This window comes from Primulina eburnea, chromosome 16 (genome assembly GCF_022965805.1).
Source record: "Primulina eburnea isolate SZY01 chromosome 16, ASM2296580v1, whole genome shotgun sequence".
Lineage (NCBI taxonomy): Eukaryota > Viridiplantae > Streptophyta > Magnoliopsida > Lamiales > Gesneriaceae > Primulina > Primulina eburnea.
The window spans coordinates 5,400,734-5,472,371 of record NC_133116.1 but is presented as its reverse complement, the minus strand read 5'-3'; the positions used below and the strand labels follow the sequence as shown (position 1 = coordinate 5,472,371).

General features: G+C 33.2%; 8 protein-coding genes and 2 pseudogenes across 11 annotated transcripts; 6 read left to right on the top strand and 4 right to left on the bottom strand.

Moving 5' to 3' along the window:
- The first annotated feature begins 3,655 nt into the window (after positions 1–3,655).
- Positions 3,656–4,396, top strand: LOC140816942 (glutaredoxin-C1-like). The gene has a single exon (XM_073176451.1). The coding sequence runs from the start codon at positions 3,823–3,825 to the stop codon at positions 4,222–4,224; it is 402 nt and encodes a 133-aa protein (XP_073032552.1). The 5' UTR covers positions 3,656–3,822; the 3' UTR covers positions 4,225–4,396.
- A 3,442-nt stretch (positions 4,397–7,838) lies between these two features.
- LOC140817342 (auxin-responsive protein SAUR32-like) lies at positions 7,839–8,354 on the top strand. Its single transcript, XM_073176991.1, has one exon. It carries the CDS (start codon positions 7,839–7,841, stop codon positions 8,352–8,354), a length of 516 nt encoding a protein of 171 aa, XP_073033092.1.
- A 5,044-nt stretch (positions 8,355–13,398) lies between these two features.
- LOC140816809 (photosynthetic NDH subunit of lumenal location 5, chloroplastic) lies at positions 13,399–17,289 on the top strand. Its single transcript, XM_073176268.1, has 7 exons — positions 13,399–13,542; positions 13,642–13,833; positions 14,651–14,801; positions 14,879–14,967; positions 15,632–15,686; positions 15,780–15,865; positions 16,892–17,289. Exons 1-7 carry the CDS (start codon positions 13,519–13,521, stop codon positions 17,042–17,044), a joined length of 750 nt encoding a protein of 249 aa, XP_073032369.1. The 5' UTR covers positions 13,399–13,518; the 3' UTR covers positions 17,045–17,289.
- A 267-nt stretch (positions 17,290–17,556) lies between these two features.
- On the bottom strand, positions 17,557–20,210 carry LOC140817341 (transcription factor TCP20-like; annotated as a pseudogene).
- Positions 20,211–20,291: 81 nt separating this feature from the next.
- LOC140817340 (11-beta-hydroxysteroid dehydrogenase-like) lies at positions 20,292–27,339 on the bottom strand. The gene is made up of 7 exons (XM_073176990.1): positions 27,160–27,339; positions 26,985–27,072; positions 26,801–26,905; positions 26,633–26,663; positions 21,703–21,757; positions 21,442–21,621; positions 20,292–20,486 (listed from the first exon to the last, which is right to left on the bottom strand). The coding sequence occupies exons 1-7, from the start codon at positions 27,250–27,252 to the stop codon at positions 20,292–20,294; spliced, it is 747 nt and encodes a 248-aa protein (XP_073033091.1). The 5' UTR covers positions 27,253–27,339.
- A 169-nt stretch (positions 27,340–27,508) lies between these two features.
- LOC140816161 (glucose-6-phosphate 1-dehydrogenase, chloroplastic-like) lies at positions 27,509–31,490 on the bottom strand (annotated as a pseudogene).
- A 1,690-nt stretch (positions 31,491–33,180) lies between these two features.
- On the top strand, positions 33,181–34,509 carry LOC140817339 (uncharacterized). The gene has a single exon (XM_073176988.1). It carries the CDS (start codon positions 33,181–33,183, stop codon positions 34,507–34,509), a length of 1,329 nt encoding a protein of 442 aa, XP_073033089.1.
- Positions 34,510–37,045: 2,536 nt separating this feature from the next.
- On the bottom strand, positions 37,046–37,666 carry LOC140817338 (uncharacterized). The gene has a single exon (XM_073176987.1). The coding sequence runs from the start codon at positions 37,664–37,666 to the stop codon at positions 37,046–37,048; it is 621 nt and encodes a 206-aa protein (XP_073033088.1).
- A 4,473-nt stretch (positions 37,667–42,139) lies between these two features.
- On the top strand, positions 42,140–43,189 carry LOC140816365 (uncharacterized). The gene has a single exon (XM_073175585.1). It carries the CDS (start codon positions 42,234–42,236, stop codon positions 42,969–42,971), a length of 738 nt encoding a protein of 245 aa, XP_073031686.1. The 5' UTR covers positions 42,140–42,233; the 3' UTR covers positions 42,972–43,189.
- A 21,346-nt stretch (positions 43,190–64,535) lies between these two features.
- Positions 64,536–67,485, top strand: LOC140817274 (probable WRKY transcription factor 75). 4 transcript variants are annotated; one of them, XM_073176917.1, is made up of 3 exons: positions 64,536–65,008; positions 66,859–66,955; positions 67,273–67,485. In XM_073176917.1, exons 1-3 carry the CDS (start codon positions 64,566–64,568, stop codon positions 67,315–67,317), a joined length of 585 nt encoding a protein of 194 aa, XP_073033018.1. In that variant the 5' UTR covers positions 64,536–64,565; the 3' UTR covers positions 67,318–67,485. The 4 variants fall into 4 exon arrangements, with proteins under 4 accessions (XP_073033018.1, XP_073033017.1, XP_073033016.1 ...); XM_073176916.1 differs by having other exon boundaries at positions 64,537–65,008; positions 66,859–67,036; positions 67,273–67,482; XM_073176915.1 differs by having other exon boundaries at positions 64,537–65,008; positions 66,859–67,040; positions 67,273–67,482.
- Positions 67,486–71,638: the final 4,153 nt, after the last annotated feature.

Below are 71,638 nucleotides of genomic sequence, written 5' to 3'. Positions count from 1 at the left end.
ATTCACTCGATTAGGAGGCATACTCGATCCGCAAGACCACAATCTTGATTTTGTTAATTATCCTTTCCGCATTCGGTACTTCATTATCAAACACAGCACGATTTCTGGTGTTTCATATCATGTATGTAGTATATGCCAGCGCCGCGCATCTCATTTTGCTAAGCATGGAGTTTCCTGCAGGGTAAACGGTTCGAAATGCCTTTAAGACTAGTGCCGAAGACCCCATAAGTTTCCTCATCCCTAGCCACTGGCGGATAGCATTCCAGATAACTGTAACAACTTTGCAATTGAAGAACAAATGTGAGATAGACTATTGATGACGTGATACAAGGCCACTACAATGCATCATCTTCCATGGCTCCAAAAGTATTTGGAGTTAGCTACGTCCCATGTTAGACAATAACATTCAGTTAAAATCGAATCGAATTTTTTATAATCGACGAATTTTTTTCAACAAACTGATCCGGACAAATTTTACTACCGAAACCGAATAAAAAAAATCGAAAAACTGATTATTTCGGTCGAAAACCAAATTAACCGAATTTTTTTAAAATGTGTTTTTTTTTCTAAATCAATTTTTAATTAAAAAATATGATATAAAAATTGAATTAAATAAATTGGAATTTTATTTATTAAAAATAAATATTTTATTATTATCCAATAAAAGTTTATTAGAATTTATAATATTTATATCCTAACAAACTTTATTATAAAATTTAATAATAATTTTTTAAAAAAGTTCAGTTTATTCGGTTAATTAAAGTTTTATATTAAATACATAATTTTACCAAATTAATCGATGTTTTAAAAAACTAGAATCGAATTTTCAAATAAACTGAACCGAATTTTCAAATTAATTCAGTCCGTTTAGTTATTTTTGTTGATACTAATATTTGGCTCACCCCTAGACTGAATTGGTGTCTACTCATTACTTGTTGATGCATGCTCTTTTGGTTTAAAAATAACTTGATAATGTTTCTTTTGTTCTTTCTCTAAGTTACCTAACTAAAAAATTCAATCATCCAAAAAAAATTTCAACAAAGAATTATTTTCCAAATATTTACTCAATTTTCGGTTAGTCTCTAACTAGAAAAATTGCAATACAAATCAAATAATAATTGCAATTTCGATAATTCTAAAATATTTCAAACAATCGATAATTTTCCAAAATTCTTAACTATATATTTTTAGAGTAAAATTTCAAACTCGAAAATTCATACACATCATATTATATAAGTTAATATTATTACAACTCAAATAATCACAACTAAATATTTGAATTAATTTTAAAGTTGTCAATTTTATCTCATTGTCGCATAATTGAATAACCTACGAGAATAAACCAACCCATAAACAAATATGAAATGAGAGTTGTTCTATTTTTAATTTTTTAGCGGGCTTAATTTTTTTTTTAACTTGTAAATTTTTTATTTTTAAATAGAAAGCTTGGAAGGGTTGGTCCGCCCCTGGCTCGGATGATGTATTCAGTGAGGGTGCCCATGTCTTTATTATTCTTTTACTTTTCCTTAAATTTGCATACGACGAACTTTTAAGAATTTCGTACCCATTTCTCACGTCTTAAATAATAGAATAACGTATATATATAGAAATAGTGAAGTTACTAAATCAATAAAAAAAATCGGGAGATTTTTCTTTTGACAGATGTTTTGAGTTTGAACCATCGTTTTTAGAGTAAGTCTGTTGTAATACGATCTCACGGATCTTTATGTAAAACGGGTCAATCCAACCTATATTTACAATAAAAAGTAATACTCTTAGCATAAAAAGTAATATTTTTTCATGGATGACCCAAATAAAACATCTGTCTCACAAAATACGACTCGTGAAACCGTCTCACATAATTTTTACCTCATGTCTAACTTGTTAGTAAAATGGACCTCGAAAGCTAGGACATTGGCATTTTCGGCCACGGATTGACAAGATTTTTTAAGAAATATCAATCAAACCGGATAGATCAGATCTTAAAGTTAAAATTCACGTCTTTCGATTTACGTGTATACAATTAATCGTTTTTAGGGGATGAAATTTGTTGAGCAATCTAGTGCCAAAACTTGACTACTTCTTTACTTTCTTTTTTCAAGAACATTTTGATTTACGGATAAAAGAAAATTGTAAAGGAAAAAACGACTTAAAATAATCGACGCATTTCCATCACTAAAATGGCGTGGACCTTAAACAATTTGCTTCAAGTATGACATAATCGAGTAATTCCATTCAAAACGACAAGGCTATATATGTACCGATATTCCCCCTAAAAACCAAATTTTCTGGTTTGTGCTAATGAGTTAAAGCTTATCGTGTGTTATATTGAACTTACAGATATATATTTACTGCCTGCTGGCTACGACAATTGCATTAGGCTGCGCCACAAACATTAATTGGCGGCAAGCTAAGATCAGACATTTAATTGCCACACATTATTTTATTATTATTACCAATTGGATTTACGATACATTAATGTCCGTACGTACATTGTTCTGTTATTTATATTAATAATAATAATAATAATAATAATAATAATAATAAATATTATTGTTACCTATGGATATAATATCGTTCATTAATTGAATGGATGCATTCCCTTCTTTATAAATACAACACATCTCATTAATGTTGATGACTACACATGACCTAATTTATCTCGTCATGCTTATGAATCTTTGGCTTCCCACGGAAGAAATGAAAACTCTGAAAACGTCTGCCAAAACCATGACCAATTAAGTTAAGTGATTTAAAAAATATTTAAACCCACTTTATAAATTATCCTATAGCGTAAAAATTATAAAAATATATAAGTTGTTTGTCAGCTTATAAGTTTTTTTTTCTACTTTCGCTTACACTTCCACTCAATCTATGGACAATTATTTAAACTAATTAATTCTTTAACATTTTTTTATTTTCAATATATATATATATATATATATATATATATATATATATATATATATATATATATATATATATATATTGAAAATATATATATATGAGCAATAAGTCGAGACATTAGGAGCGTTGGGAAACATAATGGCTGTGGCCATAGTTATCAATTATAACTAAACGTGCATGCATTATTTACTAAGGTTGCCTCATTAACTATATATCATAAGTAGACCCGACAGCCAGTACTGCTGCAGTGCATATAATTCTACCATGCATCATAATGGTGCATCAGCATATTTAAGAGGTTACTATAGTATGGTAAATCTTGATATGTGATGTAATAATATGTGGGTTTATATATATTGAAAATTAAGAGAATTTTTTGGTTCTCATTTAACAAAATTATTGGATTTCTCACATCCAAATTTGAATTTAAGTAGCAGTTTTTCATTTTTTGTTATTTGAAATAGGGTAAATTATATTTTTAATCATATAATTTGACGTTTATTTTGTTTTCACAAAAAATAAATATTAATTAAAGTGCAGTTTCAGTGTTGTAAATTGATTCTTATTTTCACAGTTGGTTCATTTTCGACGAAATATTGTTGTGACAAATTTTTTTTTAAAAAATATTATAAGTTAAAAACACCGTTTAAAAGCTGAAAGCAACCCCACGGCGACCCCACCCAGTGTTCCCAGGCTATAAATATCATCTTCCTGGATATCATTTCACACATCATCCATAATCCGAAGAATCCTCGGACGCACACGTTCCACTTTTTCCTGCTCCTATACCACTTCGTCTACTTGCCTTTTCACGCTCTACTCCTTCCCTTCTTTCAGCCGCTTTTATCTGGGTTTTTGCACACTGTTAATTATCGAAAAGCAATTGAAAAGAGGAGAATTAATATAGTAACAATCATGCAATGCCAATCGGAGTCACAAAGCTACTACTCATCCTCCTCTCGTGGAGGCGGTGGCGGCGGCAGCGGCAATGCCTCATCGGAGCCAATGGAGACGGTGTTGAGGCTGGCCTCCGGCAGCGCGGTGGTGGTGTTCAGCGTCAGCACATGCTGTATGTGCCATGCAGTGAAAAGGCTGTTTAGTGGTATGGGAGTAAGCCCTACGGTTTACGAGATCGATCAAGATCCTAAGGGCAAAGAGATTGAGAAGGCCCTCGCACGGTTGCTCGGAGGCAGCTCCGCCGTGCCGGTGGTTTTTATCGGCGGCAAACTCATCGGAGCAATGGACAGAGTTATGGCTTCACATATCAATGGCACATTGGTCCCACTCCTTAAGGAAGCTGGAGCACTATGGCTTTAACGAATCATTTCTGTTATTTACAACGTAATTTTTGTCGGTCACTTTTTCAATCAAGTTAAAAAAAAAGTTAGTGTTGTTTCTAATGACTGCTTGGGTCTTGTATTTGGGAATTAGTATTAGTACAGAGGAAGGAGTTGTTCGGTTCCTCCATATTATGGATAAACTTATAACTCCAGCGTAAGGCATGCACTCCTTTGGTACAGAACGATGTATTCTGAAACTTATTGGTTTTTATGTCTCATTTTTTTCGGAATTAAGTCAACTCATTGTTCAACTTAACTGATAGATTATATAATACTGCGCACATAAAATAAAGGCCACTTTTGAATTTGTTGGGCTCAATTTGAACATCGAATGTTTCTGGATAAAGAATCTCAAATGAGAAAGAAAGCTGAGACTGGAACTGACATATATAGAATTTTTCCTGGCTGTGATTAATATTGATATAATTTCAGACCAGTTTCGATTCAAATAGCCAGCCATGGGCCGGTGCCACTCAATGCTATACTTTCTTCGAGAATAGACCCATTTGCTGCATTTACTGGGCCGCATCGCAAGTGGATGTGTTAAAACATGTTTTTTCCTAAACTAGTATAGAAGGGAACTGATTTTGTTATATCCACGTGAGGTAATAATTAATAAGAGGTGGTATTCTTTCATGATTATTTATGATTCGAGTTATGGTTAAATATTTGCAGTTTCTGAATTGATCTCGGATATAAAAATAAAGAATTCAACTAGCAAGAGCTTGACAACACGACTTTTTCTATCCAAAGTGCATCCGACAGATACGGAAAACATGAAAGCTTGAAATATGAATGAAAGGTTGTGAATGTTTTTTTTTTAAGGAAATGCCATAAATGGTTCACATACCTTGATGCCACCCGGGTCAAACGGTCGAGTCGGGCCGGGAACTTTGCCGGGTAGACTATCAAAAATGTTGAAGGAAGTATGAGTCTGAACGTGGAACTTTGGGTTATGACTCCTCGAGTGCTGTGAAGGACCTGAGAACAAGGAAAACAACCACGTGAATGGGCGTCGGAGGGGTGTCCGGCGTGGCCACTCCGATGCTTAAGTCAGCAGGGTATTCAAGCAATAAAACCAATGTAACCAAATGATAGTTGTGATGATTGGTGTGTAATAAATGAGAGTAATTAAATGTTCATCAATATCTGAATGAATGAATAAATGCAGAACCTGGTATTTATAGTGGAGGAAGTAATGATGATCTCGATTTTGGGGGTGTGTGAGCATTAAATATAATAGGGTGGCTGATTGTACCCTATTGTTCTGACATATCAAATCGTACTAATCATGTCCAATCTGTCTTGTCACCCATTAATGTTAACCAAAGAAAGATATGTCGGCCGCATGCACTCTTTTAATGTCAACGCAATTAAATGCTTCCCTCGCATCGAGATGTCAGAGGAGAAAAACTTCTTGGGTAATTGTGCCAGAACTCGGGCGCCAGGCCCTAAACCCACAACCCGGGATATGAGTGTGTGCTTCCACATTTAACTTTAACAATATTCTGTCATGACCCGGACGCATTCCACATGTCCCGAGAGATCCCGGGCCCTAGCAACGTCCCGGGACATATCGGGGCATCATACCTAAATATCGATATGACGAGGGGGCGTTGAGTTAAAATTGTAGATTTACTTCGAAATGAGATGATTTCCCTATTTGGGTTAATAGAAATCTCTTCGTATTATGACAGAGTATGACATAATTTACAGAGATGTGTTTCTACTTTCTCTATCAGTCATGGGTTTCGTAGGCAACGTTCAATCTTGGAATTCGTGTGATACGTATGTATCTTGCACACAAGGCTCAACTGTAGCTGAAATATAAAAAATGTTACACACAATTTTAAAAGGTATGGCAAGTTGGTTAAAGTAGATATTTGCCATTTCGGACAAAGTTTTATCCTTCAATTCTTCGTAGATTCATACATATTACCATATAGTTAATGTCCTTAATTCTTTTTCATCCAATGACTATTAAAAAAAAACCACGTTTATTTTTTCATGTAATTTAATATGTGAGTGCATGTGAATAAATAACCTTTGGATGAAGGGTACATTGAGATACTGTTACCCACAGGGTAGGATCGATCTTTAGTCTGAACTGGATTTGGAGGCTAGACAAGCTCACCAGACAACTCTGACCTTTATATATCGAATAGAAAATGGAATAATTTAGAGTTGGAACTTGGAAAGTCGGTCCACGATGTACTTATTAGATTAGAATAATTTCGAGATGACAAATCCAATATATATATTGGATTATTGCAACTGCTAATCTTCAATGTACAATGAATAAACTTCCAAAAAAATACAATATCTTTTTGATACACACTGATCAAACGTTTACATACTCTACCAACTCTAGCACCTTTTGAAGGCAAAAACAAAATAAATTATCTTGAATTCTTGATACATAAGCTAGCTAGTGTGGAATTAAAACAATGATATATAACTTTTTATAAGTGATCTAAAGTCATGTATAATAAATTTTACTAGAAATTTCATTTTTATATATCTAATTTTAATCTTGTGTATTAATCTTCTCCCTGTTGAAAATTTGTATCATATGGCATATGACGAATGTGTGATTTCATAATTTCTTCTACAAGACCAATTAGGTTCTAATGTTAGACATCTGATACATTATTCATCCAAAAAATGTCTAGGTTAATGTCAACTCTAATTTCAAATTCAAAAATGGGTGTTAGGAACTGACTAAACACAATGAACTTAAATAAAATAAAATATAATTTGATTTGCACCAGTGTGTGTGCGTATATATATATTTAAGTTTATATGTGAGGAAATCTTGAGAAAATGAACTGAATATTTAATTTTAAATTTTCAGAATTTAATAAGAAATTTTGAAAGAGAAAATTTATATTCATTTCCCCAACACGCACTTTAATGAATTTCATGAATTATAAAGTATGTAGGATAATACGACAAGTTGTATAGGCAACGGAGCCTAGTGTTGACCTTTTCGTCGTGTGTGTAACTCAAAATCAACGTTCAGAATTATCCGAAAAATAAAAAAATCGATGTTCAGATGATAATAAAGTAAACTAAGTCCGCCATTAACGAATACTTGACAACTGCTGAATATTAATTGATGTAATAGCACAAGTTAAAATATGAATTAATATTATTAATCCATATTAATTAATTATATCCTCTGCATGCCTTGTATATTCCTTACACTTTGACTATATATATATACACAAGAGAGAGAGCTCAGCCCATTACAAAGGACTACCAGGGAAAAGAAGCACTTCTCGTGAAGTCTGCTGTTTCCTACCCTTCAGAGCCAGTTTCTTTTCCAAAGCATAAATTTTTATTCTGCGCTACAAATTTGTTAACCGTTCACCTTTTCTCTTCATTTTGTTTCATATATGTTGGGATTTTCTATGCACGATCATGAGTAATACAATGAGGCCAAGGATGAAGGTTATGTTCAATTTAGTTTACGACAGAGGTTGATCACTTTCCTTAAGTTTTCATCAGTTGTTTTATCGTGTACTTGACTGAGAAATAGCTAAGTTCTATTGTGTTTGTTTTTTCTTGGATATATACACACGAGAACATATGGAATATCGTGATAGTCCTAGAGGACGTGGTAAGGGTAAGAGAGGGCTGATCTCCAAAACATGGGAGAGATGCAAATCCTTCAGTGGCGGCATGGCAAGAAAGGGTGGCAATTCGAATGGTACTGCTCTAACGGTGAAGAGCAAATCCTGGCCACGAAATCTGATTTTCGACTTCCCGAATCAAGGAAAATTCAACGAAAGAAAATCCTATAAAGTGGCTCCCGACGGATGCTTCTCTATCTACGTTGGATCCGAAAAACAGAGGTTCGTGATCAGAACAGAGTACGTGAATCATCCCCTTTTCAGGACTCTACTCGAAGAAGCTGAAACCGAGTACGGGTTCAGCAGCGACGGGCCTTTGGTTCTTCCTTGCGAAGTTGAGCATTTCATCCAAGTATTAGTGGAGATGGATAGGGAAGGGACGATTGAGAAAAGTCATGGGTGCAACTTTGTTACGAGGAGTCACACCCAATATCACATCCTCACGCCACCAAGATTAGTTCCTCATCAATAATTTATTTTTAGTGGCATGTGGTCCCTTTCGTGATGTTACTATTCTTACATGATCATAATTGAAATCATGTAACATATTCACGCAACTGTGCGTATGTTGATGTCACATTTTTAATAATATTATCATGTAATCTATAAATAATATATATGTGATATATAAAACAATCTTATTATTATTTTTTTGTGTTACAAAATCTGTCCTTATTAGTAGACTTCTTGAGGTGTTTAATTTCCATCGAACGCGTGACCAACTTCACATTAATTATCATATATTGTCAAATGGAGAAATTTAATTACCATATGAGACGTACAAAGTAATTTATATAAAGAAAACCAAATTGGTGGTCTTGTTACTTCTCATTATAATTATTAACCAAAATGTAGTCAATTAAAAAATAAATAAATGACGCACGATTCCTGATAATAATATAATATAATAGTAGCTGATCAAAATAAGCTCACTTTAGCTTTATGTACCAAATAGGCTATTGTTTTTTTAAAAAAAGAAGTAATTATTTCATCAATATGTCAAATCCATCTGTACAACTCCTTAAAAAATAATGGCATTGAATCCTTCAATTTGTAGCCTCTGTTTAGTTTGAATTCATATACAATCCAGTATTGTTCTCGATTGTCGACCAAGTAGCTCATCAGTTGGCTAGAATAAAAACTTACATTTTAGCACACTTAGATTTTGAGAATGCAACTCCGTTGTTTCTCGGGTCATACATAAAAAACGATCTTTGTGTGGTTTAATAGAATTGTTGTTAAGAGAAATGAAAATAATTTCGAAATATTGATTATGGATGAATTGATGCTACAATTATAAATTACAATACGATTAAAAATAAAATAAATTAGACTTCATATAATGTTTGAACCAATGCATATTGATTCTATAGATAAAGTTAAAAGAAAATGAAATCAAACTAAGGCTTGAAATATGTTACAATTTACTTAAAACATATTCATCCTCTTTTACGGTGCTCTATTTTCACTATAGACGATTGTTTCACGTGATACATTGGTGATATCATAATCTGATACAAAATCCAGGCCAAAGGATTTTTCCACTTTATTTATTTTTGGCTTAAACAAGCCATAACTAACATAACTCTTTCCAACAAACATTCAACATTTTGACAAAACAACTTTGTCTCACTCGAAAACAATACGAAAGTCGTGCTTATTCAAAATCGAACAAGACATCAAATTTTCCGAATTTCTAGAACAGACAACACATTGCCGAGAGTCAGTTTTTCTTCTCAGAATTCATTTTCCAAATCAATTTTTCTTGACCTTCCCATGTATATCTCTTCATCATTCTCGAATTTTTCAAGATTCGCAAACCTTATCAGAGACACGTTGTGAGTGCCACCAATATCAAGATCACTCCAGTGGGTTTGAACCCACCAAGTTTTTTCAGAAATAACATCACATGGATTCATATTAGAAATTTCTTGAGGCATGGCCTCAATCATATTTATCTCTATTTTTAGTTAGTTTCTTGCATTCAGAAGCGCTGTGACCCGGACTACAACAATTGAAGCATTTCCCTGGAAATTTTTTCTTGAATGCATTTTTCTTGGGTCCCAACTTGAAACTGATTCCATATGACCCAGTCAATTCCTTGACTTTCAAGCAGTGTCCATGCTCGACGATTTTGGATTTAACCACAGAATGATTGAAAAACATCATCTCAGATACCTTGTTGTTTTCTTCAATACGAAGCATAACATCCAATTCTTCCACATTTATCTCTTTTCGTTTATGTTCCAGATGATTATTGAAATCATTCCAATTGTCGGAGACAGTTTTTCAATGATGGTTGTCATTTGAAAAGTTTCAATCAACATCACGCCTTCCACATGAATATCATGCAATATCACTTGGAGTTCTTGAACCTGAATGATCGCTATTTTGGAGTCAAGCATTTTATAGTCCAAGAATTGGGCAACGATATTTTTTTGGCCAACATCTTCGGTTTCATATTTCTGATCTAGAGATTCCACAAATCTCAAGCCGTTTTCTTTTTACTGTACAATTTATATAGTGAATCAGCCACAGCATTCATTACATAATTTCAACACAAGAAATCTGAATGGTGTCATGCATTACTAGCAATAAGATTTTCCGCTTCAACAAGTTGGGAGATCTCAGTTAAACTTGACAGGTTCTTGATAACTAACATCTTTCGCAACCTCTTGAATCAATATTGTCGTTTTCATCATGTCTGATCGCCAGCAGGCATGACTCATTACCATTCGATCACATAATTCATATCGAACACAAATCATGATGATATCAAAGTGTTTTCAGATTAAAAAGATGATATTTGAATATTGATGACCGTGTTACAATAATTTAACCAATAAAATAAATTGGACTTCATATAATAATTGAACCAATGTATACCGATCTTCCAGAGATAAATTTAAAAGAAAACGAAATCAAATTTGAGGCCTGCAATATGTTAGAATTTCTTTAAAACATATTCATCTCTCCTACAGTGTTTCGAGATTTACTGTAGAGGATTGATTCCCATGATACAATAGTGATACTGCAACAATTTAGGATGATACAAATTTGTTATAGTTCAAAGATAAAATAATAAAGTTCAAAGAGAAAGTTCTTAAAGTTCTTTCAAATTATTCGTTTGAAATTGAGGAGGATATATATATAATGAAAAAGGCTGACCTTTTAGAATTTAAAAATTATTTGACATTTCAGAAAAACAAACGTTATTTAATGTTTCAGAAAATATTATTTGACTTTTCAGAAAAACCAAATATCAGTAAAGATTATTTGACCTTTCAGAATACCAGACTTCATATGACAATTCATAAAGTTAAATATCATTTGGAACTCACTTTATATATACATATCATTTAGTTAAAATTGAAATTATCCAAAGCACATTATGTGAGCTAATTAATTCTTCATCCATTATATAAAAAAATCGACAATTGGATCATCTTTTAAAAAAAAAAATCATTAAATTCAATGTCTGTCTTGAGAAGCATATGTATTTCCTTTTGGGCCAACACACCACATGATTTGAACTCGTTGGCACAAACTGGATACTAAAAATAGAAAAAAGCCACACATACATATAATTTTCAAGACTCTTTATTGAAAAGTTTTAAATATATCGATAAAATTATGAGGATTCTGCTTTTCACATTCATTCTACAGGACCAAAACGAGGCCTTTCCTCGCTAGTTGGAATAAAAACCTCACCAGCAGCGCTAAACTATGCCCCTACTTAGGGGAAAACCCTTGTATTTGCAGTTTCACCTCCGAAGCGAACAGCCGCCTCGATTCTGTATTCGGGTTTGCTTCATTCTTTCTTTAGTGGAAAGTCAAAAGTTCTAGAAAGACTTAATTGAAATATTGGTAGAATGGGTTTGACCCGCGTGAAACGAAAGATTCTATGACAATGTTTTCTAACAAACTTCTCCCACAATTTTTTTTAATTATATTCTATTCATTTTATTAGATTCCACTTCCAGCTTATCTTGGAACGTGTGGTGGCCACCCACATCATTTAATGCGTCACCAAAATTCATGATTAGAATCAAACTTCGTCACCTCTTAACTAGAACAACCGAAGGAATGTCACTTTTCAATTAAATTATTCAACCTTACTAAGAGCCAAACATAAAGTCACACCTCGATTAGAAAAAACATTCGATTACCTCTTAAGGTCAACCAAATAATTCACTTTTCAAATAAATAGTCTCGTGCTACAATTGACTTAATCTACTCCAAGTTTAAACACACATGTCTAAATCCCACAAATTTGATTTGGTTTTATGCTTGGACACGCCAACCTTGATTTTCAAAAGAGTGTTATCAAAATCCAAAAACGTTTAATTATCAAAAAAACAAAAATTCCGTTCTATAAAATAAATATTTTATCACGGTTTAAAAATAATGAGAGACTCTCTTGAATCCAATTACTTGCATATTTGAACCATACACGAGATGAGCATTAAATTTTTTGGCTCATCCAATAACAAGATTGAATATAATATAGTGTTTGACAGTTTTAACAAAAATTATAGTCGATAGTAACATACAAATGTTGACACATATTATAATTAACTAGCAGAAGTTGAGTGGTTGCAGTAGATTTTGTTCGAGAAATGCTAGTAGGGAATTGTCTGAGAATTTGTCTTGCAATTTGTACTAGAGTTTCTCTACATTTTAATTATTATTAATTATAATATAATTGTTATTAATAACAGCTGTAATAGTATTGATGTTAATATTTATAGAATTAGTAAATCAAATATTAATAATAATAAATTTATTTAATAATTATTTTTATTGGATATTAATCGATTTATTTAATTTTATACGAATATATGTTTGATATATTATAAAATAAAATTTGGTTTTTAAAAGATATTCGAATAAAATCTTAAAAAATAAGTTGCGGATACTCAATTTTTTTAAAAACAAATTATAAGTTGTCAAACAACTTTTTTTGACAATTCATATAAAATCGGTCAAATACCGTCTTGTTGAATAAATTTATATTTTGTAAAGAACAAAGAAACTAATGCTAAGTACGTTGTTTCTTGAAAATTTCAAAGATCAAACCAAATTTTTTGTAGTTAAAATTTTGATTAAATTTATAGTAATACAGAAGTAATGCTATTTTTTTTAATAATCGCACATTAAAATGTAAAGAGATATTTACTAATGGGTAAAAACGTATATGAACGAGCTCACAGATCGTATTATGTGAGACAGATATTTTATTTGGGTCATCTACTGTAAAAATATTATTTTTTATATTAACAGTATTATTTTTTGATAAACACTTGTGTGAGACGGTCTCACGGACCATATTTATGAGACAGATCTCTTATTTGGGTTATCCATGAAAAAGTATTACTTTTAATGCTAAGAGTATTACTTTTTATTGTGAATATGATAAGATTGACCCGTCTCAGATATCTACTCACTCTATTTTCTTTTATCATGAATATCAATAAAGTCGGATATAAAAATTCGCAAGTCCCTCTTACTCTCACGTATGCTTTGTGGAACTCCTATCTATTATTTCTCGTCATCTCCGTCACTCATCACGTTTCCTCCTTTCCCTAAAATACTACCACTGTCTACAAACCCTCCTCCTCCTCCTCCCCCCAACAATGGCGGCTTATTGCTCATCTCTGGTAAGTTTACTATTCTGAAACTTAATTTTCTCCAATTTTATTATTAATTATCTGCTTCGTATTCAATTTTTGCTTTTGATTTTTTGGATTTAATTTCAGTCTGCAATTAGCTCGGTTTCAGCCCCGAGAAGTATCTCATCGCCAAGAGCAGTGGTTCGGAATTCAGCTGCATTGCCATCGTTTTCATCTTCAAGCACTTTCTCCGGTTCTTTGAGCCTCTCTTCGTCGTTTCAAAACCGCCCGGTCCAGAGAGCTGTATTTACTCCGTTATCGGTTCGGGCTATGGCTGAGGTATGTCTTTTGCTGTCTTCAATGATGTGTATGCGTATTACTGTTGGCTCCTTAATTGTTCCTTCAGATATTGGTTGATTAATCGGTTTATCCCTGGATTATGTCTCTTTGGATGAACTTTTTGTTGGTGTAAAAAAGTGACTTTTGCCAGTATGAATTACCTTTTGAAAACTTGTATCTGCACGTATGCCATTCAAGGGTACCAGTTAATGCATCTGTTTACTTATGTTTAACATTTGTTTATGCTTTTTTACTTGTGAAACAACTTAGCAAATGAATACATTGATAATGAATTCAACTCAAGTAGTAGTTTAACTTCTTATTTAAACTCTCTTTGGAATATGAATTTAAAACAGAATGCAAAAAGTATTCTGCTGGTGTTTAATTGTGATTGCTACATTAGTTTAGAATTTTACTTGTTTCTGAGAAGATATTGGTTTGACCTCAGTTCATAAGTTAGCAACTTGTCATTTCAGTTGTAGCGGTGAAACTATTTGAATGATCAGTAATAAATTTTTTACCCATCTGTTTTTAAGAAGTGAACATCGGTATAGGTGACCGAATGAACTTATTTTTATTTTTGCGTAGAAGTAACCTTCTTCCTTTTTGGTTGTTTGAATGAATATTTCTATCCGAATGAAATAGCGTTGGGGGTTGGTAATGCATACATAATGTGCTGTTTAATCATCTATGTAAACTAATTGAGCAACAATGGAACCTTAAATGTTTAAAATAATTTCTTTCACCTTCTCTTCTCGGCCAAACTAAATTTTCCATGCACTTCAATTTACGATTTACTGATTTGCTCTTTGCACAGGAAACTGCATTGCAGTCAAAGGTGACCAGCAAGGTATATTTTGATATAAGCATTGGGAACCCAGTGGGGAAGTTTGTTGGAAAAATTGTGATTGGTTTGTACGGTGATGATGTTCCTCAAACCGCTGAAAATTTCCGTGCTCTGTGCACAGGTGCTTATACTTATTCTGCTTGTGCTTACATTAGTGATGGACATTTTACAAATTTTTGTAAACATTATTTGAAACAGGGGAGAAAGGATTTGGGTTCAAAGACTCAACTTTCCACCGTGTTATCAAGGATTTCATGATTCAAGGAGGTGATTTCGACAAAGGAAATGTAAGCTACTGCTCTTTGCAATACTAGTTTAAGATTGATATTTCTTGGTAAGGTCCTGTTATGCATATCGTCTGCTATCAGCGCTCAGATCCTTGCTTAAAAATTCAAAATCCAAATATGCTAATCACGGAAAATACTTGATGTGCTGTCTAAGATTTGCTCGAGGAATATGAGGAAATTTATACATGTTTGTTGCAAAAACTTTATAAGAATATTTATGAATGCTAGTGTCGTTATGCGCTTCTTTTGACTTCAATTTTGATAGAACTGTAATTCCAGATTATATGAATTTGAAAATCTTTTTGTTTATTGGTCTGCACAAAAAAATTCTTCTTGTTTGCTTCTAGTTTCTTGCTCAAAGTTATTTAATTGTTTTTGGCTGCTTGTGCATCATTGAGCTAGTATATCGATTCATTTTATAAAGCTCAATGGACACCTTCAAATTGACGTTAATTTCTGGACATTAAACTCTTCCCTAATATTAATGTAAATGCACGTGCGAACAGTCCAGCACTTTCTGATCTGCTTTTTTTCCCGTTACTTGGACCAGTAGTAGACTTAAGTTTGATGTTTTTCGCCAGGCACAGCTTTTTCTTTTGTTCTTTTAGAAAATTTTAAAGTATTTGTACTGATTCCATCAATATATGTGTATCTATGTTTTCAGGGTACTGGTGGCAAAAGCATATATGGTCGCACATTTAAAGACGAAAACTTCAAATGTGGGTTTGTCCTTTTCCTTTTATTATTCTCTTGTCTGGAGCAGTTATCATTACCGTGGCTAAAATACAAGAAAAATACCATAATATTTGCAGTGGTTCACACTGGACCTGGAATTGTTAGCATGGCAAATGCTGGTCCCAATACCAATGGAAGCCAATTCTTCATTTGCACTGTCAAGGTATGTAGCACCATGATAAAACCTTGTGCAGAGCATACAATTAAAGTATGGCGCAAAAGCCTTAAATGCAGTTAAAGTTTTGGCGCTAACCTTTTCTTATTAATCAAATTTTTTTAGACCCAACTTCACTAATTAACTTTGGCCACTCCTTTTTAATAGAGCTAACCTGAACATCCAAGATTATTAGTATCCCCAAGGTTATGTGCGCATCCCAAAACACCGGTTTGACCTCAAACTGTGTTCTCAACTTGAGGGGTGAAATTATCCACTTACTGGTTACATCATCAGTGTCATTGAAAGCAATCATCATTTTTTGTTACATGTCGAGTCATTTGAATTCTAGTTCATCATTTTTGCAATCCATGTCGACGAAGAGAAATATGAATGTTCATTATCCTCTCCTCTGGCTCTTCTCTTCTCTGCTATCATTCTCCCCAAATATCTTATCAGTTCTTAAATTTCTCTCATCTCTCTCTCTTCTCTGCTATCATTCTCCCCAAATATCTTATCAGTTCTTAAATTTCTCTCATCTCTCTTTCTTCCAAATATCTGGAGTAAACACTCACTTGTAGAATATTCATGCGTTACAAATCCGGATTGTGTCAGAGTTGGGGATTGATCCACGGAGAAGAAAAATTGGAACTTCTTTCTTCGTAATTAGGTCTCTAGTTTTTCTTTGCCTCTCTTTCTTCCAAATTTCTGGAACAAAGACTCACTCGTAGAAGTGCTCACGTGTTAAAAATTTGGATCGTATCAGAGTTAAAGGTTCGACACATGAAAAACAAAATTTGGAACTTCTTTCTTCATAATTACGTCTGTGGTTTTGCTTTGCCTCTTGAAAAACAAAGTAACTGTTCTTGAGCTAAGCGTGTTGTAAAACCACAAGTTCGTACCTGCATCAACTCCCTGGTCACAGAAAGAAGATTGACGTGGAAATTAAAATTATTTGGTAGAAAAAGTGTTGTTTTTCTTGGAACTACGAGTTTATGCATATCTTTTAAATTTTTTATGTTGGTTGGAACACAGACACCTTGGCTGGATCAAAGGCATGTTGTGTTTGGACAAGTTTTGGAGGGAATGGATATTGTGAAGATGATTGAGTCACAGGAAACCGACAGAGGTGATCGGCCTAAAAAGAGGGTCATTATAAGCGATTGTGGAGAACTTCCCGTGGCTTGAAAATCATAAAAAGTATTACATATCCTATCAGCAAGTTATCATTTTTTACCATTTTAACCTTTGAGGTCAGGTTCCTGATATATAGAGGACCTGTCGAGGCTGTCTAATCACTCGTTTCGGTATCTTTTTTGGTTTGGGAAGACACAACACTGTACTTCATGACACAAATTTTCAAGATGTACCCCTGGCTAAATGTGTAACTTGGATGTTAAGTTGCTGTTATTGTTACGATGATCTTTCTTGTATTGTAAGAGTAAGTTGGTGAATTTATTCTGAAACTCTATCATAATAATGCAAGAATTTGAATCTGTTGCCCATAATCTCATAATCAAATATTGAGTGGCGAACTTACTATATTGTGTGATGTTATTTCGGAATGATAGTTTTTTTTGAAATAATTTCGAGTGAATATTTCTAAAATGATTACATAATGACACGACGTAATTCTATGTATAGATGAAGTCGAAGGTAAGTAGTACTGAATTTTGCGAATCGAGTACAAACAAATCTACGTAATGAAGGCTTAGGTAATCTCCGAGAACATATGGGCCACTTGTTATAACATATATATTCATAGATATATCTTGATACACAATAAACTTTCTATATGTATATTTTCATGATTGAGTGGAAAAATTCCTCGGATTCTGCATCCAATTTTTTTTTAAAAAATTCCCTCGAATTGGAACTATTTCTTGATTCTTGAGAATTTCCCTTGCTATAATCTTGTTCCTTGCTGTTGCTCGACCCTCTAAATCCCCTGGATGTCCCTCAATCTGCCGATAAAACTGATTGAATGTGTGACGATCCAGTCCTTCCTCAGAAAGAGCAAGCTCTGGTCCTGGAATACGATAAACTGACTGAACCTGGGAATCCAATCCCTTGCAACCCAACTTTGTTCCATCTTTTCCATGTCTCACTTCCAGGATTCAAGATCGAAAATGCATAATTCTGCAACAACCTAGATCCAACATCACTATAAGTAGGCCAAAACACCGCTGTTTTCCCCGTGAGATAATCCTCTAACCATTGAAAAAATTAATCGGGAATCCCGATTCCGGCACACTATCACTCAAACTTGAACACAAACCAGTTGAAACAGAGATCCCCTGTTCTGATACAGAGGCCCCTGAACCTGTCACAGAAGAAGCTGGAATAGTTCCGGTACCTGTTGTAGCATTTACCGACGGCTCGGCATGCTGTAAAAGCCACTGGATTGTTTCACCGTCAGTTTTGTTGCCTAGTTCTCACGTTAATTGGAAAAATCTAACTGCGCAAAGGGCGGGAATTCTTATTCTTCTGCCTCTGCCTTCGACTTTCTTGTGCCTGTCTTTGTTTGGGCCGGATTATTCCTTCCTACCCTACCCCTGCAGGCAAAGACAGGCCGGATTATTCCTTCCTACCCACTGCCAGCAGGGGTACAGGCTAGAATTTTTTCTGGTCCAATTTTTTTTTCTTTTAAAAAATTTTTTTCCCCATGAGATTGAATCCCAGCCATTGATCCTGGATGTGGGCACTGCCCCCACACCCAGCATCGAACTTACCGTTTGGGCCCTTCTGGGGGATTAATTGCTTCTTTATATCGTCATTTTCTGCTTGTGTGGTGCCATTTTTCGTGGTGATCTGGGACGCAAATCTTAGTGGGGTGTATTCAATTTAAAGTTTTGATGACTTTTAATTACTTTTTTAAATGATAGACTTTTATGGATTTGATAAATTTTTATTGACTTTTATAGAATCTCACAGATTTATAAAAAGATTTATGTGGATTTATGTAGACTTTTTTGCAAGATTTTTATAGACTTTTGTGGATTTCTTTTTTTATAAAATTTTATAAATTTTATACTTAACTATAACATGTGATTTTTTTATTGATTTCTTTGAACTAATAATTAATTGACATATATAACATATTCAGTTTAAAATTATTTTCAGTATTTATATTAATAAATAAATTTACTTATTTAAAAGTTAAATCGTTTAATCCTTACATGTGTATATATGTGGGTTTATATGCATGTTTGTAAATTTTTTAAAATACATCAATTGATTAACATATAACCTTCTTTTTAAATTGATAATATACATGTGAAAATAATATTATTTATTATTGTGTGAATATAATTTTGTATAAAAATATTATAGCTTACATATTAATTGAAAATACTAAAATGAATTTAAAAAATCATGGTTGTTACCAGACTACTTAATTATTAAGAATTAAGCAACATTTTTTTTATCATCTTTTATTATTATTGAATATTACATTAATTTGTATAAATCATAAATTAAAAATCACAAAATCAATTCTATAATTCAATATTTCTCGTGATATTAAAATAAAAAAAATTATTAAATGAACAATCAGCCAAAAAATGAAAAATTTGAAAAGGAAAGATGAAAAAATATATAGAGATAGACTTCGAAAATTTGAGAGAATGATAGAAATAGATGAGAGGAGAGAAGATAGGAAGGGATGTGATGTGAAGAGACAGGGAAAAATAAATAGCTTGTGTATGAGTTAGAAATTTTAAAAATCCATTCAAATATTTGGGTGAACCAAATACAATTTTTTACAACTTGTAGTTGTACCTTAGGCTTTAATGTTTGTATGTCAATGAATTCCATGGAGTTATTAAAAGTCCATGGAAAATTTGAATACCTATAGAATTTTATAGAGTTTATAAAAGTCAATGTTGAATACCACTTGACTTTTTAAAACTCCATAAAAGTCTATTTTGAATACCACAAGATATCTATAGAATATGCAAAAGTGTTGATTGAATACCTCTAGATTTTTAAAATCTACAAAAGTAATTAAAAGTCAATAAATTTCCCAAGTTGAATACACCCCCCTTAAGGTTTCTGCTGCCGATTGTTTGAGGTATTGGGTTCCATGAGAGGAGCCGAGAAATGGGGTATTGATTGATGGAGGATATCATTGGATAAGTGGTGAGAAGTGAATGAAAGAAAGTGAGACTGTTCCTACGTTGAAAAGTTGAAAATTAAGCAAGTATAGTCTTCTATAATAGCTCCGTGTTTGAGCTAATAGGGTGTTATTTGTAAGTTATTGCGTGATGTTTATTAAGTACGCATCGAATGATAATGATTGCGGTTTTCCACCGTTTCCAGTTCGGAAAACCTTTTGATGATACACAATTTGCATTTTCGCTTGATAGAACAAAAGCAACTCGACATATGTATTTGTTTGGCTGGCTAATATATTTTATTTATTGATTAAAAAAAACTACAATTGTATCGTACTCTTAATGCTTACATCTTTGATTTCTTGGTTATGCTTCATTTCACATTCTTTACTCATCTGCTTCCCGAGAGTCATTTCCGATTCCACATATCCCAGCGTCACTATTGTTATGTTTATTTCTGGTCCCAATTCTGCTCTTAACGACTCGTAGAAGCTTGTGACCGCTGATTTACTTGCCTGCAATATCCAAATTCATTTAGGAAACAAATTGTTTAGCCTATAAATTAAGTTGACTAATTAATTCATCATTTAATCCATTAAACATTTTAATGACGGGTCTCGGTAAATTAAAGCTAAAAAAAAAGGGACTGCAGAGAATTGATCAAAAACTTCCAAGACCCACATTGCATGTAGTGGGATGGTGGAGTTGGGCAGTCGAGGAACCAGCTCGAGGAACCATGTGGAAAAAAAAGAGAACAAGACAGTTAAAGCAGTCGCAAAGAAGTGAGAAAAATGTCAATCCATGTTGTTAGTGGGGTTGTTAATGTTGCTGGCGGTGGGATAGTGAAGCCAGACAATTGAGGAAGTGATTCGATAAACCCGTTTATTTCATCTCATCTATGTGGGCGTTGTCCCCATGATAGAATGGATGACCAAGATTTGCCAATGTATATATAGGACCCTTTTTTTTTTTTTAAATTGTATGTTTGGCAAGATCTTACCCGTTGAAATGAAGTAAGGGTAGTAGTGCCCACACAGTTAGGATCTCATCTACCCGAGGATCTCATCAACCCGATAAACCTACCGCAGGAAATCAAGGTTTAAAAGGAAGAAAACAATGCAGAAAAACAGAGACATCAACTTATCATCAAAGCGCAATCAAAGCAAATCTATGCAATTTTAATTTCAATTTACAAATTAATAGTTTTTAGTTCTACCTTTATAGTTATATTTTCCACCATTTTGTATGGTTCCTTCAGCTTTCGAAGATTTCTTTTTCCTTGTTCTTTAATTTTAATTACATTGGTTAAGTTGCATCAATATCTGATGAGGATGTAACTCACGGCCGAATCGGACTCACAACGCTTATAGGTGTTAGATTTTCGCACTTTTTTTTATCACACTTTAACACAATCTGTGTCTGGCAAATACACACATAAAAATTCAAGCCAAACACAAATATTAAAAATCATTTCAAATTTAAGCATGATATATACATATATACATATATTATCCTTAGGTTGTAGAAACCTGATCTGGGCATATTGAAACATCCAGCATTTGATGCATTGACAATCATGGTTCCTTCGGTTTTCTTGAGGTGGGGAATCGCAAAGTGAGTAGGATAGATTGATCCCCAGAAGTTGATGTCCTGTTCAATTTTTTCGACAAAAAACTATATGACAAGAATCACAACTTTTTTAAAAAGAATCATATCGTAGTTTCAATTTACCATGACAGGAGCAAACTTGTTGATCTCGATTCCCTCGTTCACCATGAATATGTTAAAGAAATTTGACAAAGGTGTTAAAAGCTTTATTGCTTCTTTTATTTAACGTGAGCACCACATGCTTATACAACCAATTGCATCTTACATTTATATTGCTACAGAGAGAGTCTTTGTGAGGTAAATAAAGAAAGGCTTTAGCTAAGGCATATCATCTCCACTAATCCTGCTGTTTCGTGAATGGTGTGTATTTCTATAATTATCTTCATTGATTATGGTATTTTCCTTCTCATCGTTGATTCTCTTGGTTATGGTATTTTCCTCCAACTGTGGATCTGAATTAATTGTGCTAATACCCTGCCGCAAACTTTTCCGGGGCTGGAGGCGAAGTTTGAGACGAAGAAGAGACAGTGAAGCTTTTGACATGGGCTTTGTGAAGACATCTGCTACCTGATGCGAGCTGGATATATGCCTTGTAACTAGAAGGCCGAGAGCTACTCTTTCGCGCACGAAATGATAATCGAGCTCGATGTGTTTGCTTCGAGCATGAAAGACGGGGTTTATAGTCATATGTAACGCACTGAGATTGTCGCAGAATAAGACCGGAGTTTGAGAGGGCTGGGCGCCAATGTCTTTAAGAATAAAAGTTAACCATGTGATTTCTGCAGCAGTGTGTGCCATGGCTCGATACTCAGCCTCGGTGTTGGAGCGCGAGATAGTGGGTTGTTTCTTTGCACACCAGGAGATGGGATTGTGACCAAGAAATGTGCAGTAGCCGGTTGTTGAACGACGAGTTATTGGGCAGCCTGCCCAATCCGAATCAGAGAAGGCGCACAGATCAAGTGTGGTGTGAGAGGTAAAATAAAGTCCAAGATTGATAGTCCCTTTGACGTAGCGCAGGATTCGAGTAACCATTTTAAGGTGTGAGTGAGTTGGAGCATGCATAAATTGAGATACGAAGTTAACACTGTACGCAAGATCGGGCCGAGTAAGAGTGAGGTACTGTAAAGCACCAACAATTCCACGGTAGCTGCTTGGATCATCAAGAGTAGTATTATTTTTGAGGCCTTTTGTTTTTGCTTCAAGTGGCGTGTTCATGGGCTTACAATCCACCATTTGAGTCTTCTCAAGAATGGTAAGGGCATAATGAGATTGAGACATGTGTAACCCTTCAGAATGATTTGTGATCTCTATGCCAAGAAAGTGATGTATTGTACCAAGGTCTTTCATAGCGAACTCTGTATGCAAGAGCTGGATAAATGAATTTAGTAGTTTGGAATTTGATCCTATGAGAAGCATATCATCAACATACAAAAGGAGAATTAAAGTTCCATGAGAAGAGTGAGAAATAAAGAGTGATGGATCAGCTAGACTACAAAAGAACCCATGCTGCAAAAGGAAGGAGCTAAAGCGATCAAACCAAGCACGAGGTGCTTGTTTCAAACCGTAAATGGCTCGTTGAAGTCTACACACATGGTTAGGTGATTTAGGATCGACCATCCCTGGAGGTTGTTCCATGTAGATCACTTCAGTAAGCATGCCATGGAGGAACGCATTCTTGACATCTAACTGCCGAATATCCCACTTTTGAACTAGTGCGAAACTGATTACAACCCGAATGGTACCAGGTTTGATGACAGGGGAGAATGTATCAGTGTAGTCTATGCCATCAACTTGGTGATAGCCCTTGGCGACAAGGCGTGCTTTGAGCCGATCAATGGTTCCATCAGGTTTTAGTTTTGTCTTAAAAACCCACTTGGATCCAATTATATGCATGCTGGGATCACTAGGAACAAGCTGCCAAGTATTGTTGAGATGAAGAGCATTCATTTCCTCTGTCATTGCTGCTTTCCAGCCATCATCACTGAGTGCAGATTTTATAGAAAGTGGTATTCGAGGTATTTCTCGACTGGTTACCATAAGAGCATATTTAGGATTTGGTTTGTAGATACCAAGGTGAGATCGTGTTATCATTGAGTGATGTTGTGGTTGAGATGAATCAGACGCCATAGTGCTGTCATCTTGTAATTCTGTAGACTCCAACATTTCGTGTGAATGAAAGGAATTTGATTTATCACCCAAGCTCTCGTGATCTGTGGAAGAGTTGGATGTAAGATCTAGGTTTCCGTGGTCAGAGGTTGATACGGAGCTTGTAGCCGCAGGTGGTGATGTGGTTGGAGCGTCAAGTGATTGAGTCGTCTTGTCCAGTTCGGGTGGTGGAAGAGATGGATCACAGAATTCTGCATGTTGGGGAGGAGAATCATTATGAGAAATAGGAAAAATAATCCATGAATCAAAAACACTCATCCATTGATCTTTTGGAGCAATTTTTTCATTAATTTTATGGTCCTTAAAAGGCAGATTTGCTTCATCAAAGACTACATGTCGTGAAACGAAGAATTTTTATGTAGATGGATGAAATCATTTGTACCCTTTATGTCGATCACTATAGCCTACAAAGATACATGGAACCGTTTTTGGATCAAATTTATGTTTACGTGTGTCCCAAGTGTATGGAAAGCACCGAGAGCCAAACACTCTTAAGAAAGAATAATTTGGATGCACATTATGCAATTTAAAGTAAGGTGTATCTAAGTTTAGAGAAGTAGAAGGTAGACGATTTATAAGAAATACAGCAGTAGTAAATGCTTCTACCCACAAATATAAAGGATCGCCACAATGAAACAACAGTGACATACCTAGTTCACGGATTATCCTATGGCGCCTTTCGACCATATCTGACTGTTCCGGAGTGTGTGGGCAGGATATTTGATGAACAATTCCCTCCGCTTGAAAATGTGAGCTAAGTCTTGAGTTAACAAATTCACCACCACCATCCGAATGAAAAATGTGTATTTTTTTCTCAAATTGTCTTGCTACATATTTTTCAAAGGCAAAATATACATCAACAAACTCAGATTTTGTTTTAAGAGGAATAAGCCATGTGTAACGAGAGAAATCATCAACAATACAAGCATAGTAACGAAGTTTTCCAAGAGATAAAGCTGGTGATGGCCCGCATAAATCACAGTGAATTTTATTAAAAATAGATGAACTGGAATTTTTTGAAGCAGAAAAAGGTAATTTGCTAATCTTGGCTAATTGACAGCTATCACAAAGATGTTGTAGTTTATGTGATCCTTGCACATCAATCAACCTTTTTTGTTGTAGCAACTTAAGGGTGGATGTTTGAGGATGTCCTAGTCGTTGATGCCACACTTCAGCAGTGCTGGATTTAAATCTATGAGAGTAGTGTAATTCATGTGGGCTGGAAATAACATATAGATCACCCTTTCTTTGTCCCGTCATCACTTTGTGACCTGTCTTCCGTTCCTTAACACAAAAATCCACATTAGAAAATTCACAGTTCACAGGATAATCATCTGTAAGTTGACTTATGGATAATAAGTTCATGTTTAGATTTGGTACATGTAGAACATTATTTAAAGGTAGAACTTGAGAATTATTTTTAATTTGAGTATTGCCGATAGATTTAATTCCCAGCATCGTACCATCTCCTATCAACACTGAGTCATTACCAAAATATGGTCGTTTATTTTTTAACATACGAGCGTTACCTGTCATATGATGAGATGCACCTGTATCAGACGTCCACTCGGTATCAAAGACGGTGTTGTCGAGGGTGAGAGCAGACAATGCTTTTGGGACTTCATCTTGAGTTTGCGTGTAACTGGAGAGATGCCAACAGATTTTTGCAACGTGTCCTGTGATCCCACAAATTTGGCAGATTGCATCTCGGTACATTTCTCTTTCGTCGGTGTCATTCGGCGCTGTCCAGGAGGAGGAGGCCTTTGGATTTTGGAGTCTTGTTTGTTGTGTTGTTGGTTGAAATTTTTGGTTCCATGGTTGGGATTCTGGTTATGTGCTTGAAAGCCGCGGCCATTGGAGTTGAAATTGTTTTGAGATTTGCGGTTTACGGAACCAAGTTGCTTTTGTCCGTAGAAGGCTACTTGATGAGTTGATGTGTTGATAGTGAACCAGTTTTGACGTTGTTCATATCCTTGCAGCAGTGACACCATCTCAGTATATGATGGACGTGGTGGTTTTAGCATGGTTGTGGTGAAGGACTCATATTTTGGTCCTAAACTTGTGAGAAGAGAAAATACCTTGACTTTGTCGGTGACTGGATTTCCTATTGCTGCTAAGTTGTCGCAGATGCTCTTGAATTTGCGAATATGTTCTCCAATGGTGGTGTTATCATCTTTGCATAGATACGTCAATTGTTGGCGAAGGGTGAATTCTCTTTCTTGAGAGTCTTGTGCATATGCTTCCTTCAAGGCATCCCATACAGATCTGGCTGTATCTTGTCCAATAGCAAGACCAAGAGCTTCTTCAGATAGAGTTCCAATAATCCATCCACGAAGAAGCCGATCCGATTTCCTCCATTCTGCAATTTTTCTAATTGTTGATGAATCTGTTGGGTCAGTTGCTGGCTCATCTGTTTCGCCGGTGAGATGCCCAATTAAGTCTTGACTTTCAGCAAGAGCCAGAGCTTGCTCACGCCACAGGGGGTAGTTGTCTTGGTTTAGTTTGAGAGTGATGAAGTTGCTTACATTGTGAGAGATGAATGACATTGTGGTGGTTTGTTGCTCACAGTAGCTCTGATACCATAAAGAAATTTGACAAAGGTGTTAAAAGCTTTATTGCTTCTTTTATTTAACGTGAGCACCACATGCTTATACAGCCAATTACATCTTACATTTATATTGCTACAGAGAGAGTCGTTGTGAGGTAAATAAAGAAAGGCTTTAGCTTAAGGCATATCATCTCCACTAATCCTGATGTTTCTTGAATGGTGTGTATTTCTATAATTATCTTCATTGATTATGGTATTTTCCTTCTCATCGTTGATTCTCTTGGTTATGATATTTTCCTCCAACATGTGGATCTGAATTAATTGTGCTAATATATGTTACCAATCCCAGCATTATTCACCAGATGATCCACTGCCAATATTCGTAGACATGCATGATTATTAAAACTAGTTGGAACATATATTTGGGTTTATCCAAATTAAAGAAAGCGAAAAAGAAATGGCTTGCAAATGTCTCCATGATTTATTATGAATGGAATGAAATCTTACACAGTCCAAAATGATTTATGGCTTCGTCAATGAATCTTCGGCAGTCGTTGAAATCAGATACATCCCCACAGATTATAAGAACATCCGGGGATCCAATCCCTCTGGCTTTTCTGCAACTTTCTCCAGACGTTCTTCCCTCCTCGCCACAGATTACAAGAACATCCGGGGATCCAATCCCTCTGGCTTTTTCTGCAACTTTTCTCCAGACGTTCTTCCCTCCTCGCAACAATCACCAAGAAAGCTTCTCTCTTGGCATATTCGTAAGCCAAGAACTACACAAAACCATCATCAATATATATGCTACTAATACTGATCCTGAGCAGTATGTGTTTAAATGATCAAATAACAATTTAAAAAACCTCCCGGATTCCAGATGAAGCACCGCTTATAAGAACAACTTTGCCTCTTATGTTCGTATCCGTGGGGCGAAACCAAAGGAAGATGTTGTACATAATTTGAAGATCAACAAAGGTGGAGAAATCATGAGTAGGAAAACAGAGACAACATAAAAGTGGCCACGTTCGCGAACTTGTTATCAACGAGTTGTATATGGTCATCCTAAGCCTGTTTTTTGCTGCCTGTTCTTTCGGTACATTTATATATCAATGATGGGTTGTGTATCCTTCCTCCAGTTGGTGTGTATTGTTTCATATACACACAAACATATATAGCAAAATTTGTAAATATAAAATCAGAAAATAATGAGTCTGAAACTGAAAGAGATGTCATTTATTAAGGTAACAGCCATGATCAATAAATGATTAAAACTACATTGAGTTGTGAAGTAAAACAGAAAATATTGATGAAAAACACGACTAAGAAGAGGTGGCACTTTTTTGGATTAAGCCACTCTTCTTCGTTCAAATCTAAGATACATGAAACGAGAACCCCTGAAAGTCAGGTAAAAATGATCCATAGTTAGTCATCAAGGCCGAGATCACCCCATTTGACATCGTATTTGGCCGCCAGGTAATGGGCCCCCACCGGACCTCGGCTTCCATATGGATAGTACTCAGGAATTATCTTCTTTTCTTCGAGCTCCTTTAACACAGGCGTGAAGATTGACCAGGCAGCGTCCAATTCATCGCTCCGGATGAAGAGTCTCCTTTCCCCTTCAATGGCATCAAGAAGAAGTCTCTCGTACGCATCGGGAATCTCTTTCGTGTATCTATACCACAGGAACAATAAGTTCCGATGAATCAAGAGGATTGTAGTTAGGAGTAACGAATTTTGCAGGCATTACTACAATAGATACTTTTCAAAATTACCTGGCCTTATATAGAAGATTCAGATGACTTCGGTCCAATCTCATTCCCAATCCTGGAACTTTATTATTAATCTTCAGATAAATAGCTTCATCAGGCTGAACACGGATTACAAACTCATTCGTCGCCATATCCAGATCAGTCCCAATGTTCCGATTGTATAGATTACCAGGAACATGTCTAAACTGCACCCTTATCTCAGCCCTGTGAAAAAAGAAAAGCAATGTCCAGGAATCAAACCATGCAACATAAAGCAAGTCAAGAAAGATAAAACTGCGACACTTGCAGATTTCTCTAACCTTCTATTATGTAAGGCTTTTCCAGCTTTCATTAGGAAAGGCACACCATCCCATCTTGCATTATCTATGAAAAGTGCAGCCGCAGCAAAAGTTGGTGTCAAGCTATCTTTGGGTACCGTTTTATCGTCTGTGTATCCTGGGTAACTGACACTTCCTTTTGTCTGACTTTTGTACTGTCCTATGACCACATCATCAACTCGTAATTTTCTCATGGAACGCAACACTTTAACCTGTTGTTCGTCGAATCAAATATTGTCTTTCAAGAAAAAAGAAACTTTTTTCTAATCACATCGAGTTCACAAAGACAGGAAAAAAACCTTCTCATTCCTGATATCTTCTGCATCCAAACTGACTGGCGTTTCCATGGCAAAGAGTGCAACTATTTGGAGAAGATGGTTTTGCATTATGTCTCTTATAATTCCATAGTGATCAAAATAACTGGTGTAACAAGAAGAACCATAATTAAGGTTTTGTAACAAAAGAAATATATTATTAGCTCAACTGCTAGTTGAAAAGAAAAAATACCCTCCCCTTCCTTCAGTGCCAAAGTCCTCGGAAAATATCAATTGAACATTCCTTATATACTGTCTTGACCATAATGGTTCAAAGATGAGGTTTGAGAAGCGAAGGACAGAGAGATTTTCAACTAGCTCCTTTCCAAGATAGTGATCTATCCTGTAAAATGAACAATATAAATAAATTCTACATGCAAGACTTGCTGATCCCTCAACTTGTTACACCATTTAAAAATGGAAAATGCAATCAAAACCAGATTAAGTTAACTGACCTGAAAATTTGATCCTCGTTCAAGTATTGCTTGAGAGATTTAGTCAAAGAAGCTGAGGATTCAGAATCGCGGCCAAAAGGTTTCTCGACAATAATCCTGGTCCACCCACTGGCGGCAGAAGCGGAGAGACTGGCACATCTTACGGCATCAACAAATATGTTGGGTGGAATCGATAAGTAGAATAGCCGGTTTGAATGCCTGCCAGCCTACAGAGGTCAATTATAATCAGCCCTTCTCGTTGGTTACTTATTTTTAATCCCCACAAAAATATTCCATTTCACATGGCATGTGCCACCCATAAGAGAGCTATATGTATGACCACACGCTTGCCGTTTTACCAAAACCTATAGTTGTTGGTAACAGTGCAGCTAAAATATTTTAAACTGTACAACAGCCCAAAGAATTACAACCAACAATCTACTTTCCCATTATTACACTCTTTGTCATCAATGTTCTACCCAGGAGTGACAATCATTACAACCAAATCAATGTTCTACCCGGCAGTGACAATCATTACAACCACTATATATATAATTGAATGCATTTTCTTCGCAATGCAAAATCAAAAGGCTAACAAACTAAGCAAAGGTATCTAAACATATGGAAAAAGATAAGAGTCTCGAATTTCAACGAATGAATGGGAGTTCACACAAACAGACATAATTCACCATGAAATTTGAATCCAATTAACAAGCATAAAATGAACAAAAAAATCACACAAAATAACCACAAAGTTGAAACAATTATATCTTAATTTTTTTTCTAATAGTAATACCTCGTGCTCCCGGAGTTTTTTATCAAGTTCCATAAAATTTTCTTGAGAATCATATTGACCTGAGTGGTAGAAACATCTTTTTAAGAACTGCTCCATCTTTTCATCACAATTTTCCCTGAAAAATCATAAGAATATTCCATCTCTCAAATTCTTCATCCAGTAGACAAAGAGAACATGTTTTTTCATGTCAAACAAAATCACTGCTAGAAGCTGCAGAAACCAACTACCTCTTGTCAATTCTGCAAGTAAGAGTCTTGCTGACCATATTCCTTAATTCGGCGTCCGTCATCTTGCTACGGGCATAACCAAAGATACTGAAATGCTGCAACCAATAATAAATACATCTACAGATCAATCCTAGCGTAATCAGCCATTATGCTTAATTTTATACTGCTCATTGTTAACATTTAATTTTATACTTAGCTCATGTTGTATGAATTTAGACCTCAGGGAGGCAATCCTCATAGTAAAGTGCAAAAAGAGCAGGAAATATCTTCTTTTTGGCAAGGTCCCCAGAGGCTCCTACAACAGTAATACTGACAGTCGATTTATCGCCATCTACATTTGAATCAATAGGATTTTTCTGTTCTTCTGGAGGAGTAACTGAGAACAACCCTTCTTTCAATTTCTTGACTGGAGCTTGGTTTCAATTGCAGACATTGCAGCAGCCAAAGCACCTAAAAATTTATTTATTCTGATGTCATAACTCAAAATGGGAGTACATTATGCAAGAAATTAAATCACCGCGGGGAAAAATTTCAAGAAGAAACATTAAATAACAAACTTCTTAACTTTGATCATAGATTGTGAAAATAACAAAACGATCAAGGTTTGAGGATTCAGCCAAACACTAATTAAAAGAAATGTTTTTCTCGTCAAATTCTTTTGGGGTCCTAGTTTCCGCCGCACTCAAATTTTATAGACACAAAAATATCTCCACGGTCACATCGGCTGCTCAGAACGAGGAGCAAATACCCAACGAAGGTTATTTCAACAATACTGAGAACAATAATTCAATCAAAAAACTACAGCCAGCAAGAACATAAAAACGAAACAAATCTGAACAGTTCATAAAAAAAATTAAAAAAAAAAAAACAAACAAGAAATAAATCCTAACAAAGAGTTGAACGAATTCAAGAATAAAGACCAAAAAAGGATGAAAATAAAATCAACCATCTTGCATGAGAATCACATTAGGAAAATTGTTGCAATCGCCCTGCAAAGAAACGCTCTTTGAGCCCCATTTTTTCGGAGAAACCAAGGAATATGGAATGTTTCTAAGATGTTGAAGAGACCCGATTGACGAAGAATTGGAATAAGCCGACGATGAAGAACAGCATCGATTTGATGAAGGCAATGCGGCCATAGTAACAAAAACTCTCTGTTTTTCCGAAATCTTCGAGGAAAGACAAGATTATATGTTCTACGACTGGGAAGAAAAAAACGAATCTTTATAAGTAAAACAAATTCTCTTATTATATGGGGAAAAAGGAACAGCTTGATAAAGCTTGGGAATTGTCGAAGGGCGAAACTCCTGAGATCTCCCAAAGGCTGCTTGAGGAAGAGTTGGTTGTTCCTTTTTATAATTTTATATATAATTTTAAAAATTATATTTTTATGTTTCTAAAAATTATTTTATTTTGAACATGACAGATGGTAATTATGCCAAGAATAAAATAACATAAATTATTATTTATAACTCTAATTTACTTAAATAACATAATTTACAAATTAGATAAATTATTGTGTTAGTCTGAATATCAATAAAAAAATTAGCGACGAGTTTCATTATAATAAAAAAGCATAATTATTATACTTAAAAAAATAAAACGACATAAATTATTTGTCCAAATCGCTAGGTGTAAAAACCAAAGCTTTAACTTTTAGTGTAATTAATGGTACATTGACACTTGCCTAATATTTTGTTGGCGAAAATACGTGTAAGAGAGGCTCACAGGCTCGTATTTTATGAGACATATATATCTTATTTGGGTTATCAACGAAAAAGTATTATTTTTTATGTTAAGAATATTACTTTTTATTGTGAATATCGGTATGATTGACTCGTCTCACAAATAAAGATTCGAGAGACCGTCTCACAAAAGCCCTACAATATTTTATATATGTGCTGTAAAATTTTTCATCCACCAAAATAATTTACACTCCTTGAACTAAAGTTAAAGTCTCCTCTGCAATGGGTTCCACGCAACGATATTTTATTTCAGGTGTCGAAATTGGAACACTATATTTCATCATGACTTTGTAAATTTTAATGAAGCATTACTAATTCAAAATATGTGGATCTCTACTCATAATAACAACATAATTATAATTAATATTAAAAATCAAAGCCTTATATAATTTATTTAACTACAACAAGAGATGGATGTATTCTAGGGTTGTACTTGACTGTAGTCCAGCCTACTTTTTTTTATTTTTTAATAATTTAGCGACGGTTTTTCAACAACCGTCCCTAATATTTGCGACGGTTTTAGTAAAACCGGCGCCGATGTGGATCGGCGAAGGTTTTAATTACACCGTCGTTACTAGCGACGGTTTATTCAAACAGTCGCTATTAGCGACTGTTTTTTGAAAAACCGTTGCTAATAGCGACGGTTGTTTCAAAAACCGTCGTACATCAATGTCTTAGTCCAATCAAGTCCCGTCCATTTACAAGAATGAGACCAAATTCATCACATATCCTCTGATCCGCCCCACCTCAATTCTACAAAATTTCTCTCCGATGTCCCAAGCCCTTTAGCGACAGAATAGAATTGCGGACTCTCGAAGAAATCGAATTGCTCATCGGCAAGGCAACAATCCAGGTAAGAATCGGCTATACATTTTTTATTTTGTTTTTTATAGCTTCTCTGTGTGTGATTTGTAGGTTTCTTGATTGTTTGTTGTTGAGTTGTTGATTGACTATTACTTGTTTATTTGTTTAATAATTATTTTATTCTTGTTTACGATTATAACTTGAACTATTTCAAAGAAATGAAAAACATTGATATCCTCTTTCTTTAAGAAGAGAGATCGTCAAGCTAGTGAAGATACTTCAATTTCTACAGTCCTTACAATGCAACATCAATCCAGTGAAAGTCTTCTATTTCCCAATATCCAAATTCCTTCATGTTCCTCTCCTAGAGACGATCATCAGTCTTCGTCTACTTTTATTGAACGAGATCCGGGAAAAAGAAAACATATATGAATATCATGTTAATGTACGAGATGAGATAAGACGTTCATATCTAAATATGGGGCCTTATCAACCAGATATGTTGGAGTATCCAGGTACAAAATTTGGAAGCCAGAATCGTCGTTTTCAGAAAAAATGGTTTCAGAAATTTTATTGGTTGGAGTATTCGCCTTCAACAAATAAGGCATATTATTTCTATTGTTTTCTTTTCCTGAATGATGTTAATTCATCTAATATCTCGGCATTGGTCAATGAAGGATTTGACAATTGGAAAAGGGTAAACCAAGGAAAAACATGTGCTTTTCTTGCCCATATTGGTTCTGTAGCTTCTTCACCTCATACTATGTGTGAGAGAAGGGCTGAAAATTTGATGAGGCCCTCACAACATATTGATAAAGTGATGCATGCACAATCTAAAGAGGAAAAAGAGAAAAATCGTCTGCGTTTGAGCACCTCAATTATAGCTGTTCGTTGGTTAGCACTTCAAGGTTGTGCTTTTAGAGATAACGATGAATCTCTATCTTCATCTAATCGTGGAAATTTTCTTGAATTGGTGAAGGATTTTGCAAAAATGAATATAGAAATTGATGAAGTTGTGCTTGAGAATGCTCCAAAAAATGTCCAATATATCGCTCCAGAAATTCAGAAAGAGATTTTACATATTATGGCCAATAGAGTACGACAGATGGTTCGTGAAGAAGTTGGAGATAAATACTTCTGTAGTCTTGTTGATGAAGCCCGAGATATATCTAAACGAGAGCAAATGGTCATTATATTGAGGTTTATGAACAATCATGGGATTTTGACAGAAAGATTTTTTGCCATCAAAAGTGTTAGTGACACTACCTCAATGAATTTGAAAAATGAGATATCAAATGTTCTTGTTCATCATGATCTCCATGTTAAGAAAATCAGAGGCCAAGGATATGATGGTGCTAGAAATATGTGTGGAGCGTGGAATGGACTTCAAGCATTATTTCTCAAAGATTGTCCCTATGTATACTATGTCCACTGTTTTGCACATCGTTTACAACTGACATTGGTTTCTGCAGCTAAGGATGTTAGTGTTATTTGGGAATTCTTTTCTCATTTGGACAATATTGTTAATATTGTCACTTCTTCTTCTAAGCGCATTGCAAAATTACATACTGCACAAAGAAATAAAATTGAGTATATGTTGTCAATTGGAGAACGTGATTCTGGAAGTGTTGCAAACCAGATTGGTAATTTGCAACGAGCAGGAGCTACTCGTTGGAGTTCTCACTATGATTCGGTAAAAAGCTTGATAGGTATGTACACTGCAACTTGCAAAGTTTTTGAAGTTCTCAGTGATTATTTCCAAATGGAAGAGCTAAGGCTGAAGTTCGGGGGATTTACAGAAACATGACAAGCTTTGAATTTGTGTTTATTTTGCACTTAATGCATAAAATTATGAGAACAACAGATACTCTTTGTCAAATTATTCAAAGAAAATCTCAAGACATTTTGACCGCTATCACATTTGTCACTACTACCAAAACTTGTCTTCAAGAATTTAGAGAATGTGGGTGGAAGGAATTTCTTCAGGAAGTTAAAGTTTTTTGCTCAAGAAATGAAATTGATGTGCCTGACCTTGATTGTCTATATAATATTGGACGTTCCTGTCGGCAAACTACAATAGAACATCATTACCACTTTGATGTTTTTAATGCAGCAATAGATTTCATTTTGATAGAGTTAAATACTCGGTTCAATGAGTCATCGGTGGAACTTCTTTCTCTTAGTACAGCTTTAGATCCTAAAAATTCATTTGACTCATTTAACAGTGATGATATTTGCAAGCTTGCGAAGAACTTTTATCCTGGAGATTTCACAGATCAAGAAATTGTTGCTTTGGAGTATGAATTGATACATTATAAACTTGATGTGATGCAGAATTTAAAGGTTTCTACACATGTTGAGTTGTGTCGGCAATTGACCGAGAGTGGACGGTCAAGTGTTTATGTTATGTTGACTAGATTGATTCATCTTGTTTTGACATTAACTATGTCTACTGCCACTACTGAGCGGGCTTTTTCAGCAATGAAGCATGTAAAGACGGCACTTCGCAATAAAATGGAGGATAACTTTCTTGCCGATTGTTTGATACTCTATATTGAACGAGATTTAGCTAAACATATTGATGTAAATTCTATTATTGATGAATTTTATGTTTTAAAATCTCGTAGGGCACAACTTCATTGAACGATATAATGTAAATTTTTTTTTAATAATATATAACTTATCATATTGAGTTCAAGCCCCCCCCAACTTTTATTCCTGGATCCGTCCCTGACTACAACAGTACAAACAAACATATAATAAAACAATCCATAACTTTGATGTAATAAGGTATAAATTCTGAGCTAGATAGGATAACACACAAGATCCAACTATATATTTTTCATTATCATATTTCCTCTCTAACATCTCACATTTATAATTGTAGAAAAATAATATATATTAAGTCTTTTAGTACTTGGTGATAACATAAATTTGATTAACTTAATATAAGAAATCGAAATATGATACAGTTGTATAATATTTCAGTATGTATCATGAGAGGAAAATGGTAAAATGATATAAATCAAAGTGAAATCAATACTTACATTGGTTTTTAAAGTGAATATCGTAGGTTAAAAAGATAGGTCTCGCCAACATTCAGTGTAGCACTTTTACCAACATACCCAAACAAATTCAGTATAATTAATTATTTTTGAGCCAAATTCTGGACTGAAGTAACATTGTTCATTTGAATAATATACTCAATAACCTCTTGACTCACTTTCGGGACGAAGCCATATTGTGCAATTAAACTCACATATGTCCATAATAATATCATATTGTCAAATTTGGACTTAAAACTCTTGTGTAGTTTGTGCAATTACACAACGCCCATGTATACTAATTTTGGTTCACAAAGACCAACCCATTTTACATATTTGATTCAGAGGGTAGCAGCAGTGCAGCACATTAATACATCTAAAGCAAATAAAAAAATATTTAATTTATTTTTCCATTTGCATTAGACAACTCCAATTAATACAACCGCGCGCATACCTGCTAAGTATTAAAATTCATTACATTGAACTAATAATGTCTTGGATTATGTGTCGACTGCTGTATTAATTTGAATTAAATATTTATTCTTTTTTGTTTTATGAGGTGTCATAAATTTCATTATGATAATTTGGTTTTCTCGTACGGACTATCTCGGATTTGTGAGGAACGTGACCTTCGGAAATGAAATTAGGTAAATTTTGAGAAATCAAATGCCTCCACCAGTACGTCACTGGAATCTAAAAATATGAGTTTAGCAACAATTATCATTAAGAATTTTTTTAAAAATCCTTTTTGGTACTAATGTAGTAATGTGCTTCTGTGCTAAGGAAAGTACTCCATTAAATATTAATTTGCAGTGCGCCTGTACTCGAATAGTTCATGAGCCCACACTATTTTTTTAATGGGTTAGTCTATGTTTATATTATTTGACAAAAACTTGTGTGAGACGATTTCACAGATCATATTTTATGAGACAGATCTCTTATTTGAGTTATCAATGAAAAAATATTATTTTTTATTGTGAATATCGGTAAGATTGACCGTCTCACAAGAGATCTACTCATGTTATTTTTACTCTTTATGATTTTTGTAGGAAGTGATTGATAAAACGTAAAAACATTAATAAGTTGCATATCAGAAATAAACAAACAAAAAATAATTTTTTTTTCTTTCAAAATCTGAAAATTAATCAAACTCGTTTCATGAGAATTTGCTCAAACTCTCCAAATTTAACTTCAGATTGGATTCATGTGGATTATTAAATGATGAAAACTCTAAACGCATCAATAATCAATGGAACAAACCTATTTATTTGTTATCATGTGCATATATATAGATATATTCTAGTAGTTTTCGAGCGACCTTTGTCTGTTAACCCTTTCAATAAAAGCCTCCACTCTTTTGTTTAGCTCCTCCATAGGAATTTTGGTAAGATCGTCTACTTTTGTCCTACGAATATTAACTTTTTTCATCCTTTTCACAACCTTTTCATCCCTAGCAATCTCGCAAGCCATCATGATCTTCTCTTCTTTGTATATTTCATTTTCAATCCTTTTCTCCTCAAGATTCAATCCCTTCACGCATCCCCCTTCTCTTTGATCATCGCCAATGGCTTCGGATTTAACCTCGCGAAAACTCTTGCTTCTTACAACATATTCATCGTAAACGTCTGAAGCTGTTGATAACTTGGATGATTGAGTTGCTAGCCTTGATTCTCCGACGAGGATAGACACAATGATGTTTCCCAAAATAAAGAAGCATTTGGCATCAAAGAAACAGGACAGATTCTCCGGAAGAGAAACAAAGAAGAAGTGCTTCGCGGAGGGTAACCAAAAGGGGTATGAAACAAACAAGAAAGTGATCAAAGTTGTTAGAGAATAGAGAACAAGATTGTAAAGAAACTGTGCCCTCTTATATTTTTTCATGGCTTCGATCTTCTCTTTGGGCCTCGTTGAATTTCCCATTGATGAAAATCTTTATTTTGTTTGGTGTTTTCTTTGAGTTTGGAGAATCAGACTTTCTCATGCATTTCACAGAACAAAGGGCAAGAGCAAATGATGGTGTTTATATAGTGAGTGGGATATTATGGTGGATTCCGCACATGCTTCCTTTCAAGAACTTTAATAAAAGTTGACACAAACTAAAGCCTAAACTTTTCCGAAGCTTTACGATTAATTAAGCATGCCAATGGCAACGTGGGAAGTATGCTCTATATATTTAAGGGTTTTTGGCCGTATCTGTTTCGTGTATGAAATCAAAAAATTTATTCGAAAAACTAAACTATAATATATTTTTAATATATCAAACTTGTGTTTATTTTACAAAAAAATGCTGATTTTAGTTGAGAGCAGTGACATTAATTTTCAATAATTTAAGGACTTCACTTCCAATTTTTGAAAAAACTGTGTACAAGAAATATTCGTTGGGGTATTACTTTACGTAGTTCATAAACAGTTTCCTTGGGAATCACTGTCAAAATAAAGTTGAATCAATTAAGACATTCACCACATTTTTTTTAAAAATAGTGATTCATTGATTCTCGGCATGCATCTTTAACTTAACATGTCCATTATTATGTGATTGCTTTATGGATCGAAGGAAAAAGATCGACCGGTATTGTATACGTACAACTACGTACACCGCAATCCTGTAAGGTAATCAAGAATGTATTTGTAGGTTTGGACGTTTGTTTATCATATCCAGCTAGTTTAGATCTCTGAATATGTTCTTTTCTCCTCGTAATTATTCAGCCCTTGAGAGGTTACAAGAGCTGAATTACTACTAAGCAAGTGAGGGCTAATCTCTTCCCGATATAAATAGTTTTGACATTACATTTATCTAACAGATGTATAAACATATTTTAAAAATTTCATAATACTTACTGAAACAAAAGCAAAATTGTGCACTGTGAGAGATTGGTGCTTATTAACTTCGCAACCACAAGATTACAAATATTCAAAATCTTTACTTCCTAACATTTAATTCCAAAGTGTCCAGCAATAATTTTTCAATCCATGATTTCAAAGTCATGTTCCATGAAGTAAATTGGAGAGACAAATAGACAACAAATCGTGGCAAATGTCTTTCATTCTCTTTATTAATTCAATTTTTTGAAGCAGTATACAGGTGAAATTAAAATACTGTCAAAGATATAGAAAGATTGAACAAAATCGATATAGTTTTAATTTTTTTTTACATGAGGCGCCTACAGAAAGAGAAGGCTGAAATTCCGAAAGCACAAATGAAGGTTCCATGAAGGAGTCCCATCAAAGTATTGCCAATACAAAATTAATTTAAGTCGTTACTTTATAACACAAGCAAAAATAAAGGAATCATCATTGTTGTTGTCGACTAGTTCTAAAATTTTCATTTGGTTAATATTCAGATGTGAGCCTAACTACTTTAAAAGGTAGTTCAAGAGCTGAGGATTATCCAAGTTCATACATACAACTTCTAAAAACTTAATATATCTGATGTGAGACATTTAACAAATCCTCTAACGCCATGAATGAACAACTAAAGCGTGAAGTTTACATGACATATCTGGTGGTAAGGACGTAAACGATCCAAACCAAACCAAACAATATCAGGTTGGTTTGTTTAAGATTGTTTGAGGCTCGAGCTCGATTCGAGCTTCTATTATCAGGCTCGTGCTCGGTTTGTATTGAAATTACTGCTCGACTCGGCTCGTTAAAAGCTCGTTCAACATGTTAATCAAGCCAGACTCGAGCTTGATTCATTAATAGCTCGTTTAATATGTTTAACAAGCCTGGCTTGAGCTCGTCTCGTTTTCGAGCTCCATAAGCATAGAATTGAGCTCGAGTTTGAGTTTGAATCGAGCTTATTAAAAATTAAATATATCTATAAACTAATTTTAAATCAGACATAAAATTTTATAATCAACTTAAATTATTAATGATTAATGTCAAATGGCATATCAATTTATCATGTAAAATTTTTAATTAACTTACATAGACTAATAGTAAATGATGAATGATCCAAACAAAGTCAATTTAATATAATATTTTAGTATAATAATTTGTAAAGTTACTCAACTTATATATGACTTGGTTATGTAAATTTTTAGTGAAAAAGAATAAGTTGATATATTTTTGTTAGTTTATTTTATTTATTGTATTTTAAATAATATTTTAGTATAATGATATGCAAATAAGATTAAAAATGTAATTATGACTAAATGGTGTGAATTCATCATTTTTTTTAAACATGTCTTGTATTCAATTCCTTTTATTGACATTAGTACTAATATTTTTATATGTTAACTCAACAAATGAGCCAAGCTCAAGCTTACGAGGCACCAAAACGACTCAAGTTCGAGCTCAAGCTTACGAGCCACCTAAACGAGCCGAGCTCGATCTCGAGCTCTCGAACCTATTATCGAACATGTTTGCGAGCTCAGAAGCCGAATATACTTAGGCTTAAGCTTGGTTTGATTAAATTTTCGAGCTCAAAATCGAGTTTGGGCTTGGTTTGATATGATTAACAAACAAACTCAAACGAGCTTTTTATCGAGCCGAGCTTCGAATAGCTCGCAAATGATTTAGTTCATTTACATCCTTATCTGGAAAGTACATATAACTCCTAAAGACTTAATAAAGTTGATGTGAGACATTTAACACACCTCCTCATGTCCATGAATAAACAACTTGAGCATGATGTTTACAAGACATATCTAGTTGCTAGAAGGCAGTCTAACACATAAAAGTGAGTCTTATATCTGATACCATGTTAAGATCGAGACTTACACCTAATTCAACCTCAAAAGCTAATTGTAGGTGGATGATTGTCTTAATCAATATATACAACTCACAGTGATTTAATCTAGTCGATGTGAGATATTTAACACACCTACTCACGCTTAGCAATGAACAACTAGAGCATTGAGTTTATAAGACAATATTGAATGACTCATAGAGCAATTCAACATATAATCATGAATATGGCTCCAATACATTATTAGTAAGATTCACTACAACAATAAATGGCTATTGTGACACTTTTTTGTAGACACTTTTAATTAAATGTTGTTACAAATACTTAATAATGACACTTGTAAAAAATTAATAATGTGTAAAATAAAAAAACATATTAGATTAGTTATCATGACATTTTTAATTGATGTCATCTTTTATATGGAGGGAAACAATAACTTTTCCCACATCGTAAAAAAACGTTAAAAACTAAAAAATTTCACTATAAATAAGTGTGAGAATATTTGGATTGGATAAATATTAGAGGAGGGAAAATAATTGTCTCCTTCCATATAAAAAATGACATCAATTAAAAATGTCAGGATAACTAATCTAATATGTTTTTTTATTCTCACATTTATTTTATCTAATTTCCTTCCTCCTATATTTATCCAACCCAAATATTCCCACATTTGTTATTGTCACTATAAATAACATACACGACACTTTTAGTTGTCATTATAAATGATTTTAACTGACATTAAATTTGTCATAATAAAACAACCTATAAATTAAAAAGATTTGCATTTTTAGTATTATATGAGTATTAGGTAGAATTAACATCTTAGCATTAAAAAGTCTTACACTCCACTAACTAAACCCATATATTATTGCCATACATTTTTTGATGAGATTAAACATAATTCAACCTAAAAAGATTGATCAATGGGGAGAGAATTTTTTTAGTTTATATATACAACTTTCAAGAACATAATTGAGACGATGAGATACATATAAACATATTTCTCTTTCCTATTATTCCACACACCTAGCTATAGGCATACAACTATTATTGTAAAAGAATGTATTCATAGAATTCTTACATATCATTTAATGGTAATTGATGCGAGTACCATCTCATGTAGTATAGGTTAGGTTTCATATCGTGGGTGGAAATGTCAGTTATTGGGACTCAATTTGTGATGGACCCCGAAGTTGATTCAGGAGATCGATATATGACAAATTTTAGTTGATCCAAATGAAATCTGATATTATATGCCCGATGAAACTTTGGGTGATTTTGAAATTGTTTGAATGTAACCTGATGAATTCAACTTGAATATAATATTTTTAATTTGGTGCTTGCCTAATACTTGTGGATCATTTCATCGTTGGGCTTCAGAGCCCATCACTGAGTTATCTATCTATAGGCCCAAACATGTCCATTAGAGACCGATTTTATTATTGCTTGCATGTGGATTCCACTAGAATATATATATATATATATATATATATATATATATATATATATATATATATAGATATAAATAAATGTGATTTACTGGAATTGGACCGACTTTGGACATGGCAACTAATATCTTTGCAAGTTGTAACCAATCCTGCTTCAGGATAATTACCGTTCTCTCTCACATTTATTACTAATATATATATATATATATATATATATATATATATATATATATATATATATGTATGTATGTAAAAGAAAACCCTAAAATTTCTTCTACACTCGAGTATCAAAGCTGCAATTCCTTCACAACTCTCACATTTCTTTTTTCCCCTATCTTCAAAACAAAGCATGAAGGTGAGAAACAAAGGCAAAGTTCACCCCTTTATTTCCTCCTCTTCTTCATCTCATACTCCCAACAAAGATGACTTTCCCGTACTGAGACTTTTACCGGCCGCCATTTTTACTCTCGTGTCAGTTCTATCTCTCGATGACCGTGAAGTTCTTGCATACATGATTACAAGATCTCTTAAATCCACCAACAACCCTTCATTTATTCACGATGAAGATAAGAAAAGAAGTTCTAATAAACCGTCTTTTGGTACTTTGCACGGGCATAAATCTCCTGCTTTGTTCGATTGTGAGTGCTTTTACTGTTATACGAGTTTTTGGTTTAGGTGGGATTCTTCACCTAACCGTGAACTGATTCACCAGGCGATTGAGGAGTTAGAGGAGCATTTGAACAAAGGAGAAGTGTCGATGAACTGTGGAAATGGAAAGAACAAGAGAAAGGAGAAAACGGGTCGCCGGCAAAGTGAGAGAATAAGAGTTGGTACTGTAGTTCTTGAAAATCCGGCTGTTGTGTTACTGCCGGTAAATCAAGATAGTCTTGTTCTTGACCCGCCGGCGAGTGGGGTGGAAGCTGAGGTTGACGAAGCGGGAGGAGGGGTAGATGAGGCGGAGTTGGGTGACGAGGCGGCGCCGGTGGTGTCCCTCAACAGCCACAAGGGTTTCGCTAGGAAGGTGTTGCCGGACGTCATGGGTATATTCAACTCACGTTTGTGGAGTCTCTGGAATCCAAATGTGTAAGGAAAATAATGGTAACTCGGAAACTTTATTGTATTTTTTGAAAATTTCAAGGAAAGAAAGGAGATGGAGAAGAAATAAAAAAAAGAAACATAAAAAATTTTGGTGGATGGTCAAAATTCGAATTCCAACAGATATTTTATGGTTCCTTTCTCTTTATAAGTGACATTTGTTTATTTGGGTGTATCTCAATATATTGAAATGTAGGCCTATTTTGGTTCCCACTTGTTCATCAGTTGAGTATGATGCAATAATTCTAAAAGTGAAATATGAATCACTTTACAGAAAGTGTTAACTAAAGCATTGCTTAGAGACTAAGGATGTAGGGTTGGTCGGATATCTTAAATTTTATTACTATGATAATGATTGTGGGTTACTTGAATAAAAGCCGTATGTTATGTCACTAAATACTGAGAATAATGTATGGTTCTGTGAATTAATATATACTTCGATTTTGTTTTTTTAACTTCATTGTCCGAAACAAAGAAAAAAGAAGATGAACATTTTGAGTGTGTCGTCTTATTCAGGTAGAAAATTTTTATTACATTAGAAATACTTTATTTTAGGTAGGCAGTCAATTTTTCCTTTATCGGTTTGATCGTCAAACTTCAAAACTTAAGTAACTTTTTATGCAACAATCCCAGTACGTTCTTATATTACAAAATCATTTATAATAAATATAGTGTTGTGAAAAAGTAAAAATTTATGGTAAAAAGTAAAAATCTCAAACTCTCAAAATTTACCAAACTACACACTTTATAATTTTTTTCTCTCTACTCAATTGTGATTTTCTTCACAAATGAGAGATCTATTTATAGAGTTTCATTACACATAATCCAAAAATAAAATACATCATTACCTACATCATCACACACAAATTTCTAACTTTACAACTCTTATTTTCAACATTCAAATATTCAACTATTACTTTTCCATATTAAAATATATTATTTCAACACTCCCTCTTGTGATGATGATCATGATACGATGATGTCTTCATTACGTGTTTTGTACTGCCTCGTTAAAAACCTTACTAGGAAAAACCCATTGGGATAAAAACCATAGTAAGGGAAAAAGAGTGCAGTCACGTGAACTCCCCCTCATGTTGACACGAACAACTCTTCACAAATTTCGTAGATTGCGCATCCCAATATTATATATGTGCTTTCTGAATATTGACGTAGGTAGTGCCTTTGTGAAGAGATCTGATGAGTTTTCACTTGATTGAATGTGACGAACATCAATACATTTATTCTTCTCAAGCTCCTTGGTGAATGCGAAGAACTTAGGAGGAATATGTTTAGTTCTGTCGCTTTTTATGTATCCTTCTTTCATTTGAGCAACACATGCAGCATTATCTTCATATAGTATCACAGGCTTCTCATCAAATGATAATCCGCATGAAATTTGGATATGTTGGGTCATTGATTTTAACCACACACATTCACGACTTGCTTCATGTAGTGCAATAATCTCGGCATGATTTGATGAAGTTGTTACGAGCGTTTGTTTCTGGGAACGTCAAGATATTGCAGTGCCTCCACGAGTAAATACATATCCAGTTTGGGAACGTGCCTTGTGTGGATCAGATAAGTATCCAGCATCGGCATAACCAATTATACTTGGATTAGCATCTTTTGAATACAAAAGTCCCAAGTCTGTCGTTCCTCGTAGATAACGGAATATATGTTTAATTCCGTTCCAGTGTCTCTTTGTTGGATATGAGCTAAATCTTGCCAACAGATTCACGGCAAAAGATATATCAGGCCTTGTACAATTTGTAAGGTACATAAGGGCACCGATGGCACTTAGATATGGTACTTCTGGACCAAGAATATCTTCATCATCTTCACATGGACGGAATGGATCCTTTTCTATGTTTAATGATCTAACAACCATTGGAGTACTTAAAGGATTTGCTTTATCCATATTAAAACGTTTAAGGATCTTTTCTGTATAATTTGTCTGGTGAACAAACATTCCACATTATTTTTGTTCAATTTGTAAACCCAGACAATACTTGGTTTTTCCAAGATCCTTCATTTCAATTTCTTCCTTCAAGTATGACACAACTTCTTGAATTTCCTTATTCGTTCCAATGATGTTTAAATTATCAACATATACAGCAATAATTACGCATCCGGATGTTGTTTTCTTAATGAAAACACAAGGGCATATTGAATTATTTACATATCCCTTTTTCATCAAGTGATCACTTAGTCGATTATACCACATTCGACCTGATTGCTTTAACCCATATAATGATCTTTGTAATTTCACAGAATAACATTCCATGGGTTTTGAACTTTGTGCTTCAGGCATCTTAAATCCTTCAGGGATTTTCATATATATATTACTATCAAGTGATCCATATAAGTAAGCTGTAACAACATCCATAAGACGCATTTCTAAATTTTCAGATACCGCCAAACTAATCAAATACCGAAACGTAATTGCATCCATCACAGGAGAATACGTTTCTTCATAATCAATTCCAAGCCTTTGAGAAAAATCATGTGCAACAAGTCGAGCTTTATATCTTACTATTTCATTTTTCTCATTTCGCTTTCGAATAAAAACTCATTTGTATCCAACAGGTTTTACACCTTCAGGTGTAAGGACTATAGGTCCAAAAACATTACGTTTATTTAGCGAATCCAATTCAACATGGATGGCTTCTTTCCATTTTATCCAGTCCTGCCGATTTTTACATTCACCAAAAGATTTTGGTTCATGATCTTCATTATCATTTATGATGTCGATTGCCACATTATAAGAAAATATATCATCAATTTCATCTATATCTTTTCGGTTCCATATTTTTCCAGTATTAATGTAATTGATAGAGATTTCATGATTCTCGTCAGTTTGTGGTTCTGACAGAACATTTTCATCATCATGTGTTTCTTCAGGAACAACATTCTCTATTTTGTGATCATCATGTTTCTCTATGAATTTTCTTTTTCGAGGATTTTTATCCTTGGAACCGACTGGCCTTCCACGCTTCAGGCGCTTAATGACATCATGAGTATCTTCCATTTGTTTCTTTGGAATTTCAATTCGAGCAGGGGCATTTGCAGCATGTATATATGATTTAGTTACCCCTTTTGTGTCTGCAAATGCATCTGGTATTTGATTTGCTATTCTTTGCAAGTGTACAATTTGTTGTACATCTTTTTCACATTGTTTTGTTCTTGGATCCAGATGTAACAATGATGATACATACCATGTAATTTCTTTTTCGGTATGTTTTTGTTCTCCCCCTAACATTGGGAAGATTTCCTCATTAAAATGACAATCAGCAAAACGTGCTGTGAACACATCTCCTGTCTGAGGTTCAAGATATCGAATTATTGATGGACTATCATAACCGATATAAATTCCAACCTTTCTTTGAGGTCCAATTTTCTTTCGTTGTGGTGGTGCAATAGGCACATACACCATACATCCAAAAATTCTCAGATGAGAAATGTCTGGTTCTTTACCAAATGCAAGCTGCAATGGGGAGTATTTATGATATGCACTTGGTCTGATGCGAATTAATGAAGCAGCGTGTAAAATTGCATGTCCCCATATAGAAATAGGGAGCTTTGTTTTCATAATCATTGGTCTAGCAATCATTTGCAGACGTTTAATCAATTATTCAGCCAATCCATTCTGTGTATGTACATGAGCAACAGGATGCTCAACAATGATTCCCATAGACATACAATAATCATTGAAAGTCTGGGAAGTAAATTCACCAGCATTATCAAGTCTAATTTTCTTGATTGTATAATCGGGAAATTGATTCCTCAATTTTATTATTTGAGCAAGTAATCTTGCAAATGCAACATTTCGAGTTGACAATAAACATACATGTGACCATCTGATGGAGGCATCAATCAATACCATAAAGTATCTGAATGGTCCACATGGTGGATGGATTGGTCCACAAATATCACCCTGAATACGTTCAAGAAACATTGGTGATTCAGTTTGGATTTTGACTGGTGATGGTCTTATAATAAGTTTTCCAAGAGAACATGCTTTACATTGAAACTTATTATTCTGAAAGATCTTCTGGTCTTTCAGTGGATGACCATGTGTATTTTCTATAATTCTTCGCATCATTGTTGAACCAGGATGTCCCAATCGATCATGCCAATTGGTTAATATCGAGGAATTATCAACTACCATGTTTGATTCAATGGGACTTATATGTGTATAATGCAATCCAGTAGGGAGCATTGATAGTTTTTCAATCACATATTTCTTTCCTGATTTATATGTGATAAGACACATATATTTCTCATTCCCTTCATTCATTGTTTGAGTATCATACCCATGGGAATATATATCATTAAAACTCAACAAATTTCTTTTCGATTGTGGTGAATATAAAGCATCATTGATCAAAAATTTTGTACCATTAGGTAACAAAAATTGTGCTTTACCATATCCTTTAATCAAGTCTACAGGACCTGATATTGTGTTCACCGTTGTTTTTGTTGGTTTTAGTTCCAAGAAATATCTTTTATCTCGGAGGATAGTGTGCGTTGTACCACTATCGGGTATGCAAACTTCAGCTTTGCTCATAGCATTTTCCATATTTGAACTTCAAAAAAATATGCAATGAAATAAAATTACTGACAATACATATATAAATATAACACATATCATAATTGTACAATAAAACATTATTATATGAATACTTGAAAAACAAATTTTTGTACATTTATATTCTACCACTATATTGTTCATTTTCAGAAAAATCATTGAGAAAATCTGCAGCATCAAAATTGTTCATTTCTATCCCACCAACATGTTGATCATTTCCAGAGAAATCATTCATAAAATCACCAGCATCAAGATGAGTTGAATCACTCAAACGGTCACTACGTTCAGTGAAGTTGGTCTCCTTTTCTTTCCCCTTTAATGATTCTTTATAAAGTTTACAAAGGTGCTCAGGGGCTCGACAAACTTTGGACCAATGTCCTGGAGTACCACATCTGTAACAAGAACTTTCATATCTTTTTGAGTGATTCTCATTAACACTTGTATTCTCATTATGTCTTTTCTGTGGATGGTTTGGGACGCTCTTTTGAGATGAGTTATAACTATCTCTATTATTTTCAAAACCACGGCCGCGTCCACGACCACGACCAATTCCACGTCCACGTCCACGTCCACGACCTCGACCTCGACCTCGACCAAAACCTTGTCTTTGAAATTGATTTTGGTTTCCATGTATAAATTCATTTTTACTTACAGCATTTACTTCTGGAAATGCTGTTGATCCAGTGGGTCGGGACTGATGATTTCTCATTAATAGCTCGTTGTTCTTTTCCGCCACAAGAAGACAGGCGATGAGCTCAGAATATCTCGTAAATCCACGTACTCTATATTATTGCTGTAGAGTAATATTTGATGCATGAAATGTGGAAAATGTTTTTTCAAGCATCTCAGATTCTGTGACCTCATGTCCACAAAATTTTAATTGCGAGATTATTCTATACATCGCCGAATTGTAATCACTGACTTTTTTTAAAATCTTGGAATCTCAGTGTGTTCCATTCATCCCGGGCGGTCGGAAGTATAACTTCCCTTATATGTTCAAATCTTTCTTTTAATCCCTTCCACAAAGCCATGGGATTTTTTTCAGTCAGATATTCACATTTCAATCCATCGTCGAGATGTCGACGCAAAAATATCATGGCTCTTGCCTTTTCTTGTGACGTGCATATGCCATTTTCTTTAATGGTCTCGCTTAGACCCAATGACTCAAGATGCATTTCTACATCTAGAGTCCATGGCATATAATTCTTTCCCGTGATGTCGAGCGCAATAAATTCGAGCTTTGTTAAATTTGACATGGTGGTACTAAAAAATTACGATGCATTTTATTAGTTAATAAATATTGCAATACAAAGTAACGGATAAACAACAAGTACAAGTATTTGTAAAAATAAAGAAAACGCACGAGGAGGATATTCTCCGATAAATACAAGACTCGTGAATATGATAACCAAAATAATTAAAAATATCCTTGAGAAAGCCATCTTCTTTTTTCTTCGAAAAATTTGATGATGAATAATTTTTAGAGAAGAAGAGAAAGTTGGAATGATTGAATGTGTTTGTGAGATGATATTTATAGGGCAAAAACTAGCCATTTGTTACCGTTGGTGTACAAAAAATAAATGTATGTATTTGTATAATTTTATGGTAATAATATGATGTATATAATATTAGACATGTTTAAATAATTATGTATATCATATCATAATATTATAATGAGTGTCATAATTTATTTTTTTTAAAAACCTTATAGGCTTTTATACTTGTCGTATCCCTTACCGGGAGTGTGGGATGTCGTCTTAACATCCTCCCAGGATTTATAACAAGTTTATGAAAAATTTATTTTTATTATTTCTAATAATAACATTATATTGTATATTAAATAAATACACAATAAATAAATAACAGTAAAATAAATATTATTACTTTTTGTTTAAAAACCGTATAGGCTTTTATACTTGTCGTATCCCTTACCGGGAGTGTGGGATGTCGTCTTAACATCCTCCCAGGATTTATAACAAGTTTTATGAAAAATTTATTTTTATTATTTCTAATAATAACATTATATTGTATATTAAATAAATACACAATAAATAAATAACAGTAAAATAAACATTATTACTTTTGTTACCTTTTTCTTCTGTTTGGAGCTTGGAATAGTATGTAGGATTTTTAGAGCTTCGTGCTGATAACGTGTTGTGAAAAAGTAAAAATTTATGGTAAAAAGTAAAAATCTCAAACTCTCAAAATTTACCAAACTACACACTTTATAATATTTTTCTCTCTACTCAATTGTGATTTTCTTCACAAATGAGAGATCTATTTATAGAGTTTCATTACACATAATCCAAAAATAAAATACATCATTACCTACATCATCACACACAAATTTCTAACTTTACAACTCTTATTTTCAACATTCAAATATTCAACTATTACTTTTCCATATTAAAATATATTATTTCAACATATAGCTTTTATTTTGTTTTTGAAATGGAATTTTATTTTAAAAATATACATAAAAAAAATGCCTGTAATTCTTTAAAAAATTACATTTGGACACGCAAGCTTTTGTTTCTTAGCAGACGACCATTTTGAAAATGGGGTTTGTTTTGAAGGAAGAACATGAATTAAATAAACCATTATTTCGGACTCCTAGGTTCTCCTCAAAGCGCAAGGAGAATTTTCGAGACAAAAACACCATGTTTGACCAAAGTTTTTAGTGTGAACAATAGTATTTTTTTTTATATAATTTTGTTATGAAAAATAAATAAATAAGTAAAGTTTTATATCAGGGAGAAATGAAGGAGGCGAGATTCTCTTGGATGGAGAAGTTGAAAAAATTTAAAAGTCAATATGAAAATATTAATATGTATTTTATTTTTAGAATACCGTTTGAGATTATTATATACAAGGCCTAGTCCTAGTAATTATAACCTTGTTTGTAATAATTATTATGTCTCTAGCTTAGTTACTATATATCCGTTTGCATCATCAACTTTATGTAAAGGAAGAAATAAAATCTTGACTTTAGTGTCCTAGCTATCTAGCTTCCTCGAAAATGATAAAACAATTTCTAAGTTTTGCCGCTCAAGGATTGTGGTCCATGCCAAACATATATATCACGAAATTCTTGGATGAAAATCATCATTATTGCTTCAAAAGGGAAAATCGTTCACCTTAGACGTCCCTCATCTCTGGCCCGACAAAATTGTGAGAAGAGGTAAATCATGATGACTCAGCCAACCAGCAGCAGTTAGACCTTATGTTACGCCGTGCACAAGGAGCTTCCTCTCATTGGGGGGAATTTAACTCTCACACTACCGCTTGCGAGACTCGATCCTTGGTCATTGTTCCAAGATTCACTGCTGCTGACCAATTGAACTAAGACCATGCGGGCTGAAAATCATCATTATTCAATATATATGAGGAGGGTGACCAGTCGGTCACCCATCACTTAGACGATTTGGTTATAAATATCTAAATTTTCTTGTTTATATCCATAGTTCTCCGACGATTCTTTTATATCGGATTCAAACTCAAAAATACATATTATATTTCTTATCTTCATCTAATACAATCGTTAAGCATTGTGGTCCTAGGCTGGTAATAAATAAATGTAATTTAAATAAAACAAATATTTTTCCAAAAACAAATTTTATTTTAAATTAATTAATTTAACTTTGTGAAAAGGACTAGGTAAATTGCATCTGCTGGCTGGAAATGCATGTAGTGGGGGAATTTGGCCAATGTATGGGACAGTTCCATCATATACACATAAATTCTAGCTGAATGGGTTTGGGACCAATGCGAGAATTGAATGCCAGCTTGTGAGGGAGTACTGTCATAACTAGAATATGATATTCAATTGAAACTGCGGCACTCATTTTGTGAACCCGTGAATACTCTGCAACTTATGGTTCGTTAGAGATTCTGAAGATAGAATGATTATTACACAACAATCTCATGATGATATCAAATTCTTTTAGATTTATATGTAAAAATAGTGTTTGACATCAGTGTTCTAAAAAACCCGCTTAAACAGCGTTTAAGCTTGAAGCTCGATAAAAACGTCCTGTTTCGAAGAAAAACGATTAAACTGTAGTTTGACCTAATTAAGACGTTTAATTAAGATGCTTAAGCATAATTAATCGTATTTATTTATTTTTATTTTGAAAGTATGTCTTTTTATTGGAAAATAATAAATTAAGTTTATAATTTATATGTTTATTTTTTAATTTTAATCATGATTAAGCATGTCTGAGAATGATTTGACAAATATTTAGCATTTTTAATGTAGTCTAGTTGCAAAAACAAATAAATATTGTAATTTTGATATTTTTATCCTTTTATAAACATGACAATTAATGCATCAGACTTAAATTTATCATATTTATGTATTATTTTATCTATTTATTAGTTTGAGATAATTACAATTACACTAAAGATAAAAAAACGCTTTTTCAGACTTAAGTTTGTGCTAATCTCGCTTAAGCTTGAAAAGCTTGGAGCTCAACATCCACGATTCGGGGGCGCTTCACGCTTTTTAAAACTTTGTTTGAGATAGCTTATAGAAAATGAATATCAATAATGAGTCTCGACTGATGTATATATTTCCATCTATTATCTTCAAATCAAAAAATTCATCACTCTTAGAAGTAAAAAAATAAATAAAACACGAAAAATATTATAATAAGTAAACATGAAATAACTTTTAATTTTTAGATATTTTATATAAAGTATGAATAATTACATATTTCGAATATTCTGAACAACTCGTTAATGACTCTACATGACCCTATTTATGTCGAGGATTAAGGATAGTAGGACAAACAGAAAATGAACGGATTAAAATCCCATGAAGTGGACATGTCCTTAGCTGAATTAACGTGCTGCTCCTCTGTACAATTGCTCGGGGTGGGTGTCTGTGTGTGCAAGTTTGGTTAGTTTCTCGGATGGCCAAAATTCCTCTAACCTAATGGGCTCTAACATGTGGGCTTTAGCGTGTTTTTCAAATTTTGGGTCCAACAAATGCTTTCGTAGCTACTTGGTCAATCAGCCAATTTGGTTATTTATATAATTATGTTTACCTTACCCTACTTAAATACAATTTATAAAGAGGTCCAAAATAGAAAGATTAATAAGCGAGGAATATCTTAATCTAGCACAACTTTCCTTGATACATTTTTTGTCTGAAATCAATGAAAACAGAAGAATGTCATTTGGTAGAATTCCATAAAATTTCACTACCACATGTGGAAAGTTTGGGAAATATAACTCTTCTTAATTTTCGGTTCGTTCGACTGCCCACACCCCATATCAATGGTTGAGATTTCACTTCATGGGGGAAAAAAAAAAAATTAGGCCAGAAAAAATTCTGGCCCTTGGATGTACCCCTACAGGCAGTGCCTGCAGGGTAGGATGGAATAATCCTTACTTTTCATTAGACTATATTTCAGAGCAAAATATTTTTTTATACTATCAAAATATACATTTTGGATATCCTTCTCCACATTTGTGTGAAATAGAAGTGAATTAATAAAACAATTATTATCATATACCTAAAAATCTCCAGATAGTTTCTATTTCTCGACATTTTGTCTTTGGGCACTGTCTGTCATTCCTCATCTTGGTAATAATTTTGCAGATATTCAACAGCTTCTTCCAATCCACTCACTGTGGTCGGTATGATCTTGCTCACATTTACTTTCAAGAAACTCATGGCTTCTTCTAAACGTCTTGTAACACTTGTCATAATAAAATCCTAATTCTCAAGTTTCTTATAACCAGTTCTGAGGAAACACAAAGAAGAGTTTCTTAGGGATTTCGTTAAAATGCTCGTATTAATTATGTTTGTCTCCATTTGTTCCACCATGTGATGTACAAATCCTCCAACTATTTCTCTTTGTTCTTTAGAGCCTTGTACTATTACCTTATGCGAAACTCATGTTTTTTTTAAACATAATCATATGGATAAGAAACCATGTACTCCCCAGTATGAAATTCTCCATGTTCCCAAATATTTATCTCCATTTGTTCCACCATGAAGATTTATGATGAGCATATTCTCCATGTTCCCAAACATTTACTCGTGCATTCAGTCGATGCAGTGAAATTTCTCGATAGTATTTATCATCTTCCTTCAATTTTTTCTTGAAAAAATTTGTCAAAGAAATCGATATCTTATCATGTAAAAGATAATATCTGTAAAATTAGCATTCATAGGTCTCGTTGGGTGTGCCAAGCACGAAATCATGCCAAATATATGAAATCGGAATTTTAAAATCAAACACTGCGGACCTGAATAGATTGTTAGACCCAATTTCTGAACCGACCAAAATTTATCTAACCTAATAGGTTCTAACTCGAAGGCTTTAGTTGTTTTGGGTTTGCCAGAATTTGAGTCCAACAATACCAGTATCCAAAGCATGACTTGTGTTCTTGTACAATTTGTTTTTTAAACCGAAAAAAATTAAATGGTAATTTTCTTATTTATTTAACAGACCATACTAACTAAAAAATACGGTCTAGCGACCTCAGCCTTAATATTGAACAGAGATAGAGATATACATTTGTATTTTAATTTATATGAAGTAATTTGATAAGAATATAATTATTAATGTTATTTCCTGAATTAATAAGGGTGAAATAGAATTTTAGCAAAATTATTTATACAAACTATATAAATGAATATATGAAATAATGGATCTGAAACTCGTAATTTCGAACACTTAAAATCCAACTTTCCAAGACAATTCTTTATTGGGCTTGGTCATTTGAAAACTGTGAACTGTTTTATTGGAAAGGTACAGAATGAGTTGGGCCCATTTTTGCACTCGGCCCACGTATATTAGTTTCAATTTTTTTAAAAAAAATGCCAAAAAATAATATTCATAGTATTGACAAAATAATTTAAATGTTTCGTAAAAAGGACACACAATAATATAAAATTAATCATCACCGTAGTAACCAATGGCCGCTAAGTCGGTCCATTGGATTCCTCGACCTCCTCTGCGTGCGAGGAAGACGGTGGACACTGCACGGAGAGTTTCTGCGTAGTGAAGTGATCATCATTAATTTTTTAACATTTTATTATTATTATTATTATTATTATTATTATTGTGATCTAACGGTCAGATTAATTTAGTAGGAGATCTAACGACCAAATTAATATGTCCATTGTAAAAAAACACAAAAAATGAAAAAAAAAGTGTTTTTTTATACAAAAATTTATGAAAATCTAACGATTATATTTTATAAAATCAAAACCTTTCTCTATAAACAATTTTATTTTAATTAGTTCTTTTTTTTCTAATTATGTATGATTTTTTAATTATTTTTAGAAATTAACTATGTATAATTATATTTTTAAACTATTGAACTTCAAAATAAATTATATTTAAGAAATTCATAATTATTATCTCTATTGATTAAATAAAATATTTTCCGACTGTAAATAACATTTAACAAAATAATGTAAAATAATAAAATAAATTGCTAAAATAAATCGATTTACTAGCGTACACGCTCAATCTCATTGCACGATGCATATTATTTTTTGTGATAATCATAATAGCGTATAATTTTATTTTGGTAACGGAATCCATATCTACGTATTAGATAAACTCTTGGATTGAATACATTGTAAACTACGTCAATTAGATAAATGACATAAGACAAGTCCAAATATAACATGCTCGTCTAAGAAGTCAGTAATACAAAATTGAACTTTGATAAATTCCCTATCAACATACTCAAAAGATACTAATAACGTATAATTTACCCATATAATATATTGGTTTTTACATCAATTTCTAGAACGAAATTGACTGAATTAATCTATGCAAAGCAGCTTTGAAATTTTGGAACTTTCTTTTTACTTTCCAATATATAAAGGTAATTAAACAATCCACATATATAAAAGCGAGCACGATTCTGCCATCTGCATGTAAAGTAATTTATCCCCAAAAAGAAGAATAAATAAATCAATAAATAAAGACAACCTTTGACCAGAACCATGGTAATAAGCTTAAATTCTACTCCACCCCCAAATTTACAGATTTGGATCTGCGGTCAAAAATACAATATCTGGTGTTGTGCATTTTTTACTCGAGATAATCAGTTGATCATTTGACGGAGCTCACATATTGTCAGAGAAAATTGTCAAAAAAAACGAAATGATCAACTGATCATCTCGTGTAAAAACTACACAACACAAACTGCTGTGTTTTCATTCACAGCAGAGGATCAAAATCCCAAATATACTTACATATATTTGTTTGAAATAATTTATCTGACTGAGAGCCCCAAATTAAACTGGGGTCTACCATGCATCCGTAACAGTCGTAAATAATTTCCGAGTTAGATTATTCTTGCCTTCAAACTTGGTTGACAACTCATTTGAGCTGGCAAGTTAATCAGTTGTTCAAACGATATAGTTGAGGACGTATGTCGCGTATCTTTTTTTTTGTTAATAATATTATAAATTAATTGTTTATCTAAAATTACAATTACAGTTAAGACAATTTAGTAAAATATGATTATATTTTTATTTGTTTTTTAGAAAATTAAATGTATTTAGATTTAATATATAACTTTTCTCATTGCATCCAAAAGTTCCAATGTCGCGTTCTCTAATAAAAAAACTGAGAAGAGTTGTTTCTATGAATGTATTCTTTCACGCGATTGATGCCAGAAGTAATTGACTCATATATTATCCAATGACTTTTATTTGATTAGAGAACAATTAATATTATTTAATTATTACAAACAATGAAAATCAGTCTCTTATTTATGTGTATATAAAATATATTTTATTTTTCTATTAATTAAAAAATATGATACATATATTAGTAAAATATATTTTTTATGTAATAAAATTTATATTAACTGAATCAAAAAACTATTTAAAACAATAAATTATTAATATATCAATTAATAAAAATCTCTCTAAATTAATAATATTTAATTATCTAAATATTATTAATTTATAGAGATTTTGCTGGAAAATGGAATAAATTAAGTATACATGATCCAGAAAAGTGTTGATAAAAAATATAAACATATAATCAATTGATTATAAATATACATACTCCACTGATTCAGAAACCCGTCGAGAGCTAGACAAGGACCTCTTCTCTTTGAATAAATGGGGTGGGTTTTAGTCCATTCAAAGTACAAAGAAAATCGAGGGTTATGTAGTGTGTATACACGCAATTGTGTTTTCATTGGATATCAAAGAATGGAAATTCATTTTCGCCATTACTGGTGTCAATTCGATCACATGCATCACAATCGACAATCTACACTAATTTTATAAAAGGAGATTGATGAAAATTGGGATTTATATTTTTCTTTAGGAAAAATATATATTTTGAAATCATATTGTTCAGAACCTGTAGTATCCCGATTCCTAATTTGAGTTAATTATTGGATTAATTATTTTCGGTGGGATCGGAAGGACCGAACCGGGTTCGGATCGTCCGATCATGGTTCGGATCGTCCGAGCCAGATGTCGGATCGTCCGAGCCAGGTGGCTGGACCCGTGGCAGACATGCAGAATTCGGATCGTCCGAGCAAGGGTTCGGATCGTCCGAGACAGGTGGCTGGACACGTAGAACGCATGCAAGGTTCGGATCGTCCGAAGTGGGTTCGGATCGTCCGAATGTACCGGATCGGAGCTTCCGAAGTGGATCGGATCGTCCGAACATTGGCTATAAATAGAGGCGCGAGGCTTCATTTCTTACTCGCCATTTCAGAGCGTTCCAGAGCGTTTTAGTCGTTTCTGAAAGGTTTCTAGTCTTTCCCGAGGTTCAGGCACTAGCAGGGAGCTACTGGCTTTGTAGCGGAGCTGTGCTCTAGTTGGGAGCTAGCGGCATCAGCGGGCTAGCGACGGACGAAGGTTTGGAATTGTATCATTATTATTTCAGGATTATCTAGTTAAGTCTGGTAGATAAGTTTTAGTGATGGTTTTCACTTGATGAATAGGCTTGGAATAGACCTGTTTGTCTGGTTTTCCAGTGGATTAGGATTGCAGTGATAGAGGTACGAAAGTACTATCCGAGATATCCTGGTCGAGTATACATTCTTATATGTGTCGCATGATTATGTGGTGCATTGTTATATGTCATATGATGCATGCTATTATGTCACGCTGTATGATGCATGTTGCATTTCATGTTGAGCCGTATCTCCTTCGAGATAGCCTTTACTGTTGAGCTGTATCTCTTTCGAGATAAGCTATATCTTGTGGGGCCGCTCAGCCCTGTCTTGTGTTGTGGACGCATGGACACCGAGAGTACACAGTGGCCGACGGGTCCGGAGGGCTTCGGTGATCCGGGACATTTTAGGTCCACGTCTGTTCTTGTAGTGGATGCAGTGACCCAGAGGAGTACCGCGCGGCACTATCCACTTGGCGCCTCTAGACTGAGCATATTGAGATCCTTTGTTACTCCTGTTTCTTGACTACCCTGGTATCATATCATAGCATGTGCATTTCATATAGGTTTGTATACTCATGCTTTTGTACTGGGCGTTCTTATCGCTCATGTCCTCGGTTTTGTTTATCTTGGACACCCCATTCCCACGGGGCAGGCCTCAGGTTGGACAGCTCAGGAGGAGGAGGAGGAGGACGTTGAGTAGCTGGTTGGTTTAGTTCTTCGGTATCTTTTTGATTCGATATGGTTGTACCGTATATTTCATTTTAGTTGAGTTGTCCTGGATTTTCGATTGGGTTGTATAACTATCTTTTGGTGACAGTTTTCCGCCTTTATTTCTGATTGTTTTTAATTAAGTTAATCGCATGCTTAGTTCTTGTTTAGTAGGTGATTCTGGAACGGGTCACTACAGAACCCGTAGATCGCGTTAGTAAAACTAGAAAATAATATAAAAGCAAAAGTTCTCGTATCACCTAAACAAAAGAATACTCTTCGAGTATTTATCAACTTAGATAAACAGAAGCAGAACTCGGCTTATACAAGATCAGAACTTAACGAATTTTATTTGATCGTTACAATATTAAAGGTTACCGTTACTTTATCTAGTACGAGTATTTATTGTACCATTAATGATGAACAAAGACATTTAACGCTCCTTACCAGTTTTGGTATGAAACAGGACTGATTGTTTCATAGCTTTCTGCATGACTTATTTTAGGTACTAAAGCTAATCTTGCTCAGGAGTTTCAGAAGCCGTCTCTTAATATAGACGTTGGACTGTAGTATATATATATATATATATATATATATATATATATATATATATATATATATATATATATTAGGTTCAATCATATATAGAAAACAACGTTATTATCTTTATCTACACAATGATTATTCCAACGTGAGTTTGAGCTATCTTCAACTACTTATCTTCAAAGCTCAACATACAGAAAAGCAGCACACGCTTTATTATCAATATGCGATCTTCTGATATCATATTGTGCTGATGTTTCGTAAAATCTTCTCAATCTAAACACTTTGCTACATCTTTGAAAAGAGTTTGTAAACTGGAAAAAGTGTCTTTTCGAGAACCTTGTGGTATTCGTTTTTATTGAGTTGTGTAACTAAGAGTTTAAGTAGACTAAAGGTAAGCCCTACTGAAGTGGGTGTATACAAGTGTTATACTGTCATATCCAAAGTCTTTTAATGATACCTTCTGGAAACAAAAGAAGTGGAGATGTAGAAGATTTTATCTTCGAACTTCCAGAAACAACTCATATTCTATTTCCTACTGTTTTATTGTGTTTCACCGACTCTATTGGATCGTTTCTGCACTTATTATTGTAATCTGCTGAACTTACTCTTGAACAAGATAAGCTATAATCTCTTACATGATTCTAGCACATTTTGTAAAATCAACAAACAAAGGAAAGAGTTTATTCAACCTTTCTAAATTCTATATCGATCCCCAACATTTAGTTTTAAAATCATATAATTAGTTTTCATTATAGTTGAGTGGATATTCTAAAAAATTCACACCATATATATTAGACTAGACACATGTCATTCATTTCATAGGGATTTTTTTGGATCAAACATAATGAATAGTATAGAAGGCAAAAACTTATGTGAAACAATTTCACGGGTCGTATTTTGTGATACAGATATTTTATTTGGGTTATCTATGAAAAATTATTATTTTTTATGCTAAGAATATCATTTTTTATTGTGAATATCGATAGGATTGACTCGTCTCACATATAAAGATTCGTGAGATCGTCTCACAAGAGAGAATACAGTGTATTAATTGTCGTTTTTCATTTCAAATAAGCAAAAACTTTTGTGTAAGACGGTTATATATGTCGTATTTTGTGAGACGGATCTTTTATTTGGGTCATCCATAAAAGAATATTATTTTTTATGTTAAGAATATTATTTTTTATTGTGAATATCGGTAGAGTTGACTCGTCTCACAAATAAAGATTCGTGAGACCGTCTCACAAAATAACTACTCTCAAATAAACCTAATCAACCATCCATTAATTAATGGAAATGTTGCGAATAATTTCCACGATGAGTCGTGTGTAATATGTATACTAAAAACTAGTAAAAGTTCAAACTTTTGAAAAGTCAGTTTTCTCGAGGACTTGATTGTCCACGAAATTGGACTAAGAACAGTATATATCGTTTTCAATATTTTATTCACATCTTGGTATTCCACGATATTGGTTCTGTAACAAATATATGTCATATAATATAGTCTTATTCATGTTTTTCGTGGAAATAACAGTTTCTTTTTATCAAATGTGATCCTTTTTATTGTTTGGCACCTATATTAAAACATATTATTAGAAGGAAATGAAGAAATGTCTTGCCATTTTTTTTAAAAAAAATATGGGTTGCGTTGTCGGTAGGGGTTCTATTCTATCTAAATAACTCATACACGTGATACTTTGACAGAAATATATTGTCCTCAAGTACATTGTCCCTTTTTCCCAAAAAAAATAGGAAAAAAATATCTCCTTGTCCGCGGGGCGTTGGTACAAGAGTTAAAAAACTGCTAAATACATATTATTATTATTATTATTATTATTATTATTAAATGTAACAAAAATCCATAATAGGATATACTTCCGATTGGTGAAAGATATTCAAAATGTGTGATAAAATGGATGTTCATATGGAATAGTTGTTGGAAAAAATTCGTAAACCACATCATTCATCATGTTAAATCAATAAGAATTTGACTGAAAATTTAAGTTGAAATGTATTTAAAATCATAATTCTGAATTCTTTAAAATATGTCTTTGATCTTCCGGATCTTTGTACTTTTTTTTTTGAGAGGATACTTTAGTTTTTCTCTTCTGAACTATTTTTTAATAGAAGAGAATAGAGAACATCATGTGGCTCAATATGTGAACCGTGAACCAAAACTACCTTAAATTGTTTTTTTTTGTTTTGTCTAAAAACATATATAAAACAAAATAATAAAACGTGAAAAAAACATTATAAGTTTTATTAAAATGAAACATACAAAAAGCTTCCATCAATTAATTTTACCAAAAATTACACCACTTTAAAATAATTACAAACTGCCATAAATTATTAAGCAAAATTAATAATCCTACTCATCACAAAAATTATTGTTTATCAGAAACGATTATACAAGTACTCAGCATCTGCCTAACATCACTAATTGATCCGAGAGATGGATTGATTGATCTATATCTGAATTGAAATTAATAATTTTAGGAAAAAATAATAATTTTATAGATCAGATAAAATAAAAAATCCGTCTCATAAAATTGATAATATCGAGTAGATATATTTTTAGACAAAACACACGTGTAGCTTGTAATGCACCCATTAATTGACCCGTGGTTGGTCCCAGCTGACCTAAATGCTTCGCCGCCTCCAAAGCCCGCCAGTCGTTTACCATATTATATTATTATTATTTAATGTTGAATAATATACTCGAACTTATATCTGAGTATATATATGTAATAAAACATTATATATATATATATATATATATATTATACAATAAACTCAGGACTATATTAATATTTTTTTTTAGCATAGACTATATTAATGTTAAGTAACCGCTAACACTACTTTAATGTACTCATACGGAAAATATATTAATTATCATGTTACATTAAGGGGTAATTAGGGTGAGGGGTGCAGGGGGTAGGGGCAGGTCTCGGCCCCCTCAAACATGCTAACTATTTTAGGAAAAAATTATTTTGTTTTTTGTGAGATGAATTCATTAGTTAATGTTTATGAAATAGGTCAATTTGATCTATTTATCATAAAAAATAATAATTTTGATAGAAAAATTAATTTTTTTTAAGAGTTTTATCGAGTCGAAGATTTTTTTCACAAAATTAATCTGTAATATTATTTAACGGGTTAAAAACTCATCCAACATATTCGTCTAGTTCCGTCCTTATCATGAGTTGGATATTACATGATAAAATTTTTAATTTTGTCGCTATTTAATTGGTATCAGACGAAAAGACAAAAACATTTAATCTAGTACAATGAGGAAAAAGCAAAACTATAATTTAAAAATAAATAATAAAAAATTTAATTGAATGAACATATTAGCGTACTTTTATCGTCACATTTCTGTGAAAAATTATTATTATTTTTTTTTTTTTTGAAGTGTTTAGTATATATATTGATGATTGATTTAAGATGTTGTCACAATATAATTAAGATACTGGACTGAGGGTTATGCTGGGATTTATATATAGATTTGACTGGAATATGGAAATATTATGTTTTTGTTCATTAATTATTAATAAACTTGACCAATCTCTATCATTCTCGGGCGGTAACTAAGAAAATTTACATGATATGTGGGCCTTGACTACCAATATTAAAAAAACTGGAAATCATATTATATAACTGAATGGTTAATAATTCCGATTTAATTTGATTAATTACACGCATATTAATTCAAGAATACATTATTTTTGAATGAGCTTGTGATATTGCATCTATACCAACCCTTTTCTCTCTCTTTAAAAAAAATGCAAGCAAAAAACGTGTGGGGTTTTGTTAGGCTGAGAGTTTTGCGCCTCGGTTATGTCGTCTTTTCTAACCTCTTCGGATCTGGATGTAACTAACTGAATTTAACTAATGTAATTAAATAACATGGAAAATATGTTTTCCAGATGACATGAATACACAATAATATCACTGAGAATCGAAAACAACATTTTATAATAAAAAAAAAACGAAACCTGAAATCTATCTGAATATGAACTAGATTAATTGCTGGAAAGTAGAACTAAAAAATTGAACTAGAAGCGAAGTTAGCCCAACAGCCAATATGCTTGGACATAATTCCATGAATTGACCTGATTTTCCCTCAAGCTGTTGGCCCAGATGACCATGATCATGCCGGAGAAAACATGTTCTTTGATCCTGAAGCGATGTTTCTTTGCTGGGTTGTATCCAGGGACGGAGCCATCCCAAAAGCTGGGGTGGGCTCCAGCCCAGTCTACTTTTTTGGATTTAATTAGGAATATGGACTGAGTTTTCTTTTTTTATAATTTTGGCTTTGTATTTTAAATTTTTAGTCCCATATTTAGCTCATTTCTTGAGTGTTTTCTTTTACAGCCATCTCCCAAAAATGAAAACAAGAGGATGAGAGCTGTCAGTCTCCTACTGGTTGAAAATTTCACGTGAAAGAATTTTTAAATATTTGATTTATATTATTTAATGTTGTTTATCGATTCATTCAACCCAGTATAAAAAGAATTTCGGGCTACGTCTCTGGTTGTATCGCTCCTTGGCCCTCGGGACATGATTCCTTCTAGCGTATATTATCAGTTCTTTAATGCCACATTTCCATGGTGATAGGAATTGTTCCTCGGATACATCATGTTATTCGATTTCCTCCGTAAAATAGGACTGAGATACACATATCTCATCTTTGGGAGCATAACCATATATATGAACCCGAAAAGCTATGCGTGCCATATTCTCAATCTTCCCAAAAACCTTAAACATAATAATCAGAATTTGAAACATTATAATATGTATCTACTTCATATTCCAACTATCTCTTCAATGCATTTCATTCCCAATTTTCACAACTTTATGGAAAAATATTCTCTTTAGCATCCATTGTGCACCACCGGGCGCGCCATTCGTGCTCGGATTTTTATGTGCGAGCTTGCCAGACGAAGATCATGCCAAAGTGTGATGAAAATATGATATATTTTCATATTAAGCATATGATGATTAATAAAATTTAGTTAATTATTGGTGAGTTAAAAATAATGAAGAAAAATTGAGCACAATTAAAAGGATTGAATCATGCATTAATAAATAATGGTCACACACACACACACACACATATGTCCTTTTGTTACTCTAATCGTCATATTTCTAATTGTATTATAATGATGCAACTATTTTTTTAAAATGTTATAGATTAACCATTAAAAACTTTGGCATACCTTGTTACACATATATTTAAGTAGTCTATTTTAAATTCATATTTTTTTATTTTCTGTTATAGTAAATTCATATTATTTTTATAATCATTTTAATTAGAACATTGTGCTACTTTGCTTCCATTTCAAAAACTAAAATTACGCTTCTATTTTTATAATAATTAACTACTTTTTAAAAATTATTTTTACCCTCCCTAAATGAGTTTTTTTGCTCCGTCTCTGCAACCAACTACATAACATTTTCATTACATCAATTTCAAATAAACACATTTCATATTATGTTCGTCAAAATCAAATCTTTTCATCAAAATACAACATCACTGGATATTTATATAGTTATTTTTGTCGATACAACTTATTTTTTTCAGTTATTTATTAACCAGCTACTCTACTTTTACGTTAATTAATAAAAAATTTAAAGAAACTTAAGTTTAATATTGGAAAAAAATAAATGGCCACTGTCCCCCTCCATCTTAAGCTAAAAACTAAAAAGTAAAAGAAGTACCCTTTTTCCTCAAACAATATCTTTGACTTAGCGTGCCATTCACGACAAATCCATAGGCACACATACATTGGATATATATATATATATATCGCCAGCCGCCTTCACTTTATTAACCTTGGGTGGTATGACAGCGATCGTACAAGTAAAACCACAAATTCCTAAACATTCAGAGCTAGCCTTCATTTTTCTCTCTTCTCCCATGGAGAATGTATATCCGACCATGTTTCAATCTTCGTCTTCCAACCCTCAAAATCCCCATTTCTTCCTATTGAACATAGCCAATTCTCATGCACAAGATCCAGAATTACACGATCACAAACCCTACAACGATATTGGATGCAAGGAGTTGATCACAAGCATGGAGAGTAGTGCAGTTCCCCAGTGCTCAAGTTTCAGCAACCCTGACGCAGTGGAAAACGAGGATAGATCCAGCAAGAAAAAGGGCGAGAAAAAATCAAGGAAACCCAGGTGCGCTTTTCAGACGAGAAGCCAGGTTGACATACTCGATGACGGGTATCGATGGAGAAAATATGGTCAAAAGGCAGTGAAGAACAACAAATTCCCAAGGTTCGTCGATTTTATGATTTCTTTGGTTGTCGGATCAAAAAAATTGGAGCCCCGGCCAGTTTTAGAGAAATATTTTATATAAATTTGTTTATTAAATATAAAAATATTACAAGATAATTAAATTCACATAATTATCGTTAATATTTTACATTAATTTGTTTATTCAGTTATAAAAAAAAATACATATATAAACTAAAAAAAATAATTCAATAAACTAACTCCTTATGCCTAATCTCACATATCATAGATGATCTATATATACAAGTAAAATAAAAATCAACAAAATAAAAAAAGCATAAATAATTGATTTTTATTACAAAAATATAACAAAATAAATACAAATTATAATTTAAATTCTAACATCGAAAAGGAACAAATATTATTGAATGAGTAAAAATCAGTCCACAATTCAAATAAACAAATTAAAAGATTATAGAATTTGAAAACAGAAAAAAAAAATTAAAGATAAAAATACTCCACCGTAACAATCAAATAGAGAAGAAAAATCAAATTCAATTAAAAAAAATAAAATAATATATTTAAGAAGAAAAAAGGTTTTTTTTGCAAGAGAGTTCTAAAAATACAAATAGTTGACCGTGATTTCAAATTTTCAACCAAATTTTTTTTTTTTTTTGATAGACCTAACCTAATAGAGTTTTAAATGAAAAAACTAAAAAAATAAAAATAAAAAATTGAGGTCCCACAAATGGGGAGGCCCTAAGCAGCCGCCTAGGGTGCTGAGCCGGGCCAGGGTTCATCAAATTTTAGAGGAAACATCAGCCTAATGGCTATGCATTAATTAGGATATATGATTTAACGAGTAGGATTACGCATATATATATGTTAACGACGGACCCGAGTTATACATAGATCGCTCGTGATCAGCTCTCCGACAGTGATTTTATTCGGGTGAACCAACTATTGCTTGTATGAGCTTTCCTTTCATGCATGATATCCTCTATTTAGGTGAAAATTACGATTTTTTGGATGATGTTATGACAAAAAATTGTTGGAGTGGAACCAAATTATTGAAGTGATTTATGCTACATTCAAACTCCGGGGAAAAGGGCTATAAATGAGAATAAGTGCAAATTATTGGAATAAATCTTTGAATCGAACCACAACATGATTAAAAATAGAAAACATGCAAGTTACATAGAAGTATCTTTGCCGTGACATGCAATGTTTGTTGGAAAATTCTATCATTTAGGCATGTATTTGAAAGCATTTTCGTTCCAAGTAATATTTATTTTGGTAATAAGTTGACGTAGGTTTATTTGGAAAATTTTGGATGACTATTCGGTTATTCTATGCTACAACGAATTTTTTTTCTCTATTCTAATATCATTAAATCATATGAGTCGTTATTTTTTTTTATAGAAGTTGACATATATATTGATGGTTCAATGACAAATATTTGAGAGAAAAATATTCAGATGTAACATAGAATAATTTAGATTGTAATTGTTTTTCCATATTTTTTGGATCTATTATCTTTAATTTATTTGGGAAATATCCCCTTGACCTAAGTGAAATTTTAAGGTGGACATTTTATTTTTATGTGTGAGGTCAACACAAAAAAGTGTGAACTCCAACCCTTATATGTATACTTAATGCTTTACCCCCAAGTGATGGGATCTCATTTCCCTATTTGTTCTTCCATTTATCCACATAAATTTCCGGAATTATATTATAATTATTGCTAATTCCCATTAACGTAGAAGTGGTTTTTATTATACAATCAAATCCGAGTAAAAAAAAAAAAAAATTCCGACTGTTCTTCTCTTTTCTATTTTTGAATCGCAAATATTTTCCCATACAAACTAAAGTGAATTCGTCGTTTATTCCAGAAGCTATTACAGGTGCACGTACCAAAATTGCAACGTGAAAAAGCAAGTTCAAAGGCTGTCTAAAGATGAAGGAATTGTGGTGACAACCTACGAAGGGGTACACACACATGCCATAGACAAACCTACTGACAATTTCGAGCACATTCTCAGTCAGATGCAAATTTTCACTTCCATTTAAGTTGGTATATATGGACGTGTTATTATACAACATATATATATTGTGCACCTGAAAGAAAAAGCAGCTTTTAAATTGTTATATATGTACAATATATGTGACACACACACACACACACAGAAATAAATTAACCCTAGGAGACTTCTTTATAAATGTACTTGTTAATATTGGCAGACCTAAATATGAATGGTATTATATTACTAATTTATTTTGCTAATTTATTTTGCTAATGGATGTAGGTACGTAGTTATAGGTTGGTGTCGGAGTTAACAAGGCAAGGCTGATAGTAAATTGACCTGAACATCTATGGATATGTACTATCTTTTTTTTTTTTCAAACATATATCTTCATCGTTATTTATCCATCATTTAATAGTTTCATGAATGATATAAATAATCGATGTAAATCTAATTAATAAACTGAAGCTACATAAATGTGATTGGTTGCCATGTTTGCTTCTTCTTTTTTCCTTTTGCCTTTTTCCTATTCCCTGTAGAACAATGGAGTGGTCATCAATTCTTTAACTGGTCTATCTTGTAAATGTATATAATCTTAATAAATTTAAGGATAAAGCACAATTTAAACGTAAACAATATCTTAACATCGCTGTCATGCATGTCACGCCCCGGAACGGGGGTTGGTTGACACCGGCGTTGCTCTCAAAACTACATTCGAAAACAACAAGCCTCGGAAGTACGAAATTCAGAAACCGGCCTTTTATTCATAAATAATGAATATTTCAATGTCTGATACAAACTCGGATAATTAATGTTTTACAGCGGAAATGTAAAACAACCCAGACATCACAATGTCTTACAGACGCAGCGGAAAACAACATAAATAAAACTGAGAATTAGCAATCTTCTTCATCAGCCCCAGAACTGGATCTGCTACTCTTCTTCTAGCCTTTCTTCATCGTTCTTATCTGAGATGTTTTGGTGGGTGAGTGATATGGTTGTCACTCAGTAAGCGGGGGCGGGAATAACTCCCAATTTCGAAATCGTTTTCATACAGAACACTAATACGAAAATATACAGAAATTCTTATTTTCATAACAGAAATCAGTATTCAGTGTTCAGAAATCAGTAATCGGTATTCAGTAGTCGGAAATCAGAAGTTTATCAAATAAGCACTAAGCACGTTCGTGAATTTCATGGCTAAACTGATATCAGTCCCCTATATGTTCTCTCCTCTAAGGGGTGAGGCCAGTAATCAGTGATCAGAATTCAGTAATGTTCAGAATATATATTTCTACCATTAGTTCACTAAGTTTCGGTGCTTCAAAATCAGAAATCGAGAATATACTTTGCTTCAAAACAAAAATCATCAAACGGGTTTCAAGATATTTATACATAAGCCCACTTACAGTAATTTGCTTAGATGTTTCGGTTGAAGTCTGGAAATATGCTTTCTCTCGCTACTGGTTTCTACTGCTCGAAATTCAGCACCCTCTTAACTCGAAAATTCAAGAGATAACTCAAGATTTGTGTAACACCAATTTTAGAGACTGGAGAGTGTTATTTATAGGTCGAAATCTGACTGTTAGGCTCCCTATTAATGGTCATAATCTGCATTTATCAGCCTTGATTCCATTTTGAATGCTTCAGTTACAAGTCCAAGCTGAATCAGTAACTGTCTGCTGCTTTCTCGCTCTTCTGCTGTTGGATTCTGTCTGCTGGAAAAATACATGTCTGCTGGAAAAATGCCAGCTTCTGAAATATTATCTTCTGCTGGAAATTTTGCATTGCTATTGAAATACTGGAAATTCGGGTTCTCATAATACATGCTAGCATCAAGAACCGATGCCCCAATCTCATTAAATGTCTACCTACATACATAGATAAATTCCATATAATTTTTAATAAATGTAGTGCATGCGGGAAATTTTGTTAATTATATGGGCTTGTATATATTTTCAAACATTTTTCAGGCAAATTGAGGCGAGTCGACATTTGATAAAGAGTATATTTGCGAATTGCGATGTATGCGAGGACAAGGGCCTACGGATGATCAATTTTGCGGAAAGTATGCGTTTTCCAAACTATGATATATATATATATATATATATATATATATATATATATATATATATATATATATATATATATATTTATTGTGTGCTTAAACTTTTTGTAACAGATGTTTTTAATGGTCCGTACAAAGAATAAATGTTCGAAATGTATATATGTCCCTACGTCGACGTACTGAAAGGGTATAAGATGCATTTTTCATAACATTATTATTATTGTATTTATTTTTTTAATAATGTAAAAACTCGGAATCGCTACGGTTTGATATGTATAAGTAAACCACGTAGTAACGTAGTAAATAACATTATTATTATTATTAATATGGTATGTATCAAATTAACCCTGTAGAAATATTTATTACTTATTCTAAAAAATGAAAATAATTACTCGATCCATATTTTATTTTATTTTCCCTAGCCACGTACGTATTTTAAACGTTGGGTATTTATAGTGGTGTATTCGAAAGGTTAAATCAACAAATGGAGGTGTGGGGTGGTCTACTTTTGCGCTTACAATTATTATTGTAGTAGGTAGATGGCTAGACGCCTATGTCATATCAACCACGAGCCGGGCTCGAGTGGGGTCTGCTCCTCATCGTCTCTTCCATCTACAAATTTACTGTAATTAATTTTTTCGATATTTAAGGTTCTTTTGTTTGTGGGTTTGTTTCATTTTCGTTGGAATTTAGGACGTGTGCTGGTTAGTCTAAATTAGTTACTCTGCACACGTGATGCGTGTGTGTATAATCTTTTTTATTATTATCAATGAAGTAAAGTGAAATTTGACAAATTATGGAGAGACTAAATTGATATTTGAATGGTTGAAATAAGAAAAAATAAAAATATAAATGTTTGTTGAAATTAAAAAAAAAAACAAAAGTGTAATATTAGTATCATATAAGGATTAATTTTTATGGGAAGATAATTAAGTCAAAATATGAGGAAATATTCGAAGAAAAGGTGTGTGCAGCTGCTATAATCTTTTTGAGCATACACAAAGTTCATAATTGAATATTCTATTGTAAAGAATTTGTGTGATTGATTCACATATTTACCATATTGCTGATTAATGTTTACGACACTCAAGAATAACACTGCGTGAAGTGTTGGGTGAAGAGTGGTTCAGTTTGATTATAAGCAATACGATTTTTGTTTTATACATCTAGTCTTTAGTTTGAGTTTTTGATATATTTTAATTCCTCGTAGTGTCAAGGAATATGGATTTGTTAATATCACTAATATTGTTACGTGTAAACGATTTACATATTTTTTTTAGTGAATTTTTGCACTGAAGTGCACAAGTAGGGTGAGCATTCGGTCTATTCGGTTACCGATCGAATCGAATTAGCCATAGTCGAACCGAACCGAAATATTTTTCCATAACCGAACCGACCGAATTATTTTTCATAACTGATGAAAACCGAACCAAATTAAAATCGATTAATTCGGTCGGTTACCGAATTAACCGATTAGTTTTTTTAAAAAAATTATGGTTTAACTTTAATTATATATAATTTTTCTTGAATACTACAATCTACACAAATACATAAAAACATAAAAACACACACATCACAAATGTATAAGTTTTGTTTAAACACAATTGATACATATTATATCGATTTAAAATTAAAAATAAAAAAATATATAAAAATTGATAAATAATAAAAAATTATTAAATAATAATATTTATTATATCGGTTAACTCGATTAATTGATTTAAAAATTTTGAAAACCGTAACCGAATCGAATTAACCGATATAACCGAATTTTTTAAATTTGAAAACCGAATTTCCGAAATAACCGAACCGAATTTCCGAGTTGGTTCGGTTCGGTCGGTTAATTCGGTTTAACCGAAATCTTGCTCACCTCTATGCACAAGTACTTGTGCATAATTTAATATGTCTTATTCTGGTTATTAAAGTTTACGCGTGTGTAAATAATTAATTTATGCTTCATGTTGTGTGCTGTATTGACAACATCTGAGTACAACATTAATTTATGATATACATATCGTATTTTATTTCATGTTCGTTTATGATCAACAACATTCTTTTAGAGTTGATCTATCATACGAATAAAAATTCGTGAGACCGTTTAATCCAACGAGATATTTGATTTTTCATTTATAAATGTTATTACAGTCTCTCTCTTTTCGTACGAGATTTCCTCACGAAGGCCGTATACAATACCAAACGGAAAAAGAAACACAATGTACAGAAGAAACGACAACCCACGTGGACGTGGACCGTGCCAAGGATGAAGGTGGCATGCTCATGTAACATTCATTAATGTTTACCAGCGCCTTTCAAAATATTACCGACAAGACATTATTGTTCTCCTCTACATGATTAATTCTCTATCATTCTATACTAGGTTATATCGTATCATCTAAAAATTCTATATCATATATTATATCGATAATTACGATATAAGTAAATTTTATATCATAATCAATATATCGAAATTTTTGATATATATGACTAACATATCAATTATATCGAAATTGTACGTTATATCATGATCTCGGTACGATATTGATATATATCGTTTTATATCAAAAAAAACCTTACATTATT

What these genes read in the sequence shown, in the direction of transcription:
- LOC140817338 (XM_073176987.1), bottom strand. Translation starts at nt 37,666, where the DNA reads ATGGGAAATTCAACGAGGCCCAAAGAGAAGATCGAAGCCATGAAAAAA.
- LOC140816809 (XM_073176268.1), top strand. Translation starts at nt 13,519, where the DNA reads ATGGCGGCTTATTGCTCATCTCTG. An exon ending in CGGTTCGGGCTATGGCTGAG is followed by an intron (nt 13,834 to 14,650) that starts GTATGTCTTTTG and finishes CTCTTTGCACAG; the next exon opens with GAAACTGCATTGCAGTCAAA. An exon ending in GTGATTTCGACAAAGGAAAT is followed by an intron (nt 14,968 to 15,631) that starts GTAAGCTACTGC and finishes CTATGTTTTCAG; the next exon opens with GGTACTGGTGGCAAAAGCAT.
- LOC140816365 (XM_073175585.1), top strand. Translation starts at nt 42,234, where the DNA reads ATGAAGGTGAGAAACAAAGGCAAAGTTCACCCCTTTATTTCCTCCTCT.
- LOC140817342 (XM_073176991.1), top strand. Translation starts at nt 7,839, where the DNA reads ATGGAATATCGTGATAGTCCTAGAGGACGTGGTAAGGGTAAGAGAGGG.
- LOC140817340 (XM_073176990.1), bottom strand. Translation starts at nt 27,252, where the DNA reads ATGTACAACATCTTCCTTTGGTTTCGCCCCACGGATACGAACATAAGA. An exon ending in ACAAGTTTGCTCCTGTCATG is followed by an intron (nt 21,622 to 21,702) that starts GTAAATTGAAAC and finishes AAAATTGAACAG; the next exon opens with GACATCAACTTCTGGGGATC. An exon ending in TATCATGCTTAAATTTGAAA is followed by an intron (nt 20,487 to 21,441) that starts TGATTTTTAATA and finishes TGGATATTGCAG; the next exon opens with GCAAGTAAATCAGCGGTCAC.
- LOC140817339 (XM_073176988.1), top strand. Translation starts at nt 33,181, where the DNA reads ATGGGGCCTTATCAACCAGATATGTTGGAGTATCCAGGTACAAAATTT.
- LOC140817274 (XM_073176916.1), top strand. Translation starts at nt 64,566, where the DNA reads ATGACAGCGATCGTACAAGTAAAACCACAAATTCCTAAACATTCAGAG. An exon ending in AAGAACAACAAATTCCCAAG is followed by an intron (nt 65,009 to 66,858) that starts GTTCGTCGATTT and finishes CGTTTATTCCAG; the next exon opens with AAGCTATTACAGGTGCACGT.
- LOC140816942 (XM_073176451.1), top strand. Translation starts at nt 3,823, where the DNA reads ATGCAATGCCAATCGGAGTCACAAAGCTACTACTCATCCTCCTCTCGT.